The sequence below is a fragment of the Hordeum vulgare genome, chromosome 1H (genome assembly GCF_904849725.1).
Source record: "Hordeum vulgare subsp. vulgare chromosome 1H, MorexV3_pseudomolecules_assembly, whole genome shotgun sequence".
In the NCBI taxonomy this organism is placed as follows: Eukaryota; Viridiplantae; Streptophyta; class Magnoliopsida; order Poales; family Poaceae; genus Hordeum; species Hordeum vulgare.
In genome coordinates this window covers 11,490,612-11,562,294 of record NC_058518.1, presented here as the reverse complement: position 1 = coordinate 11,562,294, position 71,683 = coordinate 11,490,612, and the positions used below count along the sequence as shown (strand labels likewise).

Genomic DNA, 71,683 nt, shown 5'->3' with positions numbered 1-71,683 from the left:
CTGTCGGAGACGTACTCGGCACTCTCCACGCTGCCCTCCTGGCTGCCTTCCTCTTCTTCCTCCGCCGGATTCCCATTCGAGACGGGGGAGAACCAGTTGGTCCACGCCTGCATAAATTTCAGTCGGCAACATCATACATCACACAGAGATATAGACAAATGACAAGAATTAAGACAGTTCAGTGCACTCGACAAGCGTCACTCACCTGATTCGGTGGACGATGATCCGCGCTGTAAGGCTTCACTCGCCGATATCCTTTGGGATTCTCGCAGGGGCCCGTGATTTGGAGCACCCACGAGGTCACCCTCTCCTCAGTCACGCCCACCACGTTGGTCCGAGTGGAGTCTTCGGGCCCCGTGTAATGCCACATGGCATGGTCGCGAGCCTGCAGAGGCTGGATCCGCCGACCAAGGAAGACCTCCAGCAAGTCTATGCCGGTGACCCCCCCTCCTGACGACGTCCACGAGTGCCTCAACCAAGGGCTGGATGTCGTTCTTCTCCGCCTTCGAGAGCGCGAGCTGCTTGGGCGGGGCGGGCCGATCTAAACTAAAAGGAGGCAGCCCAGTCGACGCATTCGGACAGGCGATATCCTGGCAGTAGAACCACGTCGACTGCCAGTTCCTGACCGACTCACTTAACTGAAGAGCAGGATAACTACTCCGACTCTTTTTCTGGAATCCTAAACCCCCGCAGAGCTGGAGGAGATGCGTCTTATCATCCGACTGGCTAAGTCGTCTGATGGTTTGGGATCGGGCGGAAAAGATGTGTTTGAACAAACCCCAATGGGGAGGGCAGCCGATGAAACACTCGCATAAAACTATGAAGGCAGAAAGGTGGGCGATGGCATTCGGAGGAAAATGGTGAAGTTGGGCCCCGAAGTGATTCATGATGCCCTTGAAGAAAGGATGCGGGGGCAAAGAAAAACCTCGGTAGACGTGGCTGAGCAGCATGACGCGCTCCCCCTCTCGAGGCGCTGGCTCGACCTCGTTCTCCACCGGCAGCCTCCAGGACTTGTGCACGATCATCCCGTGCTCCACCAGCTGCAGCAGATCCCCCTCCGTCACCGTGGAGGGGAGAAAATCGCCCTGGATCCATCCCGCCGGCAGCGGCCGCTGTCGCCGCTGAGCAGGCGCCGCCGTCTTCCCCTTCTTCTTCCTCGCTCCATCTTGCTGGTCTGGCCCTTGGTCATGGCGGCGGCTGCGAGCCCTCGGGAGGAAGGAGAAGGGAGGAGTATAGGAGCGCTGGGGGTGGCGAGAAGGGCGGAGCAGGCGAGAGCAAGGGATTCGGCGAGCGTAGCGGAGAAGCCTCGCCGCCGAGATTTAAATAGGGTTCCGACTGGGTCACTGGCAGGTGGCCCCGAAACCTTATCCTCCCGACCCACCGCGGCGATATTAGTGGAGAGGTTGAAGGCACGAGAATCGAGGTGTCAGGCGCTACTCGAGCGCGCTGGCGTCATCCCCGCTGAGCGGGCGGAAACGGAAATTTGAAGATCCCGGAAAATCCGCTGCTGTCAGTTGACCGGTCGCGTCAGAAGATGTCGCCGAAGCACTCGGCTCCCGACAGTCTGTTTCGCGAGTACTTCCACTCGGATCGTCGATCAGAAAAGTCGAAATGGACCGAGGCAAACAACGCCCAAGCCGAGTCTGATCCAGTCGGATCCAACTTCAAACATCGCTTCGTCGTTCCAAACCCAGTCCATTCGGGGACTAATGATGGGGTTATAGTCCTAGGGTAGGGTCATAGGCCTGCCCTATAGGTCCTACCAAGGGACTACCCCTCGTAGAGGACAAGACCCTTAGTCAACTCCGACTGAATTAAGGAATCCCTGTCGTCCAGTCGGTAACATACCCTCGGTCCTCCAGTCGGTGACTAGCATTCGGAGGTCAACTGACTATATACCACTCGGTACATCGTAACCCCCCTGGAAGGAAACGGTCGTACGTTTCCGGGTGCATTTATTAGCATTTAGGGCATACGTTACCTGTAACGTACACATTCAATCGCCACTACTCCACCCCTGTAACGGAACCGTTGTGGAGGGCAGCGCACTCTATATAAGCCACCCTCCCCCACTGGTAGAGGGGTTAGCAAATCATTGTATTCCATATTCCACTCGACAACAAGCTCCGAGAGCACTGAGACGTAGGGTTGTTACCTCCACCGCAGAGGGGCCTGAACTCATACAATCTCGCCGTAGCTAGGACTCTACCCATCTCATTCGTACCCTACACATCTACTGTCAGGCTTATACCCACGATACCATGTTTGTAGTACATGTAAACTAGGCAAACAGCCTCGGCTGCCCTTTCCCACTTCCACCTCCAAGACTAGTGCACCTTTTCAATTAATACATTGTGATTTGTGGAATCACCCGTGCAAAGTTTTTCCGGTTTTCAGTACTACCTCGTATTACTTGACGACCATACACACTACTCTTGGACTTTTCCGCTGTGCCACAAATCGGACATCGCCGACACCATCTCTCGCTTCTTCGCCTACATCCTCACACAATTTCACGTAACGATCCAATGCATGCAATGCGACAATGGCGGTGAGTTTCTCACTTCCTCCCTACGTGATCTATTCTCTCGCCACGGTTCGTCGTTTCGCCTCTCTTGTCCTCACACCGCTCCACAAAATGGCAAAGTCGAACGCCTTATACGAACCACAAACGACATCGTTCGTGTCCTCCTCATCCATGCCAACCTACCCCCACCCTTCTGGGTTGAAGCACTCCACACTGCCACTTACATTCTCAACCGGCGCCCTTCCTCTGCCATCCACTTTCACACACCCTACTACCAGCTTCTCGGCCAACACCCCACGTATGATCACATGCGCGTTTTTGGCTGCCTATGTTTTCCAAACACCATAGCCACCTCACCTCACAAACACCATAGCCACTCGCAAAGTTATTATCTCTCGGCATGTCACGTTCGACGAGCGTTGCTTTCCCTACACCCCAGCCTCACACACACCTGAACACACCCTTCTCGGTGCACCAGATCCACACCCAGCGCCCCCTCCCACCTTTCCGCGCCTGCCCCGCCCGGCCAACCGACCGTTTCCCGCTCGCCCCTCGGGATCTGCACCGGGCATGCACTTACCCGCCTCCAGCCGCGTCTCCCACGCACCCGCGCATGCACCGCTAACCACCCCACCAATCCCTATTCCCACGCCTCGCCAACCGCCTGGGTTCGTCACCCGGTCAGCCTCGCCAACCCCTCCTGCAGGGGCCCCACCTACAGACGCCCCTGCCACCCCACCTGCCGCCGCATCGCGCGACAGCTCCCATGCAGCCGCCGGGCCTCCCATGCCGACGCACCCCTCCCATGCAGACGCACAAAGCGCGTCGCGTCCCACCCGCACCCGCGCGCCCGCACCGGCCCCATCTGCCAGTCCCCATGCAGATCCCGCCTCCTCGTCGCACGCATCCCTGCCTCTCCCGCCGCGCGCAGTCCTCATTGATCCGCCTGCTAATCGCCATCCCATGCGCACTCACGGCAAGTCTGGCTTCGCCCAGCCTAAAATTCTCCACACCGACACTACCTCCATCAGTCCCATCCCCTCGTCCTATCGTGTCGCTCTTCGTGACCCGAACTGGTACGCCGCGATGCTCGAGGAATATAACGCACTGATGCGGAATAATACTTGGTGTTTAGTGTCTCGTCCTGCAGGTACAAACGTCGTCACGGGGAAGTGGATCTTCCGGCATAAGTTCCACCCCGACGGCACGCTCGCCCGGTACAAGGCGCGTTGGGTCCTCCGCGGCTTCACACAGCAGGCCGGCGTCGACTACGCTGAGACTTTCAGACCTGTGGTCAAGCCGGCCACGATCCGCACGGTTCTGAGCTTCGCCGCCGGTCGGTCTTGGCCCATCCATCAGTTGGATGTCAAGAACGCCTTCCTCCACGGTCACCTCGCCGAGACGGTCTACTGCCATCAGCCCTCCGGCTTCGTCAACGCTGCATCGCCATCTCACGTCTGCCGGCTGAACCGTTCCCTCTACGGTCTCAAGCAGGCTCCGCGTGCGTGGTTCACCCGCTTCACCGCCTACCTCCGGACGCTCGGCTTCGTCGCCTCCCGCTCGGATACATCTCTCTTCATCCTTCGGTGCGGCGACCAGCTCGCCTACCCGCTGCTCTACGTCGACGACATCATCCTCACCGCCAGCTCTACCGCGGTCCTCGACTCCGTCATCCAGTCGCTCGGCCGCGAATTCGCGATGACCAACCTCGGTGTTCTTCATCACTGTACGCCCTGGAGATTCTCGACCGTGCAGGCATGCTCAACTGCAAGCCCATCTCCACTCCGGTCGACACGTCCTCCAAGCTCTCCATCGACACCGGTCCTCTCTTCCACGACCCGTCGCTCTACCGCAGCTTGGTTGGTGCTCTCCAGTACATCACGTTGACACGCCCCGACCTCTCCTATGCCGTTCAGCAGTGATGCATGTTCATGCATGCCCCGCGTGATTGCCACTATCAGCTTGTGAAGCGCATTCTCCGGTATCTGCGTGGTACCACACATCTGGGGCTTCGGATCAACCGCGACACCGGCACTGATCTCGTCGCCTACTTCGACGCCGATTGGGCGGGCTGCCCCGACACTCGCCAATCCACGTCGGGCTACTGCGTCTACCTCGGCGCCAACCTTCTCTCCTGGTCCTCGAAGCGGCAGGTCACTGTCTCGCGATCGAGCGCCGAGGCAGAATACAGAGCCGTTGCTAACGCCGTCGCCGAATCGATGTGGCTCCGACAGCTCCTCGGTGAGCTCCACCACCCGCCGTCTCGCGCCACAGTGGTCTACTGCAACAACATCAGCGCCGTCTATATGTCAAGCAACCCCGTGCAACATCAACGCACCAAGCACATCGAGACCGATCTGTACTTCGTCCGCGAACGTGTCGCCCTTGGCGAAATCCGCGTCCTTCACGTTCCCACGAGCTCGCAGTTTGCTGACATATTCACCAAAGGACTGCCGATCAGTGTGTTCCTCGACTTTCGGTCCAGTTTAAACGTCGGCGAACCGCACGTTTCAACTGCGGGGGGTGTTCGAAACCTCCTTTGGATAACTCCCACTACCTGGTCATGCGGGATCCTTCTAGGTAGCTTAGGCGCCGCTCCTCCCAGGTCGTGCGCATGCACCGGCATGCATGGCTTGCAGCCGTTGTAACCAACACCACAGCGTGTATATATGTGTACTCTCTCATGCAATACAATCATCAATCTCAGCACATTATTCTCTAGTTTCACCTACATGATTGTCGGTAGACCTTAATGGAGGCCGCTTGTTTACTTTTAAATTGAAGAATGACCATCATCACACCACACATATAACTAAAAAAATCAGAATCAATACGCTTCAGCCTGTGCATTATATCCAGCATTAAACGGAAGAGAGGGCCATGAAGAAACACAATAAAGGAAAATTAAATAGGAGAGGTTCTACTCTATGTGCATGGACAGTAAACGCAGTTCGAAAAACAATAAATATCCGGTTTGACATTTAGGCTGCTCATAATGGGGAGTAACTAGGAGTAGTAACATAATGTTGTTACTACTCTATGTTACTACCTCCATAGTGGGGAGTAACATACATGTGGTGTCATGCAAACTAGCATTTATTAGGTTATAGACACATAATGCATTGAAATATGTGATGTGATGGTAACTAGCTATGTTACTACCACCATCTCTCTCCGTATTAATTACTTGCCACGTCAGATTTTTTACCTACGTGGCGTTGATGTTACTACTTAGTTACTTCCCACTATGGCTAGTCTTATTGGTACAGAACCAATCATTTATTACAAAAAATGTTTTGATGGAAAAATTGAACAACACTGTTAACAGATCTTAAGAACAATCAAAAGATTAACTCTAACATGTGGAAATAACATACAGTACCGTGTCAAAAATAAAAGGCATAGTGTCCCCATTCTTCCAAGATGATTTCAGTGCCTGTGTTTGAACCACGAAAGTAGGGATGGTCAGTTCAACTGAAACCTATGGATAGAAAACTTCATGAAATCAGTAGCGCACAAAGTAAGTAGATTACGTCTATGTAAGTAGTCTTGCTGCTGGCCCTTTCACCATGATAACGAGAATCGATAGCGACAGCAATATAACCCCTGGAGGCATATGCCTGCAAATGTGAAGCAAGCTAAGAACACTAACTGGTGCTAAACATTGATGTATAGTATACTGCATAGGGGCATGCTGGTATGGTTGAAAAACAAGCAATTTCACCGCAAGCAGTGGACGCAACCATTCCTTGCATTTTTACAAGCTGTGCAGTATTACAACAACTGGCTTCCTTTCAGGAGCAGTGTCATTGAGTTTCAGTAGAAGTACAGGCAGGCGTCCCTGTTCACCTGACTGTTGGGGGAGAAAAGTGATGAGAAATTCTGCTGTTTAGGGAACAAGAGGCACAATAAAGCCAAGCCAGTGCGCGTTAACTGTAGACTTGACTGGAGCTGGATCTCAGAACCACATTTAATACACCAACTATCAGGCTCTCCAAAAGTGGGTGATTCAGACAGAGGGTCTGAGTGGAAACATGGCGGCAATGTACTATGACGAGCACATGTATTGCAATATCAGTCTGTCTATGACGAGCACTGACACTGATCTCAAGTATCTTTGGGGTAGCTCAAATGTAGTTGGCTTTCATTGATCTCAAGTTAAACTGCAGGTATGTGGGCAGGCGATGTGCAGCGCAATATTCAGAAACAAGCAATGTGCTGCACTGTACCCACTCCACTTGGCACCTGCGACGAATCGATCGATCGATCGATTGATCGTAGAATTGAGGTATGGGCCAAACAAAGGGTACCTCGGTCATCAGGTATAAATTATTACATATTTTTTGTAATCAATTTTTCCATCAAAACATTTTTTGTAATGCTATTTATCCAATTTTACCAGCTTCAGTCGAATCGCTGCTACAATAAAGAACTGGAACTACAAGGTTTAAGTATATTTGAGTTGCTACACTAACTAAGTGTGCTGGAACTGGAATTAAGAGTCCAGTCGCGTGATTTATGGAGTAAATGTATGCCCTTTGAAAGCACCAGTTTGCCAGTTTGTGCAAAAGAAACAGAAGCTGGCAGGGCCCCAAATTTCAGGACGCACTAATCGACATGCATCGTTCATTGCCTCCAATCCATTACCAAGATTAACTAAGATTGTTATTGTCATGTGCGTTTCAGTAAGATCTACGATGTCAACTATGACTGGTTAAGTACGATGGCAGATCTAGCGGGTAAACAATTGATTTTATTGTTAGTACCGTCTAAGCTTATCCAGCAAGATCTATGTGAAGGAACACATCACTTACCATGCCGAGCTTGATGTTAGTGCCGCCGTTGAGGAAGCAGAGGTCGTGGAGGCGGTTGGCGGAGCGGAGGTGGGTGTCGCGCTTGGCGCTGAGCCAGGCGGGGGAATCCGGCTGGAGGCCCCAGAGGGAGTAGTGGTAGTCGAAGGCAATGGTGGTGGCGGCGACCGAATCGCGGAGGAGGCGCGGGGGCAGGTGCCGGCAGATCTTGACGGTCCTCGCCGGGTCCTCGGAGGTGGCGACCGCGTGGGCGCCTGCGCCGGCCCCAGCGCCAGCGCCGTCGTCGCTGCCCGCCGCCACATGGCCGCGGGGTGTGGTTTGCTTCTTTTTTTTCTTTTTTCCTTTCTTCTGCCACCTACAAATGGTGCGGTGCATTTGTGACTAGTCACTCGGCAGGTTACTAATGGCGCACCACCTACAAATGCGCCATTAGTAATCCTGGTTACTAATGACGCACCAGCTGGTGATGCGCCATTAGTAGTAGTAGTAGTATATATATATATATATATATATATATATATATATATATATATATATATATCACTGGATGAGTGGTGCGTCATTACTAGTAATGGCGCACTCTGCCCCGGTGCGCCATTAGTACTTTTGGAAAAAAAAAGTTTGTTAATAGTGGCGCACCGTGTGTGTGGTGCGTCATTAGTGTCCATCACACTAATGGCGCATATGCACATGGTGCGCCACTGCTATATATTAGTGGCGCACCACTTGTCTGGTGCGTCATTAGTGTCTATATTATCTATAGCCCTTTTCCTAGTAGTGCGAGGACCTATCATGGTGATGTTCATCTATGAGAGGGAGATTGGATCCACATACCCTTGCAGATCGCTAAGCGGGAAGCGTTAGGAAACGCGGTTGATGTAGTGGTACAACTTCGTGATTCAAATCACCATCGTCCCACGATCCGTCCCGATCTAGCACCGAACGGACGGCACCTCCGTGTTCTGCACACATTCAGCTCGATGACGATCTCCGCCTTCTTGATCCAGCAAGAGAGATGGGGAAGTAGATGAGTTCTCCGGTAGCGTGACGGCGCGCCAGTGTTGGTGATGATCTACTCCTGCAGGGCTCCGCCCGAGCTCCACAGAAATCCGATCTAGAGGAAGAACTATGTGGTATAGGTTTGAGTTGCACGTGGCAAAGTTGTGTCCCAAAAGCCCTAAAACCACCAATATATATAGGAGGAGGGGAGGGGCTAGCCTTGGGGCTCAAGGGTTCCCCAAGGGCGCCGGCCGATGGGAGGAGGTGGACTCCCACCCCAATTCGGTTTGGGGGAAGTAGTCCACTCCTTCCTTCCCACCTTCCTCTTTCCTTTTTTTCTTTCCTTTGGTATTTTCTCTTGTGGCGCCATAGCCCTCTTGGGCTGGCCTCACCAGCCCACTAAGGGCTGGTGCGCCACCCTAGGGTTACTGGGCTCACTCCCGGGTGAGTGTTCCCCTCCCGGTGAATACCCGGAACCCATTCGTCACTCCCGGTACACTGTCGGTAATGCCCGAAATCTTTCCGGTGACCAAATGAAACCATCCTATATATCAATCTTCGTTTCCGGACCATTCTGGAAACCCTTATCCGGGATCTCATCCGGGACTCCGAAGAACCTTCGGTCACCAACACATATAACTCAACTATACTAAAACTTCATCAAACCTGAAGTGTGCAGACCCTGCAGGTTCGAGAACTATGCAGACATGACCCGAGACACTCCTCGGTCAATATCCAATAGCGGGACCTGCATGTCCATATTGGGTCCTACATATTCTATGATGATCTTATCGGTTGAACCTCTGTGCCAAGGATTCATATAATCCCGTATATCATTCCCTTTGTCCTTCGGTATGTTACTTGCCCGAGATTTGATCGTCGGTATCCCTATACCTATTCCAATCTCGTTGCCGTCAATTCTCTTTACTCGTTCCGTAATACAAGATCCCGTGACTTCCACTTTGACTCACATTGCTTGCAAGGCTTGTATGTGATGGTGTATTACCGAGTGGGCCCCGAGATACGTCTCCGTCATACGGAGTGACAAATCCCAGTTTCGATCCATGCTAACTAAATGAACACCTTCGGAGATACCTGTAGAGCACCTTTATAGTCACCCAGTAACGTTGTGACGTTTGATACACACAAGGTATTCCTCCGGTGTCAGTGAGTTACATGATCTCATGGTCATAGGAATGAACACTTGATACGCAGAAAACAATAGCAACAAAATAACACAATCACATGCTACGTTCATAGTTTGGGTCTAGTCCATTACATGATTCTCTTAATGATGTGATCCAGTTATCAAGTAACAACACTTGCATATGATCCGAATACCTTACCGATCATTGATAAACTGGCTAGCCAACAAGAGGCTTGCTAGGAATATTGTTTTGTCTATATATCCACACATGTATCTATGCTTTCATTCAATACAATTATAGCATGGATAATAAACGATTATCTTGAAACAGGAAATATAATAATAACTATTTTATCATTGCATCTAGGGCATATTTCCAACATGCACCGCGCCATCTCCTTCGACGCGGGAACGCCATCGTCCGCACCGTTCTTCGTCATGTTGTTGGGTTCTTCCTCGGCAACTTCGAGCATCGCCGCCGCGCTCCGAACCAGCCGCAGACACCGCCATCAGGCCGCTGCCGTCGCTCTCCTTTGGCGGTGCTGCAGCTCGCTCACCCGAGCCGCACCGCACGTCCACCTTCTTCATCTTCGTCCAGCACCAGCTCATCACCAGCATCGTCGTCGTCTTCCCCGACCACTTCGTCTACTCTGACCACCGTGGGCTACATTGGCCCCCACCGATTTGCGCCGCAACCATCGTCGAGTCCTTCTTTGCTAGCCTCCTCGACATGGCGTACAACTTGTGTGCACGTCCTCGTCTACTCATTCCCGGTGCTGGCAACACCGACGCGTGCCTTCGTCCCTGGTGTGTTCCCAGGCCTGGCAACCTGGAGCAACGCATCGTCAACATCGACTCCGTCCGTCTACGCATGCACGGTGCTGGCAACACCGATGCGTGCCTTCTTCTATGATGTGTACCCGGGCTTGGCAAACTCGGTGTGACGCGTCTCAACTACGTCTTCTTTCCGGCGCACCACTACTTCGACACCGGTGCGCCCATGACTAACTCGGCGTCTCCTTGCGCCCGCGGCTCTACGACGACTTCCTCGACACCGGCTACCCCGATTCGACATCGACGAAGGAATTCTTCGCACGGCTACCTCGACCACGGCTTCACCACCTACGCTCTCGGCTACCTCGACATCGAAACAAAGGGCTATCACCTCGCTTGAGCAACTCATTGGCTTCCTCTACAGTCCACGCGTCCGCGATGCGACACCGTCCCCGACGCTCCCACTCCGACTGCGGGGGGATGTCAACCATGTCGGCTGCTATTCTCTTCAGTCTGACCGTCCGCGACGTTCCTGTTGTTCGGAACGTTACCGCTACGACTGTGGGGGATGTTAGAGATATATTTGGTGTACATGTATTTGGTAGTCTAGGATTTGCAATCCGTCTCCTACCTTATCTCTAGGAGAAGCTTCTTTCTCTCCAAGTCTTGTACCCAATATATACTCGCCATAAGGCTCAATAATACATCCATCATAAACAACTATTCCACCAATCCCTCTCTTCCCGTTCAATAATGACAATTCCAGCTTGTTATTTACTTGTACTAATATGTATCGAAGTACTATATTATTAAGACACAGCACTCATTCGTCTTTTGCTAGTTCTGTGATTGCTCAAATGCAATAGCAAGGTAAATTTGTAACTCCGTACCAAAATATAAGTCCTTCTTAAAGATAAAATTGCCTATCAAATCAAAACGTCTTATACTTCGATATAGAGGTAGTCTTTTCGAGGAGGGATTACAAGGAGCTGGCGGTACATCTTTTGATATAGAGGTCGCCTTATTTACCGTTTGGGCCGAAACTTTTTTTTGATATAATATGATCTTTATTGATCAAGCAATGTCATTACAAAGTTCATCCCGAATCAAGTTCGGAATAACACCAACAGAAATATTACAAGATGATGGCTCGGCATGCCGAAACTAATCGTGATTATGACACCAGAGCTAGGCTGTCTGATCACCCGCAGTTCCTAGTGCTGCTCTTTTTCATCTTCAACACAACGACTTCTGCTATACTGCTCTTTTATAGAAATTGTGGGACTTTCCATTTGGCTGAAAGTATGTCCTCTAGTTGCGCCTTTCAAAATAAAACTCACGAATTCGATCTATTGTATTTCTAGTTTTACGGGTAAAACTTGTAGCTAGATTGACCGAAAAGAATCTCAAGATCAAGCGGTCGATCTTTCACTGAACGGATGAATCCACTTGATGTTTGAGTGTGTGGTAGCTAGTTATGTCCGGAGTGTATGTAATTGATGAACATTCTGGACTAACCTTAGGCACTGATTATCTATCTATTGCTAAATTTTGGCTATCCAATAAAAAGAATTCTTCCTTAAATACAATCCATGCAGCTGCCGTGTGGAGTCTATATATGAGATACTAGAGATTCCATTATCTTTGACAATGCCACATGGATATGGTTGTCTGTAAAACAGGTGCTGGGGAGGATTTCCAAAACAGTCGAAAATCAGCAAATTCTGTCACAGGATCTTCTGGAGAAGAAAGGGCTGGATGCCTTCTCCATCTTTCTGACTGGGAGATTAATTGCAAGAACCTCTGCAGATCCTGAGTGGTTGACCATGGGTAGCAACCAATGGCTGTCGAAGCTACTTTTCAACCCCAGACCCCAATTCAAACAATGGAGGCCTTAGACGCCGCAGTTTGATTCTCCCGATCGAAAGAGCGAGGAGGCACACTGCTTGAGCCCGGCATCGGTCCTGGAGAGCTTCTGCTCTCCCCGGCAGTTCTCATCACCGCCACCAAAGGCAAGACACGCAAGATCAATGTGTGGAGAGCTCTTAGCTTAGGAAATAGATAGTTTGTTTCAAGCTTCTGATGTTTGGGCACCTACGTGTGCGTGCGCATGCTTGACAGCACTTTCATTTGTATGAAAACATTTGGTTCATTTGTATGAAATTTAGTTTGGCAAAGTTTCGTAGAAAAACATTTGGTTCGGTGCCGTAAGAAGCTTGGTTGAAAAGCATGGGCCGAAGGAGGCGAATCATCTCACCGACACCTTTGAAAGTTAATGAATATAAGAACCCAACTCCCTCAAATTATTGCCTTTCGAAACAAACAGAGAGGTGCATATCCGATGATTCTGTCACGGGTGCGGGAGTGAAACGTGGTCGGTTTCCTCGGATCGAGCATTTCACCCCGTAAGGCAATGCCATCACTGTCCATACAACTTCTAACTGATGTATGCTTGACATACGATGCACATGACTGTTGTAACCGACGGGTGCACCTTTAGTGGCTACAAATCCTGATGCCTCCAACTCCGAGGATATCCACGTGTTCAAAAATAGCATCAATATAGTAATCTTATCAGAGTCCAATACTTGTGTATGTTATGTGTTCTTATTTGAATCTATCAACGAACAAGCTCGCCCCTTTGTCGGCCCTAGGTACGAAGGATGGCCTCTGAAATTTTGACCCTATTTCATCTCTCTTCTCATGCTTAAATAGGGGCACCATTACACTGACATCTTATACCACTATTTGACGCAACAACCATGAGATGGATGCCTTCATGTAGTTCGATACCACCATAAGGAGGACATGGACATTTATGTATGGCCGTGAAAGGGGAAGGGGGAAGGGGAGGAGAAGAAGAAAAACGGTATCCCATTGATGGGTGGGGCCCACAAGGGAGAAGCAATTTAGACTGCAGTTTTAAAGTGTGTACTAGACATTTACAGTACACTATACAACTCCTCTTGAATGAACTCACCAAAATCGAGCTTCTGAGTCATCTCCATTTCACTCCGAATTGGCTCGTATGACTGCGAAAAGTCAACAGGAGATAAAATCCAACTAAAAAGTATACATAAAACAAAACAAAAACTAATATGCAACATATATTCATACGCATAACTGGGGCATTTTTCCAATATGAAACCATGGTCTCTATATTGTTTTATAAAGGGTTGGTAACATTTACCTGCAGTCCAGATATATTCATATGGATAATTTGCTATTTTTACAACTGCTAGGTGACACATCACCGCGAAAAGATAAAAAAAGAAAAGAAAAAAAGAATCGTAAATTTATCCCTTGAAGGGCTTGGAAAAAACCAGGTTGTGGCACGTCGGGTTGCACGGATATTCGCAATCTAGTTCCTTCACCTCTCTCCTGTCAAAGAACCAGTCTCCAACTGCTTCTGCCATGGTCTGCATATTCACCAAAATAATTACTTTTCAGTGGTAAATTTTACATGACTGAAGACTGAGATAACTCGAATACCACCACTGTCATAACCGGTTTGGTAAGCACTCTATGCAGAGAATGTAAGCTATGTAGTTCTACAACATGTGGGCATATCAAGGGCTGGTGTAAAAATGAAGAAATTTGTATCTATTTTTTCTACACACCGTGAGTTCTCACTAAACCCAGATCGCCGATCTCTAAAACACTGCCAGATTATGGTCAACATAATTGTGAAACACAGGATAACATATACTTTGCCAACTTGACATGAATATAATGTTTACTTTTCTTCTGTTCCGTTTTCTAATCTCTAGAGGATAGAAGGGATACCTTGTTGTTGACTCTAGGAGAAGATGGAGAGTGCCAAGTCAATGAGCTCAACGTCTGACAGTGTATAAAGCAGGAGTTAATGAAAATACCCCAGTCCTTTTTCTGCTTGATTTCTCTCATCGCGTCATGCAGCTCCTCCCTAAAACCTGCAAAGATTTTATTTGACATAGAAAAACATGTAAGCAGACCCTGAAAGATAGGTGGTTAATTACATTGTAAGATGTAAGGTACATTCTGTCTGTCAAGAGATGCAAGGTTAGTCAACCTTGGAGTATTTCAAGTTGGTCAGGACTACACTTGCTAATATCCAACCTACAGTCTTGCCATGAATGTTGGGGATCCGATGCTTCTGGTGCCAACACATGTTGTACCTGAAACAAACCTTTGTTGAATATTCACAGTTTAACACAATAATAGAATATTTCTCATGGAGCAGATGACGATACCTGCCAGGCATCATATGCTGGATTAAGAACAAATACTGGTGTCCTGATGTCTTTAACAACTTCACGAGGAAAGAAGCACTGGCATACAGTAAAAGGGCAGTGTTTAGAATAACATAACTTCTATCAGGGCTGCAAAACTAATGATAGAAATGTGAGGGATGGTTGATGTCATTTGTCAGGAATGCAGAGACTAACCTGGCCCGGGTCCATGCTTGAACTGCAGCCCAAAAACTTCCTCTTGAGATCCTGAAACTATGCATTCAGAAAAGAACTTTTGAATACTGGAAATGAACATTCTTTGAGGAGAAAAGGACCTGAAGACGGACAACATCACTGTAGAAAGCCCGCAAGGTCCTTTGCTTGGAAATGTCTTCTCTGTAATAGTGGAAACAACATACACGAGTAGATAGAATCTGAGGACAACAGCACAATTTTTGTTCCATATAGTTTTCTTTTATGGCATAAAAGGATTATCATCAGAAGGAGAATAGGATATAGATGCTTTCTCACTCCTGACTTACAAAAAGAGTTAACTTACGAATACATGCAATGTTTCTGCTTAATGATGCACAATGTCTCAAAATGAACTAGTATAAGTCAGAAATGGGGCCTATGAACCACCTCTGGTTGATCCAGGGATGATTCATCTAATGATTTAGGAATTAGGTACACAAAATATCCTCTCAGTTTTATTTTGTAGTATTTTAGCTTAAGATCTCAAAGTCTATATGCTCAGACTATTGTTTTTAACGTTTGGAGTGTGTTATTTCACATTTGAATGTTGACAGGTGCATGTACTTTTGAGTATTAGAGAGGACATCGATCAATTATTCCATCCAAGTATGTAAAAAACTGAAGTATCCAAAGAGGCCTTTTGAAGAAACATCCAAAGCAGTCAAAGGTGATCTGAAAACATACACATCAAGGAAAAAACCACCATCCGCAAGACACTTAACCCTAGATTCTTTTGGCAGCAGTGCCCGAAAACCATCACAGTGAATGTAAGTGGCTAACCCACCAGCAGAGCATCCTGTTAGAAAAGCCTGAAGGCTGGAAATAGCATATCAGCATCACACCATCACTACAATAGTCAAATTACTTGTATGGGCAAAGACAAAGTAATAGTATATCAGATCATATCCGGCCATTCTGTAACATGCAAGTACATATGGTGTAGTAAGAAAAAAAAAAGGCCGGTCAAGATAGTGAAATAAACCTACAATAGTTCACTAACAGTAATAAAGACTGAACAGATAATGTTCGTAAACACAAAAGTAAAGCAATATTACTGTCATTGACATCTAGTGGATCCATACTATTTATTTATCAGTGCCACAAATCACTCCTAAAATATCAACAATATCAACTGGTAACCAAAATAATAACCAGATAGATACAACCTTCGATACTTTTATCCAATTAACCTAAAGGTCCTACAGTCAAATGCATATCCATGAAGAGCAAGAAACAGATTTACATCTTTAAGATGTTTGATTGATTCATACATTTGAATCATATGTCCACATGAAAATCAAAAGGATGCTTGCAAGAATGACCTGTTTAGCATGTCTGAGACCCTTCAGTAGAAGTTCATCCATAACTGCTTCCCAGATACGCTGGCCTCTGAAAAAGAATTTTGTGCCATTCTGCAAAGAATAGCAAAATTCTCAGAATACCTGCTGAGTGATTAATCAGCATCTGTTGGAAATAGGCAAAGAAGACCTGCAACTCGTCTTTGACATTCCCAGAAAATGATGCCCCATCACAATACCTTATCTTCACTTTATTCCAGTTGTGAAAATCTGCACATTGAAACATATGTTAAATGAGAACCTCAGAATTATAGGCAACTGAAAAGAGTGTTGCAATACTTTAAGATGGCGACTTAACTAGTGAAGTATATGGAATAATGAGTTTAATATTTTTCGTGAGAAATTTAATAAGGTCTCATCAGCGCAAATGGACAACGAGAATAATCTGGAATGAAGCAGAGATCATCAGCTCAAATGTATAACTCGTACACTAAAACAGAACAATTATAACTTACATTCAATTGCAAATGATATAAAAGAACACACTGCTAGGTACAACTACAAACATGATGGTTAAACATTTTATTTTTGTCAAAAACTGATCAGTGAATATGATCTGCTTGGTCATGAACTAATGATGCAAGATAACAATTCAAGAACTGATGGAAAAAATCTATGAGGACTTGGTGCTTCCGCAACTACTACTTTAAGATTGAGCTAATGGTTGAACTTTTGATTAATTTGGTCATAAAAGATTAGCGACATTGCACATCAATAAAATGGAACATTAAAGAGGAAATCTTTAGCTTTGGTACAAAAATGGGGTTAGGCCTTTCATCTATAATTCTATACTAAGATGAAACATAGTTACCTGGATTCTGATCTTCATCATCGCTCAACATCCCAGCAAACTCAACCTGGCGTTCCATGTAATGGGAAGAACCCAGGATCGATTTCTGGCGCGAAGCGCACGACTTCAAATTTCGGCACCAGCCTCCACCCTGACGCTCATACAACATAGAGAATCTAAGAACATGTAAGCATTACCGTGGGACAACCAATGGCAACAAACAAACAACCACTAGCACCATAAACTACTGTGCAAACTAGCAACTGACAGTTGAGTGCATCAAATTAGCAAGTGAAAGTCACATCACTACATAGTACTCCCTCTGTAAATAAATATAAGAGCGTTTAGATCACTACACTACTTTAGTGATCTAAACGTTCTTATTTCCGCATATTCCTTTACGGAGGGAGTGTATACTAATGATATATGTACCCAACGATATGCTTTCAAGATATCCAAGTAGTGCCTATTTGCTCTTCAACACTGTCCTAATCTTCGCATTCGTATCACTGTCAAGACGTGAAACAACCTCTTCAGGGACTAGCAATCCAAAGTTCCAAACAAGTCATCGGCGAATTCATGTAAATCCAGATTTTAAGTTCTGAAAGCTTGCATAGCCCAAGCTAAGCTGAGCACCGATCGACGCCAAGCTTCGAAGGAAACCCATGGTTCTGTATCGAAAATTGGCACGTAATAATAATATAATCTGCATACCTCCAAGTGGATGAGCCAGCTCCGAGACCCACCCCCCGACCCCCTCTGCAGATGGTACCCCGGCGCGCTCCCGTCCAAGCACACTGCATCATCCCAAGCACCAAATTTCAGAAAATTCAGCCAAGCACACTGCATCATCCCAAGAAACCAAGACAGTACTGCTCCCAATGGAAACACGAAGGGGGGGAGGATGAGGGGGGCTCACGGGCGCCCTTCTCCTCGGCGCGGCGGAGGAGGGTGAGGCCGACGAGGGCGGGGGAGGCGTTGGGCGATAGGGGCACGAGGGATGCGAAGTAGGAGAGCGAGAGGAGGAGGGCCGCGGCGACGAGCGCGGCGGCGAAGGTGGCCGCGACGGCGCCGGCCCGGCCGCGGCGGCGCCACCAGAGGCGCAGGTGGCGGCTCGCCGGGGCGCACGCGGCGGGGGACGGCGGCATGGGGGGCGGACGGATCCGATCGCCTGAGAATCGATTCCGGGAAAGGAAAAAAAAAACAGGGGAGCGGTCGATGCTGTGGTGGTACCCACTATGGTAAGTATTTGCTTCAAAAATATGCTTAAAAAGTGTGTGATTCATGACCATTAATTTCGTGGAAGAAAAACCTAAACACTTTCTAAAATTGTAGGTAATTTAGTTTTGGTAACAGGCAATGGTTCGAAAAATGCTTAAAAAGAGTTTTAATAGCACGGGTCGATTCGTGGAAAACGGAGATCGGATCTAGTCCATAAACCCGTTGATTTGATCGAATAAGGTTAAAACCGATCCGAGGAAGGGGGGGGGGGGGACAGGCCAAATGGATGCAATGTCATCGTTCCCTTGATCGCCTGTGAATTCATAATTTTTTGCAAGGGTCTATTTGCAAATTAATGAGTTGGTCACTAGTGCTCAGCTTAGCTTGGACAATGCAAGCGTTCAGAATTTGAAATCAAGATTACATGAATTCATTGATGACTTGTTTGGATTGGTAGTCCTGAAGTAGTTGCTCGATGTATTGACAATGATAGAAATGTGCATGCAGATTAGGACGGTGTTGAAAAACAAATAGGCACTATTTGGATAACTTGAAAACTTGGTGTTGTTTTGGTGGTCGTTGAGGCAACGCCCATTCAGAACAGCTTGGCTTCAAGTCCTACCAACACAAGTTTATTTTTATAGTTTTTATTTCCAACGCACTTAGCATGGTTTCTGTGAAAGAAGAAAAAAGCTAATTTGCAAATAGAACCATGTAAAAGATAGTAAATTCATGAGCGGTCTAAGGAATGATTACATGACATTCACATGGCCATGTTTTTTCCTCTCGAGCCAGTTTTGGCCTTATTTGATCAAATCAACGAGTTTATGGACTAAATTCCATCACTTCTTGAGTTGTCGGCCTAAGGTGTGATATTGGTTTGAGTTTCTGGACTAGTGATGCATTTCACTCAAAAATGGAAGGAAAAGGGTTGCAAACGTCTCGCGTGTTACTAAAACCACTAACGATGTTTTTCAGATGAAATGGCAAAAGGGGAGAAGCCCCTACGCACTTCTTAAAGTAAAAAGAGGGCGACGCACCTGCGAGTGTAAATACTTGAAAGTAAAGCATAGATAACTAGACTTACCATTTGGTAGCGACAATTTTCAGAATCCAAACATGCAATTTTGATCTAGTGGTTTGCCATTTATGGGTTAACTTGTAGATTGACCTACATAATCTCAAGATCAAGCGATCTGACTGATAAAGGAAAAAAAGATGTATCTTACAAGTTAAATTTTCTGTTGTATATGACGCTGCTCATGGATTAATCCCTAGAAACCGAAAATACCATCGTGTACGTATGCTATCGCTAGAGTCCATTACAATTTATAATCGATCATAATTAATTGAGGTTGCAGACCACACTTCACCGTACCAAGCCTGGAGCTTGGATCCGATGATACACATGGCAGCTAGGTTAGCCACACCCCACAAATAGGACAGGGGCCGATGTTAGATCGACCTCTGGAAAATCCGCTCGGGGGACCGATTTCGGATAGGATCGGAATAAAATTTTCTCTCTCATGCACCCCGATCACTCAGGGCCGACTGACATCTCAGATCTAGCCCTCATCGCGCAAAAGACAAACGAAACGGTCTAACAATTCTGGACACGCTTTTTATTCACGAATAGCAAAATTCCGGGTTGCACGGACAAGTCACAACATCTACAATGAGGGAACTGGAAAAGCTATTTCACAAAAACGTCTTAGAACGTTCGCTAAACTTTTCGACATAGTGACAAAACATTGCGCCATGGAGGACACTTGGTTGGGCAATGAATGGCACAAAAGCCCCAGTTCGGGGCAACCTGAAGCAGGAGAAGAGAGCAGGCGCCGTCAACATAGTCAACTCGGAAAACTTCCTTTCGTTTATAGAAACTTATGTATGTCAGGAGGAAGTTGGAACATATCCTGAGATGGATATACACGTGGGCCGCCTTTGGTTTACAGGAACTTTGTATGAATTAATATTTTTTGCAAGAAAACTTTGCGTGAAATCTATAGGATATGATTTATGTAGAATATTTTCTTTAGATCTCTTTGGTTTGAAGAAATAGAATCATATTCCTATAGTTCATATCCATCGTATTTGGAAGAAAAGAACATTAATTCAGACTTAATTGAAAAGTTATATGCCAAATGACATCTTTTTTTCCTATTCCTCGTCTTCATATGATTTGAGATACATGTAGTATTCATAGTATTTGAGATAGATGGCATCTCACCTCCCGTAGCTTTCATATTCCTATGATATTCATGTCATGCGATGATGTGAACCAAAGGAAGCCTTAGTAATAGTCTGATCAACTAGAACAGTCTAGTACGAACTTCTTGAAGTGTTCAATGGCTATAAATCTTGATGCTTCCAAATCCTAGGATGTTGTGGGTGCAAAATAGCATCAAAAAGTAATCTCATCTGAGTGTGATAGTTGAGTATGTTATGTATGTGATGATTTCCGATCTGGACCTACAAACGATTAAGCTATACCCCCTTGCTCGGCCTTAGGTATGAAGGATGTGTTATTTTGATCCTATTTCATCCCTCTTCTCACACTTAAATAGGGACACCATGAAACTGACATATTACGCCTCCATGTGATGCAATAACCATGCGATGGATGCTCTCAGGTAGTTCGATACTGCTATGGAAGGTACATGGGCATTCATGTATGGTTGTGAGCATCACACCACCCCTCGGTGAAGTAGATCCATTAATTTAGACATTTGATGATATCAATTCAGGTTCAATGTCTAGTTTATTTAGACGACAATATTTGAGAAAGCATTTGCATCTGACAAGTTAAATTTAAACAGTGCCAACATGAAATTCCATGTGGCCGACATGAGATGAATGATCCATAAGATACTAAGACATATTTTTAGGTTCTTGGTCCTTTGCATATCTTAGCTAGTTTGTTGTTATTCTGAATCATCTTAGTGTGGTCTTATGGGACTATTCACAAATTATATAAGTTCTTTCCATGAAACGCTTAATATAATTAGTGTTCCATGAAAGTACACTATACTCCTAAGTCTAATATGTAATGTTCATTTCACAGTTCACAATGTTGAACAACGATCATTCATCTAAGAGGACTTGGGTAAATGAATGGTTTAGTGTTTGTATGGAGTTTTAGGTTTTAAAAATGTACAATTCGGTAGTTGCACACTTCTAAATCTAAGGTTTCATGGAACATTTTTTTGTAAGTCCCGACTTAACTTTGTGCAAACAAGTCGGCTTACAAATAATTATTTCTCAAATAACCGTGACATATGACTATGAGTTGTAATGCGAACCAAAACATAGGCTTAAGCTCTAGAATTTAAGCCATGTTAATCGTGTTATGTACATTAGAATTAGTTCCATCATTCTCTTAATACATGTACGTGCTTGTAAAAAATATCGTGCTCCCAAAACAAACAAAATAAAGTGTACATGATCGCTTCTTTTAGACGATTGGGAGGCGGTGGCAAGGGGGGGGGGGATCGTACATATCAATTGTCAGTAAACCCGCTCTCACTGATTTTTTTTACTATACTCTCACTGGTTAGAACCATGTGATTCTACATTTGATAAATAAAGTCACAATGATCGTCCAATATGTGTATATGTGTGTTAATGAGACCGCTAGCGGCATTTTCAAATGAAACAGCAAGAGGATAGAGGCCCATATGCACTTTTTTACTAAAGGAGAGTGAGGCACCTAGTTTGAGAGTGTAAATACTTGAACCCAAGAGGCAAGCACAAACATCACGATACTTCTTCATTCTTTAGCGGTGTTTTCCAAAATTAAACTTACAATCTTGATCCATTGGTTTTGCATTTATGGGTAAAAATTGTAGATTTACCTAAAACAAAATCTCACTATAAAGCGTCCAATCATATAAAGCACAATCCAAATAAGAAAGAAAATCATCGCTCATAAGTAAAAAAATTGATATGCACTACTCTGCTCATGGCCTAATCCTTGAAAATCATAAAGGCAATCATGTATGCCACTAGAGTCCATTACAATTTCTAATGATCAATTTTTAGGCTGAAGATCTACATAGCTTCCCCTCCAATGAGATGATGATGGTGGATATGTCATCATGGTACTGTCCCAGATCCCCTTGTCGTATCTCGAGCGTCTCATGGAACCCCATTCCTTCATCATTACAAAAATAAAAATCACACATCTTTTCCACAAGTATAAAAAAGTTCATCATCCCCTTGGCGAGGATAAGGAGCTTTCCTCGCGGCCCAGAGCAGTGGTGTTGGAGGAATATCTTGCAAGTAATGTATGGTGAAGCTTCGTCGCAGTCTGCTTGGAAAACTTCCCTTGGTTATAGGCACTTATGATTGTTAGGTGGAAGCTCGAACATATCCCGGGATGGAGCTACACTTAGGCCTCCTTTAGTTTACAGGAATTTTGTGTGAATTCTTTTTATTTTTGCAAGAAAACTTTGTATGAATTCTATAGGAAATTATTTTTCTAGAAACTTTTCTTTAAAGCCCTTTGTGTTGCACGCATATGATCATATTCCTATAATTCATATTCTTTGTATTTGAAAGGAAAAATATTAACTAGGACTAAATGAAAAAGTTCTATAATGTGACCCAAATGAGTTTTTTCCTATTCATTTGTTCCTAGTGGTCATGTGATTTTAGATATGTGTACTATTCTTAGGATTTGAGATTAGATGACATCAAATCTCCTATAGATTTCATATTCCTATGATATTCATGTATTAGGAGACAAAGGAGGTGTTAGTAATAGTCTCGTCGGCTATCTAGTCGGTACGGGCTTGCTTGCACCTTTTGTGGTTAGTAATTCTGATGCTTCCAAATCCTAGGATGTTTGTGGGTACAAAATAACATAAAAAGTAACCTCATTCAAGTCTGGTAGTTGAGTATGTTATGTATGGGATGTATTCCAATTTGGATCTAGAAATGATTAAGTTCCACCCCTTGCTCGGCTTTAGGTATGAAGGATGGGTTACTATGTGAAACTTTGATCCTATTCCATCTCTCTTCTTACACTTAAATAAGGGCACCATTATAGAGACATCTCAAACCACCATGTGATGCAACAACCATGCAATAGATGCTCTCATGTTGCTCGACACTCCCATAAGAAGCACATGGGCATTCATGTATGGCCGTGAGCATCCCAGCACCCCGTAAAGAAGTGGATTCATGGTAGACATTTTTATGATATCAATTCAATATGAATGTCTAGTTTATTTATATGCCACTATTTTCAGAAAGCATTTTGCATATTTCATGTTAAATTTAAACAATGCCAATATGAAATTCCATGTCACCGACATGAGTTGAACGGTCTATAAGATACTAAGACATGTTTTAGGTTCTTTCTGAAGCTTTGGAGGTCTTAGCTAGTTTGTTGTTATTCTCATGCACCATGCATGTGTGGAATCATCTTGTTGTGGTTTCATGGAAGTATATTCACGAAATTATGTAAGTTTTTTTTTCCATAAAAATGGTTTCATGGGAGTATATGATTAGTGTATTAATATAAGGACCCTATATCCTTAAGTTCGATATGAAATTCTGATCTTTTAGTTTACAATGTTGAACGTTCGTCATTCATTTAGGAGGACTTGGGTAACAGAATGACTTGGTCATTATATGGAGCTTTAGGTTTTATAAATGAACAACTCGGTAGTTGATCACTTCTAAACATAAGGTTTCATTGAACACATTTTTCTAAGTCCTAATTTGACTTTGTGCAGCCCAGTTGGCTTAGAATAATTATTCTCAAACAACCACGAAATATGAATATGTGTTGTAATGTGAACCAAACATATCTTTAAAGTTGTAGAATTTAAGGCGTATTAATCATGTTATGTACATTAGATGTAGTTCCATCAATCCCTTCATGCAAAAATGTGCTTGATAAAAAAATGTGCTCCCAAAACAAACAAAATAAATTGAAGATGACCATTTGTTTTAGACGATAGGAACGCATGGGGTGTTGATCGTGCATACCAACTATCAGTCAACCCACTCTAACAGAAAAAACTTCTACGGAATGTACTCTCACTGGTTAGAACCACTAGTAGAAAATGGGGCTCACGAACCGGGACTCGGATCACTCAATCCAAATTGTCTTAACTTCCTGGTTCTATCGTCCCTAGTTTTCAAGTCTCCACTTGTTGTTTTCCGTACAATAGTAAGCTATCAATTCTATTAACACTTAGGGATGTCACATGATTTAATTTTTTGAAATCCAAACAATTATTAAAATAAACAAAATAAGTAATAATAATATTGAATTTTAATGAAAATAAAATAAGTAATAATATTATTTTAATCGCTTTTTTGCCATTTATTCAATTAATACGTCTTAGTTAATATCTTTAAATATGTAAATCTAAATTCGACAAATAATATATCCATTATTATCAGAAAAATGTGAGGAATCCAAATAAGACATAATTTATTTATTTATAAATAAAATTATTTTTTTGATTTTTCTAAAAAAATCTTCTTCTTGAAATAACTTATTTTACCTTTGGAATTTTGAGCATCTCAGAAAACTTCACCCGGCAAGCCCGGGTGAAATCGAGTCCCAATTTTTCTCTAATTGTTTTTATATATTAAACTTTTTTTCCGACGTCGTATGCAAAAGTTATGGCCGTTTTACATTTTTCACTTTTTTGCAAAAAGGAAAAAATTCATATTTCAAAATTTCTATACCAACTAGGCACTAAAACCTAACTACATCTCAAAGGATTTTATTTTTTGAAGAATTTATCACTTTTGTTTATTTTCTTCAAAACTAAAAAAGGCGGTCCACGGGGGGTTGAAAATTTCAGAACCCCCCTTTAGCCAAGAGTCCAACATACCGTCGACTACATCTGCTGGCACCGTCCCCGCAAGAGTCACAACTAAGGTTAACCAAGCCAGAGTTAACCCTTTCTAACTTCATTTGCTATTTTTCATGCATTTAATGATTTTTTTTAGCTAAATGACCCTGAAATTGAAAAGTTCTACAAATAAACTCTGAAAATGTTGAAACTTGGCATGGTATCATCATTTTACCCACATAGCTTTGTGGTGAAAAGTTGAGAGGGTTTCGGGAAAAACTGGATGCACTTCGTGTACAAACTGGACCATCTCCTTCGAAGTATCAAGGTTTCATACAAAAACCCATCTGTTACAAAGACATTTCATTTTTTTACTCATTTCAACTCCAGACTTTTTGTGCATTTTGTGCATTCAATATGCACCATTCAAAACCACATCCTAAAATTTCAACCCTTTATAACTTCATTTCCTATTTTCCATGCATTTAATGATTATTTTGATCTAAATGATCCTGAAATTGAAAAACCCGACAAATGAACTCTGAAAAGGGTTCAAACTTGGCATGGTATCATCATTTCACACACATAGCATATGCTACAAAGTTGAGAGGGTTACAACAAAAACTGGATGCACTTCGTGTACAAACTGGATCATCTCCTTCGAAGTATCAAGGTTTCGGACGAAAACTCGTCTGTTACAACGGCATTTTTTTAAAATTATTTCAACTCAACACTTTTTGTGCATTTTAATTATGCACCATACTACAACATGTTAAAATCTACAGAAAGAACTAACTAAAAATAATAAAAAACAACAATTAAATAACTAAAACAACTATATAAGCAAAACAATATTGTTTTAATTAAAATCCTAATTTAAATTATTCTAAAAATAACCAAGTAAATCTTACTGTGACAACAATCTAACACATGACTAGGAGCAAAAAGAATTAAATTAAAAACTATTGGTAAACTCAAGTTATTCACAATCTGGTTTTGAAGCAAATTTGAACAAATTCAAATTTAAACCAGTCAAATTGAAAACTAATGGCACAAACAGAAAATAGATAAAAATTTGAATCTAATTCAAAAACATCAAATATCCTAAAAGATATAAGGAATTTAAAACAGAAACTACAAACAGAAAACAAATTTAAAAACAGAAAAAACAAAAATTCAAAACCACTTTAGTCCCGGTTCGTGTCTCGAACCGGGACTAAAGGGGTTGGAGGCTTTAGTCCCGGTTCGTGTCTAAACGTTACCTTTAGTCCCGGTTCGAGACACGAACCGGGACTAAAGGTCCCATTTGAACCGGGACTGATGCCCGACCGGCGCCCTTGCCGCTCGAACCGGGACTAATGCTAACATTAGTCTCGGTTCGTAAGGGAACCGGGACTAATGTGTAAATCGAGCTGGGACGAAAGCCATGTTTTCTACCAGTGAACATGGGATTCTATATTTGGGAAAGATAGTTGTAGAATGCCCCAATTATCACCCACCATGTGTATATGTGCTTTAATGAGACCGCTAGCGGCATTAAAAAAATAGCAAGAGGATATAAGCCCATGTGTACTCTATTTTATTGAAGTATGGTAAGGCACCTAGTTGGTTTGAGAGTGTAGATATATGCTTGAACCAAAGAGGGCAAGCACAGACACCATGAGACTTCTTCATTTGGCAAGATGTTGATTCTCTATCGGTGTTTTCCAAAATCAAACTTATCTAGGTTTTAGGTACTAAGATATGTTTCTAGGTTCTTTCTTCAGCTTTGATGCACTTAGCTACGTTGTTGTTATTCTGATATACCGTGTGCAGAATCATCTTATTGTGGGGGTACGGTATTATTCACAAAATTATGTAAGTTTTTCCAATTAAAATATTTCATATAATTAGTGTATTCATAAAAGGACCCTTATGTTCTTAAGTATGATATGAATTTGTTTATTTTTTGATTGCCAATGTTGACTGCATGCCACTAGTGGAAAACGGGCCTTTGGCCTAGACCCTTTAGTCCCGGCCTGCCTCTGGGCCGGGACTAAAGGCCCGGCCACGTCGCCCCAAATCGCAATGCCGCCCACGAGGCTTTGGTCCCGGCCCGTAAGGAGCCTTTAGTCCCGGTTTGTGTCTCAAACCGGGACTAAAGGGCTACGCGGTGTGCATCCCGCATGTGCGCCACCTTTAGTCCCGGTTTGTGTCTCAAACCGGGACTAAAGTCCTCTGCCTATATATAGCACAGTCCCCCTCTCCCCTGCATTTTTCTTGGATGAAAGAGTGTGGGTGTGTGCTAGCTCTCCTTTTTTATGCACTAGAGGTGTTTGTTGAAATGTGTGTTAGAGCGATGCCGCTTCAGTTCACCGAACACAACTACGATATGAGATGCCCGAGCCACGCTTAAACCTCTTCCTCTTTATTTCTACTTATTCTAAAAGGTTAGCAACTATATTTCCTCGTTTAGACCGTGCGGTACTAATTTTTAGGATCGTGATTGTATTTGATATACTGTCGTATAACGCAGATGAGCCATCCATGGATGTACGGTGATCGACGCACAGCCGCTTACAGAGAAGGCATGCATTCTTTTCGAGATGCAGCCGATGCGAACAAGCATGGTGGTGGCTATATGTTTTGTCCATGTGTTGAATGTCGGAATGAGAAGGATTACACTTCCTCAAGAGTCATTCAGAGCCACCTGCTTCGGTCTGTTTTATGTCGGGCTATAATGTTTGGACCAAGCACGGAGAAAGAGGGGTTATGATGGAAGACAACGATGAAGAAGAAGAGAACGATGATGACAACTACCGATCTATGTTCCGTGAGTATGCTGATACCGCAATGGAAGACAATGAAGAAGAAGATCAAGATGAAGAACGGGAACCAGATGAGCCCGCTGATGATCTTGGCCGGGTCATTTCTGATGCACGACGATGTTGCGACACAGAAAAGGAGAGGTTGCAGTTCGAGCAGATGTTACAGGACCACAACAAATTGTTGTACCCAACTTGTGAAGATGGCCAGAAGAAGCTGGGTAGCACACTCGAATTGCTGAAGTGGAAGGCACAGACCGGTGTGACTGACTCGTCATTCGAAAAGTTGCTGGTACTGATGAAGAAGATGCTTCCAAGAAAGAACGAATTGCCCGCCAACACGTACGAAGCAAAGAAGCTTGTCTGCCCTCTAGGATTAGACATGCAGAAGATACATGCATGCCCTAATGACTGCATCCTCTACCGCGGTGAGAAGTACGAGAATATGGATAAATGCCCGGTATGCACTGCATTGCGGTATAAGATCAGAAAAGATGACCCTGGTGATATTGAGGGCGAGCCACCCAGGAAGAGGGTTCCTGCCAAGGTGATGTGGTATGCTCCTGTAATACCACGGTTGAAACGTCTTTTCAGAAATAAAGATCATGCGAAGTTGTTGCGATGGCACATGGAAGATCGTATGAAAGACGATAAGTTGAGGCACACCGCTGATGGTCGGCAGTGGAGAAAAATCGAGAGAGAGTTCCCGAGATTTGCAGCTGACGCAAGGAACTTATGGTTAGGTCTGAGTACATATGACATGAATCCTTTTGGGGAGCAAAGTTGCAGTCACAGCACCTGGCCCGTTACTCTATGTATCTACAATCTTCCTCCTTGGTTGTGCATGAAGCGGAAGTTCATTATGATGCCAGTGCTTATCCAAGGTCCAAAGCAACCCGGCAACGATATTGATGTGTACCTAAGGCCATTAGTTGATGAACTTCTACAGCTGTGGGCCGAACCAGGTGTACGTGTGTGGGACGAGCACAAACAAGAGGAATTTGACCTTCGAGCGTTGCTTTTCGTAACCATCAATGATTGGCCTGCTCTTAGTAACATTTCAGGACAGTCAAACAAGGGATACAATGCATGCACGCACTGTTTGGATCAGACAGAAAGTATATATCTGGACAAATGTAGGAAGAATGTGTACCCGTACAATCGTCATTTTCTTCCGCCCAAGCATCCCTTAAAGAAAAAAGGCAAGCATTTCAATGGCAAGGCAGAACCCCGGGGGAAGCCTGTCATCCGTACTGGTGCTGAAGTATTTGATATGGTCAAAGATTTAAAAGTAATCTTTGGAAAGGGTCCTGGCAGCCAACCTGTTCCTAACGGCCCTGATAAGCGCGTATCCATGTGGAAGAAGAAATCTATATTTTGGGAGCTACCCTACTAGGAAGTCCATGAGGTCCGCTCGGCAATCGACGCGATGCACCTGATGAAGAATCTCTGCATGCATATTCTAGGCTTCCTGGGCTTGTATGGGAAGTCAAAAGATACACCGGAAGCACGGGAGGACCAGGAACATCATAAAGGAAGAGATGGCATGCATCCAGGGCAGTTTCAAGGGCGTGCCAGCTACGCTCTTACTAAGGAAGAGAAGGAAATCTTCTTTGAAGTCCTTTTCAGTATCAAGGTCCCGACTGGCTTCTCGTCGAATATAAAGGGAATCGTAAATTTGAAAGACAAAAAATTCCAAAACCTAAAGTCTCATGACTGCCACGTGCTTATGACGCAATTGCTTCTGGTTGCATTGAGGGGAATTCTACCGAAAAATGTTCGCCTGGCAATTGTGAAGGTATGTGCATTCCTCAATGCAATTTCTCAGAAGGTAATCGATCGAGAAAGTCTATCAGGGTTACAGATTGATGTGGTCCAATGTCTGGTCAACTTTGACTTGTTGTTCCCGCCATCCTTCTTCAATATAATGACACACCTCCTAGTTCACCTAGTCGAAGAGATTAGAATTCTCGGTCGTGTGTTTCTACACAATATGTTCCCCTTCGAGAGGTTCATGGGAGTCTTAAAGAAATATATTCGTAACCGTGCTAGGCCGGAAGGAAGCATTTCCAAGGGCTATGGAACAGAGGAGGTCATTGAGTTTTGTGTGGACTTTCTTCCTGACCTTAAACCGATTGGTGTTCCTGAATCTCGATATGAGGGTAGGCTGACAGGAAAAGGCACACTAGGAAGGAAAGCAAAAGTATGTATGGACGGGCATTCTTTCTCTCAAGCACACTACACAGTTCTACACAATTCCACCGTGGTGGCTCCGTATATCGTGAGACACAAGAATATTCTACGCTCTGAAAACCCGGGGAAGGCTGACTCTTGGATTAAAGGGGAACACGAGAAGACTTTCGGCAGTTGGTTGCAGACACATCTCATGAATGACGACACCGTTGGAGATCAGTTGTACTGTTTGGCCAGGCCACCATCTTCGACTATATGTACTTTCCAAGGGTATGAGATAAATGGGAATACATTTTACGCGGTTGCCCAAGATAAAAAGAGCACCAACCAAAATAGTGGTGTCCGCTTTGATGCAACAGACGAGAATGGGCACTGTTTGGAAACATATTACTGGTACATAGAGGAGATATGGGAACTTGACTATGGACCTACTTTTAAGATCCCTTTGTTTCGGTGCAAATAGGTGAAGCTGACAGGAGGCGGGGTAGTTGTAGACCAAAAGTACGGCATGACAACAGTGGATCTCAACAATCTTGCGTACATGGACGAACCATTTTTCCTAGCCAATGATGTCGCTCAGGTTTTCTATGTGAAGGACATGTCTACAAAAACGAGAAAAAGAAATCAGCAAAAGAAGATATCGTCCGATGAGCCAAAACGCCACATAGTTCTTTCAGGGAAAAGAAACATCGTGGGAGTAGATGACAAGACAGACATGTCAGAAGATTATAATAAGTTTCATGAAATTCCGCCCTTCAAAGTGAAAACTGACCCAAGCATCCTACTGAATGATGAAGATTCTCCATGGCTACGACTCAGAAGAAAACAGAAATAATAGATAGGAATATTGGTGCAATAATGTAATAATGTATTAAACCTTTTATGTAATGCATGTATGGAATGTACTAAATTTCAAACACTTTTCATTTTCATAGTTTTGTCAAATTCTCAAATATGCAAAAAGAATTTTAATAAACCTTTGTAAGAGATGAGTTCTCATTCGAAACGTTGATACTTCGAGAGAGATTGTCCGTTTTGTACACGAAGTGCATCCAGTTTTTGTCGTAGCCCTCTCAACTTTTTAACACATGCTATGTGGGTGAAATGATGATAGCATGCCAACTTTCAACATTTTCAGAGTTCATTTGTAGTGCTTTTTAATTTTAGGGTCAACTAGCTCAAAAAAAATAAGTAGATGCACGAAAAATACCAAATTAAGTCAGAAATTGTTGAAATTTTGTGATGTGCCTTTGAATGGTGCATTTTGAACACACAAAAAGTATGGAGTTCAAATAAGTTCAAAAAAAGGAAATCCCTTTGTAAGAGATGAGTTCTCGTTCGAAACCCTGATACTTCGAGAGAGATTGTCCGTTTTGTACACGAAGTGCATCCAGTTTTTGCCGTAGCCCTCTCAACTTTTTAACACATGCTATGTGGGTAAAATGATGATATCATGCCAACTTTCAACATTTTCAGATTTCATTTGTAGTGCTTTTCAATTTCAGGGTCAACTAGCTCAAAACAAATAAGTAAATGCAGGAAGAATACCAAATTAAGTCAGAAATTGTTGAAATTTTGTGATGTGCCTTTGAATGGTGCATTTTGAACACACAAAAAGTATGGAGTTCAAATAAGTTCAAAAAGATGAAATCCCTTTGTAAGAGATGAGTTCTCGTTCGAAACGCTGATACTTCGATAGAGATTGTCCGTTTTGTACACGAAGTGCATCCAGTTTTTGTCGTAGCCCTCTCAACTTTTTCACACATGCTATGTGGGTGAAATGATGATAGCATGCCAACTTTCAACATTTTCAGAGTTCATTTGTAGTGCTTTTCAATTTCAGGGTCAACTAGCTCAAAAAAAAGTAAATGCACGAAGAATACCAAATGAAGTCATAAATTGTTGAAATTTTGTGATGTGACTTTGAATGGTGCATTTTGAACACACAAAAAGTATGGAGTTCAAATAAGTTCAAAAAAATGAAATCCCTTTGTAAGAGATGAGTTCTCGTTCGAAACCCTGATACTTTGAGAGAGATTGTCCGTTTTGTAGACGAAGTGCATCCAGTTTTTGCCGTAGCCCTCTCAACTATTTAACACATGCTATGTGGGTGAAATAATGATAGCATGCCAACTTTCAACATTTTCAGAGTTCATTTGTAGTGCTTTTCAATTTCAGGGGCAACTAGCTCAAAATAAATAAATAAATGCACGAAATATACCAAATTAAGTCAGAAATTGTTGAAATTTTGTGATGTGCCTTTGAATGGTGCATTTTGAACACACAAAAAGTATGGAGTTCAAATAAGTTAAAAAAATGAAATCCCTTTGTAAGAGATGAGTTCTCGTTCGAAACGCTGATACTTCGAGAGAGATTGTCCGTTTTGTACACGAAGTGCATCCAGTTTTTGTCGTAGCCCTCTCAACTTTTTAACACATGCTATGTGGGTGAAATGATGATAGCATGCCAACTTTCAACATTTTCAGAGTTCATTTGTAGTGCTTTTCAATTTCAGGGTCAACTAGCTCAAAACAAAAAATAAGTAAATGCACGAAGAATACCAAATGAAGTCAGAAATTGTTGAATTTTGTGATGTGCCCTTGAATGGTTCATTTTGAACACACAAAAAGTATGGAGTTCAAATAAGTTCAAAAAATGAAATCCCTTTGTAAGAGATGAGTTCTCGTTCGAAACGTTGATACTTCGAGAGAGATTGTCCGTTTTGTACACGAAGTGCATCCAGTTTTTGTCGTAGCCCTCTCAACTTTTTAACACATGCTATGTGGGTGAAATGATGATAGCTTGCCAACTTTCAACATTTTCAGAGTTCATTTGTAGTGCTTTTCAATTTCAGGGTCAACTAGCTCAAAAAAAAAAAGTAAATGCACGAAGAATACCAAATGAAGTCAGAAATTGTTGAAATTTTGTGATGTGCCCTTGAATGGTGCATTTTGAACACACAAAAAGTATGGAGTTCAAATAAGTTCAAAAAAAATGAAATCCCTTTGTAAGAGATGAGTTTTCGTTCGAAACCGTGATACTTCGAGAGAGATTGTCCGTTTTGTACACGAAGTGCATCCACGACCCGGGACTAAAGCCCCTCGCGTGCCGCCTGCCGAGCACGGGCCATTAGTCCCGGGTCGTGGCTCCACCCGGGACTAAAGGGTGTCTTTAGTCCCGGCTCGAGCCCCGACCCGGGACTCGAGTCCTCTTGTCAAATTCTCAAATATGCAAAAAGAATTTTAATAAACATAGTTTTTAATTGAAAATAACAAAATAGTTAATAGTTTGGATAGTCAAAATAATTAATTTTGAAAATACAAAATAGTTTTGAATTATTTATTCAATTTCAAACACTTTCCATTATCATAGTTTTGTCAAATTCTCAAATATGCAAAAATAATTTTAATAAACATAGTTTTTAATTGAAAATAACAAAATAGTTAATAGTTTGGATAGTCAAAATAATTAATTTTGAAAATAGAAAATAGTTTTGAATTATTTATTCAATTTCAAACACTTTTCATTATCATAGTTTTGTCAAATTCTCAAATATGCAAAAAGAATTTTAATAAACATAGTTTTTAATTTAAAATAACAAAATAGTTAATAGTTTGGATAGTCAAAATAATTAATTTTGAAAATAGAAAATAGTTTTGAATTATTTATTCAATTTCAAACACTTTTCATTATCATAGTTTTGTCAAATTCTCAAATATGCAAAAAGAATTTTAATAAACATAGTTTTTAATTGAAAATAACAAAATAGTTAATTTTAAAAATAGAAAAAAATTGAAACTATATGAGAATTTATAAAGAAAATTAAACCTAAATTCAAAGTGACCTCACTTTGAATTCATGTTTAATTTTCTCCATAACTTCAAATATAGTTTTAATTTTTAAATTTACAGTCAGTTTAGGCTCGTAAGCCTGCTTTAGAGAGGAGCTCGATGGAGATGCTGCGACGGGGCTTATAAAGTAGTGTTAGTCCCCCTCGCTGGGCGAGGTGGGACTAAACTTATAGTGCAGCGAGCGGAGGGGCTTTAGTCCCGGGTGGAGCCACGACCCGGGACTAAAGCCCCTCGCGTGCCGCCTGCCGAGCACGGGCCTTTAGTCCTGGGTCGTGGCTCCACCCGGGACTAAAGGGTGTCTTTAGTCCCGGCTCGAGCCCCGACCCGGGACTAAAGGCCCCTGCTTCCCGCCTTTTGGTCTGCCGAAAAAGGGCCTTTAGTCCCGGGTCGTGGCTCCACCCGGGACTAAAGTGTGTCTTTAGTCCCGGTTCCAGCCCCGAACCGGGACTAAAGGTCCACCTATATAAGCGGGAGTTAGAAAATTTCCAACCCAAATCGCATTTCGTTCTCTCCTTCTTCCTCGTTCTCCTGCCCGGCGCGGCACACTGATGAACTCGACGACGCCGTCAGGCTGCCCGCCGTCCTCCTCGCCGCCGCCTGCCGTCCTCCTCGTCGTCGCCGTCGCCCTCCTCGCCGCCGCCGTCCTCCTCGCCGCCGCCTGCCGTCCTCCTCGCCGTCGTCGACGCCTCCGGCCGGTAAACCCCCCGCCCCCTCCTCCCCAACACTCCGGCCGGTAGAAGAAAAGAAGAAAAAGGAGAAGAAAAGAAGAAAAAGGAGAAGAAAAGAAGAAAAAGGGAAGAAAGGAAGAAAAAGGAGAAGAAAGGAAGAAAAAGGAGAAGAAAGGAAGAAAAAGGAGAAGAAGAAAGTAAGAAAAAGGAGAAGAAAGGAAGAAAAAGGAGAAGAAAGGAAGAAAAAGAAAAAGTTTTTTTTTGTCATTTAATTCCTATTGTTATTAGGTTTGTGCTAGATTATTAGGGTTAGTAATATTTAGAATTAGGTTAGGGTTACAAGAAGAAGAAAGATGAACAAAAATAAGAAAATAAGATTAGGAAAAAGGAAAATAAGAAGAGGAGGAGAAGAAAATAAGAAAAAGGAGAATAAGAAGAGGAGGAGAGGAGAAGAAGAGGAAAAATAGAAGAAGAGGAGAAGTAGAAGAAGAGAAGTTGAAGAAGAAGCGGAGAAGAAAATAAGAAAGAAGAAGAAGAAGAAGAAGAAGAAGACATTTCTACGTATATAGATGCTTAATTAGTGTTTCTTAGATTATTGCTTAATTTTGCTATTGTATATGCTTAAGTGTTAATAGTTTAATTTTGCTATTGTATATGCTTAAGTGTTAATAGTTTATTTTTAGCAAGAAAATTAATAGAACTAGTTTATTTTTTTAGTTCATTTTACGATGCCTATCCCGCATCCTCGTCGTCGACTCGGCAGAGGACACCTGCTTGATCAGAGGGGCCATGTCCGGGATTGGGCTCCGCCCGGCTGGTATTGGGAGGTGCTACCTTCCGGGGGGCGTAGGTTGGTGAGGAGCCAACCCGTTGTTGACCCGATCCTTGTTTGGTGGCGGTCGCGCGGGCCAGTGAGGGTGCCGAGGCTTCCGGACACCGCGGAGGTGGTACGTCACCGTGTCAGTGAGGAGGATGAGCACGTCCGTCGCTACATGGTTGCGTTGGAGGGCAGGTTCGAGCATACCTGGCAGGTTCTTCGGGGATCTCACTGGAGCTATGATCCTGTGATGGTTCCTTCTCTTTGGGTGTCCACCGCCCGCGACGATACCTGTCGGGCGCTATGGTTCTAGCTGTATCAGTGATGCTATATGTATGATAGTATTCGAGGAGTATTAGTGATAATATTCGACGATGTACGGACAAAAGAGATGATGTAGTTTTGCTTATAATTGAATGCATGCTAATTTGAATACTACTTTATTCTACGATTTGGTTTTGCTTATTGAATGCTCAAATTGGAAAAGTACTCCTACTTTGAATACTATGCAGAAATCTAGGAGTCCCGAGTGGAGCCACGACCCGGGACTATAGTTGTTTTGGAACGGAGTTCCTGATAGAATAATTCTTTTTTGGTACAAAGTTCAACAAAGTCCTTTGAAATTAGACAATGTGACATATAGAAGGGTAGATGAGATCGGGAAAAATAGGATCATTTTCTACACATCTAGAATGTCGCCATATTGTTAAATCCTTAAAGGTTAAGAGAATCCGTTAGACATATTTTAGAGTTTAGGTTCTAGCCAAGACGCGGGACTAAACGTCCTCCTATATAAAACGACACTTCGAAGTTTCCAACCCCTCTTATATAGTTTGTTAGTTTATTAGTTAATCAAATGTCCATTTTTGCAGAACTAAGGATCCACATATCAGGAACCTCGAAGAGGAAGAAGTGCTCGAAGATAATAATCAAAGACGGCCCCGACGTTGAACCAGCTGAATCTCCGTCGTCATATCTAAACCCCTCCGGATATGGAATGGAGGTCGACCGACACGATGATGAAGCCGATGGGGCAGGAGATAGGTCCAATGACGGAGAAGGTGATAGCTCCACTGATGGAGAAGCCGGTGGAGAAATTAGAAATCCGGCGAGGTATACATATGAAGTTCAACAATCACTTGTAATATGTGAAAAATATTGGAGATAGCTCTATATTGTATACATATACATTCATTTGACGAATGTTTCAACCTCTTAGGCCTCCACATCGAGCAAAGCTACGAAACGAGGCCCGACTAGAAAGTTGGATGCACGGACGCATTACACCTTTGAGGTGATATTGCCTACGGGCGAACCCAAGCTTCCTAAGAATGCTGTTGACACATTCAAGAAGCAATGCGGAGTTCTCGTTAGGGATCACGTCCCGATCAGCGTTCGGGAGTGGAACAAGCGCAAAGGGGCAGCCGATAGTGACTATGTCGCCGAAAGGTACAAAGATAATCTTTGGAATGATCTCATGTCACATTTCAACCTGCCAGAATGTGAGAATGAAGACGTCGCAGACAAACTGAGGGCCAAAGTCAAGCAGTGGACTCTAAAGAAGATGGCCGAACTGTTCCGTAGCTGGAAGAAGAAGCTATGGAAAAACTATCTGAAGACAAAGAAAGTGCCAGTATTCGAGGGGTATCTAGCCAAGCAGGCGAATCACTGGAAGGCATTTCAAGAGTACAAGGAGTCAGAAGATGCCCAGGCATTATCAGGAAAGAACAAGAAAAATGCTGACAAGAAGAAATATCACCACAAGCTGGGGCCAGGGGGCTATGAGACTGCCATCCCAAAGTGGGATAAGAAAGAGCAAGATCTGCTAGCTAAAGGCATCATACCTGAACCACTCCGTGATGAGTGGGAATTGAGAGCAAGAAATTGGTTCCTTGCGCATGGTGGTTCGTACGACGAAGAAACAGGGGACCTCATCTGCAGTGACGGTCTTAGGATACCCAGGGAGAATTGGAAAAAGATAGTGAAAGAAATTAAGGAGGGAAAAAGAAAGTTCACTGCACATAGAGAGAAAGATTTGCTCACACTGGTCCTCGGCAATGACGAACATGGAGGACGAACGCGAGGCTTCGGTCCTTCTTACCCGTGGTGGCTTGGGTTTTCCAGAGACCAAGACACTTACAGAAGCCGAGCGAGAGCAAAGAAGCGGCAGCAGGATGAGGAGAATGACAAGTTCAACCAGTTGCTTGCCAGTATTAACGAGCAACATAAGCAGATTGATGAGCTTAGAGGAGTAGCGCGCGAGGAAGATCCTGCACTTGATATTACTGGCGCCCCATCTAAGCGGAAAAGGAGTGTGGATGAATCTGAGGCCCCGCTCGACGATGCACGAAGAATGATAGAGGGCGGTCCCGGCTACCCCGTGGATGGAATCAAGGAGTCAACATCATGTGAACTCCATCAGAAATTCAAGAACATATCCATGAAGGTGGCCGTCGGACAAGCTTTACCTTCTGGCCCTGATGCACGCTGGCATGGCCGTGAGATTCCAGCTCGCTTTGCTAAAGTCGGGGTGGATGAAATCATGACGGGGTTTAATGATATGGAGCTCGACATAGCTGGACCGGAAGATGAGAGGACACTCGGAGAAGTACTGGGTGGAGTCATCCTATGGGACAAGAACTACATCAAGCTTCCAGGCTCGGCCCCAAGGACAACACCGCCTCCGAGTCGTCGCAGGTCACCTACACCTCCATTACCTCCAAGCCCTCCACATGACGTCGGCCAGCACAACACGAGTCCATCTCGATCACCGCCGTCGGACTTGGGTCGTCCGTCTCCGCCGCCGCCCGCTCCGGATACTAAGCGGAAGCGTGCCAGCAAGAACGCTCCGCCGATGATTTCTAAGCGACGGAGCCCCCCAAAGCGCAAACTGTCGCCCCTCCCAAAGGTACCTCATGCTAATCTTCCTATCAGACCTTATGATCGTACCCCCGAGGAAAACGCCAGGACAGCAAAGGAACATCATGATGCGCAGATGAAAAAGAAGGAACCCGAGCCCCGTCCGGAATACACCGAGAAGCAAATAGCATATGCAAAATACTTCACGACCCTTCCATCACAGTATGACTTACACCATAAGCCTGATGACTATACACGCACATTGCAGAAGGAAGTGAAAAAGAGCAGATCACGTGCAAGTGCAAGTGGGAGCAAATCAAGTTCAACTACAAGCAAAAAAGATCAGACATTCCTCAGCTTGGACAACATGCCAAATAGTCGATCCCACCCCTCAGGGTGTTACCCGAGAATGTCCCCCCTCCGGTGCAGGGGCAAGATTTGGAATTAGCAAAGAAGTGGGCGGATGAATGGGGTATCCCGGTTGAAGACATTCTGGCTTCCCAAGATGACAGGTTACCCAAGGCTGTGGTAGCCCCTAAGCCACAGTTTGTCATGGGAGCGACTTTGGTCAGCAAAGATGATCTCCCAACAAATATGCATTACTTGCATACATGGTACTTAAGTCAATCAAAGAATGGGAGAACGATGATCGTGGTGAGTGTCCCACGGGAGTACTACGGCCGCCCCGAAGAAATCCATATCGACTTTGATGAACTTTTCCAGATGTACAATGCCGACGCCCTCGACAAATCACTTATGAGTTGCTATTGTCTGTAAGTTTTTCAATTCGTTGTCTACATATAACTTGTTTAGTTATTTCAATTCATTGTCTATATATAACTTGTACTCTATTATGCAGAATGAAGATTCTGGATTGTAAAAATAGGAACATCCTAAATATTGGGTTTATTGACCCAGATAAAATACATATAGCGACGCTAACTGATAAACCCAAGGAGACGGAGGAAAACCTTCTAAGGTTTCTAAAAGATCAAAATTTCTGTGACCACATACTGTTTCCATACAACTTCAGGTGAGGGTCTTTACTCTGTTGTGTCCATTCACTTATAAGTGTAATTGATAAGTTACTGACATATATATATATATATATATATATATATATATATGCAGCTACCATTGGATTCTGTTGGACATTCAAATTGATAAGGGAAGAGTTGATGCCTTCGACCCATTATCGAGACCCTTGGAACAGTTCCAAAGCCTGCAGGACATGCTCCAAGGGTAATTTCAATCATTCTTGCGCTCTATCGGTCTCTTTCGATGATTTTCTGATATATCAATTAATGAAAAACTTAGCAAATCATTATCCTTGTCGGGCAGGGTTTGGAAGCGGTTCAAGTGCGTGACTCCCGGTATCGAGCCTGAGAAGCTGACCTTTAGAGCGGCTCAGGTAAGTAGTAATATGATATACTTCTATTTTCAATACATTTATGATGCTAGATTATTATTTTGAATATATATATTCTATTCTCGTAAAGTGCGACCAGCAGCCACGGGGGATGCATCTATGCGGATACTATGTTTGCGAGACCATTCACACGTTTACCTCTGAGCACAAGGATCACAGATTCGACGTAAGCAATGAACATTCACACCTCTATTTTTACCCGTCATTCTTTGTTATCATGATTGATATTCATATTCATCTCCTCTTCTTATATAGTACACGGCCATGAGGGAGAAGTCCCTACCAGAGCAACGCGTGATTGCTGTTGCAGAGGAGCTTGCGACCTTTCTGAGGACGGAAGCTATAGATGACAAAGGACGATTTAGTGTAGCTAGGGGCCATTACTGATGCTGGTCCATGTAATCAAACAGACGGGATCTAGTCCCGATAATTCAGATCTTCATATAATTGTATATATATGCTTGCTTGTAAGATAAGTTAATCTTATATATATATGCATAATTATTTCTATTTAGAATTATATGAAAAATAATTCCCGAACACCAAACGAGGCATCACGTTAATCTCCTGAACACCTAAACCTTAAAACCCTAAAACCCAAAAATAAACAAAATCTGCAGAAACTCTTTAGTCCCGGTCCGTGTTAAGACCCGGGACTAAAGGGCTTGCCCCTGAGGGCGCTCCGAGGCGTCCACGTGGAGCACCTTTGGTCCCGGCTTGGAACAAGGGCGGGACTAAAGGTTAGGCTTTAGTCCCGCCCCTTTAGTCCCGGTTGGTGAACCGGGACTAAAGCCCCTTACGGGCCGGGGCTATAGGCCCTGTCTCCACTAGTGTGCGTGCGCGCGCACGCACGCGCGTGTGTGTTAATGAGACCACTAGTTTCGTTTTTCAAATGAAACAAGGCGAGGATACATGCTTGAACCCAAAACTGTAAGCATGCACACTATGAGCCTATTTTGTTTGAGCAAATGTTGATTCTCAATAGGTGTTTTGCAAAATGAAACTTACAATTTTAATCAACTGGTTTAGCATTGATGGGTAAAACTTATAGATTCACCCGAAGAATCTCAAGATCAGGCATTCCATCATATAAAGCACGATCCAAACAAGAAAAAACCATCACTTATAAGTACAAAATTTTGTTATGCACTACTCTGCTCATGGGCTAATCCTTGAAAACCATAAGGCAACCATGTATGCTATCACTAGAGTCCCTTACAGTTTGTAATCGATCATGATTAATTCAGGCTGAAGATCTCCATATCTTCCCCTCTAGTGAGATGATGATGATGGAGACGTCGTCGTGGTACTGTCGCCGATCCCCTTGCCGTACCTCGAGCAACTCATGGAACCCCATTCCTTCATCATAGCAAAAATAAAAGACCATACGACTTCACCACAAGCATAAAGAATATCATGTTTTGGCCGAAACAATTGAAAGAGCACGACTCCATGTCTAATTTGCCTGAAATACAAACTATATAAGTGAAATGTTGCATGCTCACCGGCTTGCCTGGCGGCGCGGAGGAGGATCTCGTGGCTAAGGTACTTGGCGGGATCCTCATCCGGGAACCTGGTGGTGAACGCCTCCACGTGCCCCACAACCTCCTCGTTGGTGAAGTACTCGTAGAGGCCGTCCGAGGCGAGGATAAGGAACTTGTCCCGTGGCCCGAGGCAGTGGTGTCGGAGGAACGGCTTGCAAGTAATGTAAGGCAAGGCACCCACATAGTCCACTCGAAATACTTCCAAGAGAGCCTTGTTCCATCTAGGCTGCAACATCGAATTTCGTCATATCATTAGCGGTTTCTATAAGCAAAAATAATTGGTGGTTCAAACTGATGATTCTCCCTACTTATTCTTACTCCCTCCGTTCCTAAATATAAGTCTTTCTAGAAGTTCAACTAATAGACTATATACGGATGTATATAGACATATTTTAGAGTATAGATTTATTTATTTTGTTCTGTATATAGACACCTAATGAAATATCTTAAAAGACTTATATTTAGGTACGGAGGAAGTACATCACATGTATTTTACTTGGTTACATATACATATATATGTGCATGAACTTTACCAGATGTATAGATGGTTAGTTCAATTAGTTACTAGCACTACTCAAGAGTTGGCACAGACAGACAAAGAGACAGAGACAAACCTCTTTTAGGTAGCCAGCTCCAAATGCTCTTGTGACCTTCAAGGAGCCCTTCACTCTTCCATTGAGTATGCAGGCAGGATCATCAAGGTGCTCACTCCTTATCCTTCTCACCTCCTGCAACCATATGAAAATTAACATCAATTTAATTAACAAACGAACAAGTTAGACTATGCATAGGTGGCCATGGCAATTGATCATGGCTAGCTGCCCGATTTAATAACCTTGATAAATTCCGAACGTTCGGATTTTAAGCATGTAGTCCGAACGTTTTTATATGATAGTTTTAGTTGATACTCCATCCGTTTCAAAATATAAGACATTTTAAAGATTCCACTAGAAAACTACATACGAAGCAAAACGAGTGAATCTATATTTTAAAATATGTCTATGTACATCCGTATATAGTTCATAGTGCAATCTCTAAAATGTCTTATATTTAGGAACGGAGGGAGTACTATATAGGAGGTGACAAGTTTAGTTGCTAAAACGTGACATCTTTGTCTCAATTCGTTCTCTTTTTTCAGAAAATTGTCATGTTTATGAATCTCGTGTGAACTAAAGTTTCCATGGAAACCGTTTGGATTGCGTGCTTAATCAGTTTCGTTTAATAATGCAGAAAAAATAATGGAAGGTGGTGGCGATGGATGGGTGGGTGCGTCACCTTGTAGGCGGTGGTGCTGTGCTCCATGGTGAGCTGGAGCGCGACGAGCTCCGTCATGTCGCACTCGTCGAACTGCCGCCTGATCTCCTCCGTGACGTGCCCGTCGGCGCTGTGCTGGTGGCGGTGGCGTGGCGGCATGATGACGCTGGTGAGGTCGGGCTCGGCCCGGTGCGCGAGCACGGCGCGGCTGTCGCCGACGTTCATGGAGTAGACGTCGGCGCCCTTCATGAGCAGCACCAGCACGCAGGACCCCATCATGGCCAGCTCCGGGCACTCGGCCGCCCGCGCTTCCGCCTCCGCGAAGTATCCCTCCTCCGTGCGCCGCAGCGCGCGCGCTAGCGCGTCCAGCACCTCGCCGTGCCGCCCCCGGCGCCGGAGGTCGGCGTTGTCCCTGCCGTTGCACGACGACGGCGGCGGCCGCCGCTGCTCGTGTCCGGCGTCTTCGGGCGGAGGATGGTCGTCGCCGGGCAGCTCGCGGCAGACGGAGGCGTAGAGGTTGGCGACGAGGTAGTCGGTGGCGTCCGGGCCGTTGAAGCCGTCGTAGATGCCGACGAACATCCAGCCGCGCTCCTCCGACACGACGACGTGTACCCTGTCCTCCCCTGCCTTCCCTCGCGCCCACTGCACCTTGTCCTCCGCCGCGTGCCCGTTCACGCCTTTGCTCCTGATGGCTCCACCATCGCCGTTGGTGCTGGTGGCCAGCGTCGTCACGGCGGGCTGCTTCTTGGCGGCCCGGCCGACGCGGAGCGCGGACGCGACGGCGCGGCGGAGGCGGTCGAGGAGCGGGCTCACGGACGCGGCCTCATCAAGCTCGAGCTGGCACCGGCGCCGGCGCCGCGTGGCATAGAGGTCCGCCATGATGTCCTCCTCGGTGCGCGCGCCCCGCCGCGACGCCGCCGACGAGAGGACCCCCGAGTTCGGCCCGGAGGACGAGGACGACGGCGACGCGCAGTAGTCCAGGCTCCCCGAGAAGAGGCCCGGCTGGAGCGTGCGGAAGGAGAAGGAGCTGGAGCTGTCGCAGGACGACGACGCGGAGCGCGACAGGGAGGAGGAGGCGGTGCCGACGGTGGACTGGTTGGACGGGAGCAGCACGCCGTGGATGGTGGCGCCATCGAACGCCTCATAGCCGTCGAAGCTCAGAATCTGGCCGACGCCGACGCTGCCACCACCAGCGTCCTCGCCGGCCGCGTCGACCGCCGACCGGCCTCCGGAAGCGAAGCAGGGCGTGGCCAGCCTCGCCGCGCGGTTGCCCATGAACGCGAGGTGGGCGAGACGGCGGCGTGGCGGCGTGTCGCCGGATCTGGATGCGCATCGGCATCGGGGCCGAGACAAATGGGCGACATATCCGAGAAACGGGAGGTAGAGTTGACATTGGCGCTCGTTTGGAAGGTTGTTGTTTAAGGAGTTGACCAGGATTTATCTGTTTCCTACCCCCCATTTGTTTCTTTCCTTCCTTCCTTTCCTTCTTTCCTTGCTTCCTCGGCCAAGTTGACTTTGCTATCAGGATCAATTAATGGAGTATGATATGGCCATCCGCATCAAAACCCACAAGGCTACACGTCACTACTCCTTCTCCTCCCTCCTCTCAACATTTTTTTTGAAATTTCTCTCCTCTCAACATTAACATATAGTTATCGTTATTTTCACAAATTTGTTGTCCAAGGAAAAACACACCGCCGTGACTTGTCGTCGTGGAAGATTCCAGGCATCGCAGTCGAGCGGAATCAGGAAAAAGAACGAGTTGTTACGTTGGGGTCGTTGTCTTCCACGAGCCGCTCAGCGGCCTTTTTATCCGCCTTAACTTACCGTGGAAAATACCGGCCATCGCAGTCGGACACAATCATCTTGAGAAGAAGAAAGAAATTAAGTGTAATAATGTTGATCTCATCATCTTTGACAACAACCTTCTTATCTTTAAATTCATCTACCACAATCTTATGTTTCAAGGCAAAAATACATTATTGATATAGCATGGGAACCAAACAGATGTTTGACTTGTGGTTATCGCTCCTGAAAAGTCATTAGGTTTGAGCGATAATTTGATGCACATACATCTACTTTGTTTGATCTAGCCAGTGAGGGTTTGATCATCACTTCACTTCTCCTCCCTCCTCTCAACATTTTTTTTTGAAATGTCTCTCCTCTCAACATCAACTTATAGTTGTAGCTATTTTCACAAATTTGTTGTACAAAGAAAAATACACCACCATGACTTGTCGTCGTGGAAGATTCCGGGCATCGCGGTTGAGCGGAATCAGGAAAATGAACGAGTTCTTATGTTTTTTTGGAAGAACAGAGAGGCTCCTCCCCGGTTCCATTACTTGTAAATGAAACCACAAAGTTGTTCATACATCAGCTCACTGAGAGGCGCAGTTCAATGATAGCGAAATAAACTGCAAAAACACAAGGCCAACTGCTACTGAACTAACACGCGGTTATTAACCAAGAAACCTAATAACGAAACTATTAAGCCGCAAATAAGGTCTTGGGAAGCCTTGCGAGTCTTCAACGGGGGAGCTGATGCAGCCTAAGGCGACCAGCACGCAGTCAATGGTGAAACTAGGCTGGAGATGGTCATGGCTCTAGTCTCCCGCTTCTGGGAAGGTGTGGCGAAGTTGGCGATGTCATCGGAGATCTTTAGCTTACTCCAAGGGTCCACCAGGGGGCTTCATGGGACGCTCCACTCGCCAGCCACTTGTGATCATCAGAGGGCGTCGAATGAAGGCTGCAAGATGTGTCGAGAAGGCCTCCAGCCTCTCCACATACTTGTATGGCGACAACACAACCTAGGTTTTGATAGTTCTTAGGATCAGCCTCAACACATGTTTGATAGAGATCCAGCTAGTGTTATTGAAAATAATAGAGTTTCTATATTTCCACACATACCAAATCACAGCAGAGCTAACAGTATTGAGAGGAGAGTTTTTTATTTGAGACCCAAAACTTGGCAACTGATTCAAAATCAGTCCCAATATCAACCCTAAATTGCTCCTCCACAAGGGGCCAAATTTGCCTAGCAACCACGCAGTCAAAGAATAAATGAGAACTGAATTCAACATCAGAATAGAAAACACAGTCTAAAATCCTCATCCTACACGAGGTGCTCCGTGAAGTTAAAAGGAAACACCTTCGGGCGGTGCTTTTCAAAATCGACTTCCACAAGGCGTATGATATGATTTAGTGGTCATTCCTTTGGGAAGTTTTGTCAAAGCGAGGATTCGACCCCCATTGGATTGTGTGGGTCATGCAACTCACGTCGAGTGGACGCACCGCAATCAACATTAATGGGGATGTGGGCCCTTTCTTTCCTACGGGGCAAGGTGTTCGGCAGGGTGACCCGTTGTCCATGTTCCTCTTAAACCTAGTAGTGGACGCCCTAGTGGAGATCTTGGAACTTGCCAAAACCGTTGGTCATATTAGGGTTATTCCCCCCCCCCATGTCGTCCCCGAGGGCGGGCTAACCCATCTGCAATATGCCGACAACACGATCTTGATGATAGAAGGCTCAAATGAGGATATCACTCACATGAAGTTCCTCCTTCTATGCTTTCAGAAGATGTTGGGGTTAAAGATTAACTTCGCAAAGAGCGAAGTAATTGTGTTGGGCTACTTTGCTGAGGAATCCCATCGTATATCTAATCACTTTAACTATCGACTCGGGTCCTTCCGATGACTTCCCTCGGCATGCCGATTAGTGACTCTCGGCTTTAGTAGAAGGACCTCCGTCCTATAGTGGCCAAGGTCCAGCATAGGGTCGAACCTTGGCAAGGACGGTGACTGTCGAAGGCGGCAATGGTTGTACTTATCAACTCTTCCATAAATAGCCTATTGAAGGTCGCCAACACGAAGAAACTTCGTTTCGAAGACTTCATGGAAACCTTCCTTGAAAGTGCCACCCGCATCGCCGACGGTATTGATCTGGACACGTTCGTAGAGCCCTCCAGTCCTGGTGTTAATCCAGATGATGCGTAAGAACACTTTTATCCTCGGTATGCCGAGTGTTTATCTGTAAGAAACTTTGGCCACTCTTGTTGGCCGTCACATTCTTGTTTCGGTGTGGGTAAGCTTGATCCACGCCGAGCCACTATCTTTGGTTGAACTTTGAATCGAATCTTTTGCTCTTCTGTTGCAATTTTGACTCGAGTTTTTGTTTGGCGTTTCTTGGTGAAGCCAAAGGCAAACATTCGGAACATGTTAATTGTCTTGACATCTGCATGAGCCTCATTGAGGGTCCGTGGAATTTCCGATTACCCGAGTGTACCTGTAGGATACAGTCGGAGGCATGTGGGTGCTTAGGCAATTCTGCATCGCAGCTAAGCCCCCGAGTGTGACGTTAAGTGCACACTCGGATAAAGTTAATACTTAGGCGATTCTGGATCGCAGCTAAGTCCCCGAGCGTGACGTTAAGTGCACACTCGGAGAAAGCTTATACTTAGGCGATTCTGGATCGCAGCTAAGCCCCCGAGTGTGACGTAAAGTGCACACTCGGAGAAAGTTTATACTTAGGCGATTCTGGATCGTAGCTAAGCCCCCGAGTGTGACGTAAAGTGCACACTCGGAGAAAGTTTATACTTAGGCAATTCTGGATCGCAGCTAAGTCCCCGAGTGTGACGTAAAGTGCACACTCGGAGAAAGTTTATACTTAGGCGATTCTGGATCACAGCTAAGTCCCCGAGTGTGACGTTAAGTTCACACTCGGAGAATGTTAAAACTTAGGCGATTCTGGATCGCAGCTAAGCCTCCGAGTGTGACGTGAAGTGCACACTCGGAGAAGGTTAATACTTAGGCGATTCTAGATTGCAGCTAAGCCCCCGAGTGTGACATTAAGTTCACACTCGGAGAAAGTTAAAACTTAGGCGATTCTGGATCGCAGCTAAGCCTCCGAGTGTGACGTGAAGTGCACACTCGGAGAAGGTTAATACTTAGGCGATTCTGGATCGCAGCTAAGCCCCCGAGTGTGACGTGAAGTGCACACTCGAAGAAGGTTAATACTTAGGCGATTCTGGATCGCAGCTAAGCCCCCGAGTGTGACGTCAAGTGCACACTCGAAGAAGGTTAATACTTAGGCGATTCTGGATCGCATCTAAGCCCCCAGTGTGACGTGAAGTGCACACTCGGAGAAGGTTAATACTTAGGCGATTCTGGATCGCAGCTAAGCCTCCGAGTGTGACGTGAAGTGCACACTCGGAGAAGGTTAATACTTAGGCGATTCAGGATCGCAGCTAAGTTTTTTTTTAAGACCGGAGTCTGCGACCGCGAAAGAACTTTGAACCTGCAAAAAACTCAATCTTCTTTATATTATTTCACCAATACTTGTTCTTTAGATTGCTTCAGTCGATGGTCACGTGTAGAAGCGTTTAAGGAGATCTCCGTTCCATGCTCGCGACTCGTCTGTCTCCCTGTCGACGTTGTAGAGTCTGTATGCCCCATTGTTCAGCACCTTGGAGATGATGAAGGGTCCTTCCCAGGCAGGAGCTAACTTGTGAGGTCTTTGCTAATCTACTCGGAGCACCAGGTCGCCTGCTCGGAACGTACGACTCCTGACGTGTCGCGCGTGAAAACGCCGCGGATCTTGTTGATAAATGGTTGAGCGAGTCAGTGCCATCTCGCGCTCCTCCTCTAAAAGATCCACTCCGTCTTGCCTTGCTTGTTCTGCTTTGGCTTCGAGAAGAGTTCGACTCGTGGCGCATTGTGAAGCAAGTCACTCGGAAGGACCGCTTCTGCTCCATAAACGAGGAAGAACAGTGATCGCCCTGTAGATCTGTTCGGGGTTGTGCGAAGTCCCCAAAGCACTAAAGATAACTCGGTAACCCAAGCGCCAGCGACATGTCCTATCTCTCGCATGAGTCGGGGCTTCAAACCTTGCAAAATAAGTCCGTTTGCCCGCTCTACTTGTCCATTGGACTGAGGATGCGCCACGGAAGCAAAATCCACTCGGATGCCTTGGCTTGTACAGAAACCTTTGAATCTGTCCGAGTCAAAGTTTGTCCCGTTGTCCGTGATTATGCTGTGAGGTACACCGAATCTGAAGATGATGTTCTTGACAAACTTGAAGGCTGTTGAGGCGTCGAGCTTCTTGATGGGCTTCGCTTCGATCCATTTCGTGAACTTGTCGACTGCCACCAATAGATGTGTGTATCCACCTTGGCCTGTCCTGAATGGGCCGACTGTATCTAATCCCCACACTGCAAACGGCCACACAAGAGGGATCGTCTTCAACGCAGACGTCGGCTTGTGGGACTTGTTGGAGTAGAACTGGCAGCCCTCACATCGGTCAACCATATCTTTAGCCATCTCGTTAGCCTGCAGCCAGAAGAAACCAGCCCTAAATGCCTTGGCGACGATTGCTCTCGTAGAAGCGTGATGACCGCAGGTCCCCGAGTGAATATCCTCCAGAATCAGCTGCCCCTCCTCTGGGGAGATGCATCGTTGAAGAACGCCTGAGATACTTTCTTTGTACAATTGGCCATCAATGACAGTGAACGACTTCGACCTGCGGACTATCTGCCTGGCCTGGACTTCGTCTTCTGGTAGTTCCTGCCTCAGGATATATGCAATGATCGGCACAGTCCAATCGGGGATGACGGCAAGAGTCTCCATGACCAGGTCAACCACAGCAGGTACATCGACTTCAGTCGGATCCGTCGAACTCTTTGGTTGTACTGGCTCCTCCGTGAAAGGATCTTCTTTGACTGAGGGAAGGTGGAGGTGCTCGAGGCAGACGTCACTCGGGACTGGTCTCCGAGTGGATCCGAGTTTTGCCAACTCATCAGCTGCTTGGTTCTTCAGTCTTGGAACATGGTGAAGTTCTAGACCTTCAAACTTCTTCTCAAGCTTCCTCACTGCATTGTAGTATGTAGTCATGGTGGGGTTCCTGACGTCCCACTCTTTCATCACTTGATTGACCACCAAATCCGAATCGCCGTAGACCATCAGGCGACGGACGCCGAGTGAGATGGCCATACGCAACCCGTAGAGGAGAGCTTCATACTCTGCCTCGTTGTTGGAGGAATCGAAGTGTATCTGTAGCACGTACTTGAGGTTGTCTCCCTTTGGCGATATGATCACAACACCAGCGCCGGAGCCATTCAACATCTTGGACCCATCGAAGAACATTGTCCAATGGGCCGAGTAGATGTGGGCCGGTTGCTGTTGATCTACCCATTCTGATATGAAGTCAGCCAGAGCTTGAGACTTAATAGCTTTCTTGGCCTCGAACTTGATGTCACAGTACAGCATCTCCATCGCCCACTTCGCCACTCGGCCTGACGCGTCTCGATTGTGGAGAATTTCCGACAATGGAGCATCAGAAATGACAGACACCGAGTGGTCTTGGAAATAATGGGCCACCTTCTTCGCAGTCATGTAAATTCCGTAGATAAGTTTTTGATAGTGGGGATACCTCTGCTTGGAAGGAGTCAGGACCTCAGAGACGTAATACACTGGCCGCTGAACTTTGTATGCTTTGCCTTCTTCTTCTCGTTCGACTGTAAGAACAGTACTGACGACTTGATTTGTAGCCGCGATATACAGAAGAAGGGGCTCTTTACTGAGCGGAGCAGTAAGAACCGGCTGGGTGGAAAGTAGGACTTTGAGGTCGTCGAATGCGACTTGGGCTTCATCTGTCCACTCGAAAGTATCTGATTTCTTCATGAGTCGGTACAGAGGAAGCGCTTTCTCGCCGAGTCGACTGATGAACCTGCTCAAAGCCGCTAGGCAACCTGTGAGCCGTTGAACATCGTGTATTCTGACTGGCCTCTCCATTCGGACGATGGTCCCGATCTTTTTGGGGTTGACATCGATCCCTCGTTCGGAAACGAAGAAACCGAGTAACTTTCCACAGGGAACGCCGAATGAACATTTGGCGGGGTTGAGCTTGATATCGTACCTACGAAGGTTGGCGAATGTTTCTGCCAAGTCAGTCAGCAGGTCGGAACCTTTGCGTGACTTGACTACGATATCATCCATGTACGCCTCCACATTCCGACCGATCTGGTCGAGGAGACATTTTTGGATCATGCGCATAAAGGTAGCTCCTGCATTCTTCAAACCGAATGGCATAGTGATGTAGCAGAAGCACCCGAATGGGGTGATGAAGGCTGTTTTTAACTCATCGGGACCATACAGACGGATCTGATGATAGCCCGAGTAGGCATCAAGAAATGACAGACGCTCACAACCCACAGTCGAATCGACAATTTGATCTATGCGGGGGAGCGGAAAATGGTCTTTCGGGCAGACCTTATTGAGATGCTTGAAGTCGATGCACATTCGGAGCGACTTGTCCTTCATGGGAACCATGACAACATTGGCGAGCCACTCGGAGTGGTGAACCTCGCGAATGAAGTTGGTTGCCAACAGCTTGGCCACCTCTTCCCCGATTGCCTTCCTCTTGTGCGCGGCGGACCGGCGTAGGCGCTCTCGGACAGGCCGAGCAGTGGAATCCACGTGCAGTCGGTGCTCAGCCAACTCCCTGGGTACACCTGGCATGTCAGAGGGTTTCCACGCGAAGATGTCCCAGTTCTCACGGAGGAATTGGGTGAGCTCGGCTTCCTATTTAGGATCGAGGGTGGTGGAGATGTTCGTCGGGGCAGCAGTGGCGTCTGTCGGGTGGATGCTGACGTTCTTCGTCTCTCCCGCCGACTGAAATGCAGACTCTGAAGCTGGCTTCTTCGAGCGCATCAGGTCGGCGGGGTCGACTGTTTTCTTGTACTCGTCCAGCTCGAGGACGGCCATCTGCTGGTCGGCGATTCTTAATCCCTGCTGCAGACACTCTTCAGCCCGCTGCCGATTGCCTGTGATGGTGATTACACCCTTCGGGCCTGGCATCTTCAGCTTCAGGTATACGTAACATGGACGGGCCATGAAGTGCGCATACGCTGGGCGACCCAAAATTGCGTGATAAGCGCTCTGGAAGTCAACCACTTCGAACGTCAGCTTTTCCTTGCAGAAGTTCTTGTCAGAGCCGAAAACGACGTCCAACGCGATCTGGCCGAGTGACTTGACCTTCCGTCCAGGGACGACTCCGTGGAACTGCATGCTGCTCTCGCTGAGTTTGGACATCGGGATGCCCATCCCCTTGAGTGTGTCGGCGTACATGATGTTCAAGCCGCTGCCGCCATCCATGAGGACTTTGCGCAGTCGGACTCCTTCTACCACCGGGTCGACGACCAGAGCCTGTCTCCCCGGGGTGGGTACATGTGCCGGATGATCCGACTGGTCAAAAGTGATCGCAGTATGAGACCATTTGAGGAACTTGGGGTTGGTAGGGGTGGCCATGTTCACCTCTCTGTTCACCAGCTTCAGTCGGCTCTTGCTCTCGACGTCAGCAAAGATCATCAGGGTTGCATGGACTTGGGGGAACGGATCCTCCTTATCCTCCTCATCCGGTTCATGGCCCTTCTCACTCGGTTGCCCTTCGCTGAACCCCTGGATCAGGAGGCGACACTGTCGAGTGGTATGCTTCGCATATATGGGGTTTCCCTCTTCATCCATCTTTGTATGAACCGGACATGGCTGGTCCAGGATGGGGTTATTGAACTGCTTCTTCTTTGGGGTGAACTGTGCCTTCCCTTTGCCCTTGAACTTGGCATTGGTTACGGCTGCAGCTTCTGCTTGCGGAGCGGTCGGAGCTTTCTGCTTTTGCTTCCGAGTGTTGCCCCCATCTCCATCAGCGACTGTTTTGTGCTTGCCGCTTCGGATGCGGTCCTCTTCTTCGCCATTTGCATAGCGTGTTGCTATCTCCATCATCTTGCTCATGGAGATGTCGCCTGTTCGGCCAAACTTCAGGTACAAATCCCTGTACCGCACGCCTGCCTTGAAGGCGCAGACTGCTTGATGCTCGGTGACGTTCTCCACCGTGTGGTAGAGAGTTGTCCAACGCTGGATGAAGTCGCGCAGGGGCTCGTTCTGCTTCTGGACGCAGTGCTGGAGCTCCACGAGGCCAGCAGGGCGCTTGCACGTCCCTTCGAAGGTCCTGATGAACACCCGGGCCAGATCTGCCCAGCTGTAGATGCTTGAGGGGGCCAACTGGTTCAGCCACGCTCGCGCCGAGCCGTCGAGCATCAGAGGGAGGTGTTTCATGGCGACATGGTCGTCCCCTCCTCCGATCTGGACTGCCACTCGGTAGTCATCCAGCCACGTTTCTGGCTTGGACTCTCCTGTAAACTTGCTAATTCCCGTCGCCAATCGGAAGTTGGGAGGGATGTTAGCCGAACGGATGGCTCGACTGAAACACTCGGGACCAGAAACGATGGCCCTGCTTCCACTCGGACGGTCAATATCGCGACCATCGCGGTGGGCCCGGCCCCTGTCGACCCTCCGCTGGGCGATATGCCCTCTTGCGTCGGGCCTTGGGTCGTAAGTGTCACCGACTGAACGCCGATCATCATGATGTCGGGGCCCGTAGGTCCCACCCCGCGGAGGGGTGCGTGAACGGCGCCAATCTTCGTGATTTATGGAACGGCTGCCTCCTTTGTGCCGCTGATGGGAATCTGGGCTGTGAACCGACCGATGCGTATTCGCATGAACAGAACTATTATAGATCATGTTGTGCGACTGGGAGACCGCCGAATTCTGCTGCTGCGCCGTGTGCAACAGGGCTCGGATCTGCTCGATCCCTCTACCAGCCTCTGAATCAGTCGGCTGGAGGGAATCGGCTATCTTGGCAGCTGCAGCCAAGTTGAGGAGGGGTGTGCGGAACAGCTCCACGTTGCTCCGCCGAGTGTGCCAACTGGCAGAACGGCGAGGTGGACGACGCGCGCCGGACGCTTCGCCAATCTCGTGCTCGTTCCGGTCAGCTTGACGGGGGTCTTCATGGGAATTGGCCATGTGTACTTCTGCTGCAGGCCCGCGACCCGCGTACTCGGAAGGAAACTCAGTCGGAACCGAGCCCGAGCGCTAGGACGGCGAGGTAACCACAACTGACTCTAGAACCGCCACTTGTGAAGATGCGTTCTGGCGCGCCTAGGCGTGTTGCACCCAACGCTGGAGCCGCGGACGGCGGGACCGCTTGACGCGGCGCATGACGGCGGTGTAGGTCGACACCGGAGCCGACTGCTGGAGAAGAAGAATGCCGCGGGCGCCGGCACGGAAGTGCGTAGCCCCACGACGGGGAAGCGCTTCGACGTCGAGGGCACATCCCGAAGCCACGCCGAATCGTCGACGATGAAGGAGAGAGCGCTGAAGAAGATCTGGTGACCCATGCTCGAATCTCCACCGGACGACATGATGAAAGGAAGTAGTCGCAAACTCGCCGGAAGTCGCTTAGACGCCTGCCCCACGGTGGGCGCCAACTGTCGTGGGTATAAGCCTGACAGTAGATGTGTAGGACACGAAAAGGATGGGCAGAGTCCTAGCTACGGCGAGAATGTATGAGTTCAGGCCCCTCTGCGGTGGAGGTAATAGCCCTACGTCTCAGTGCTCAGGGAGCTTGTTGTCGAGTGGAAATATGGAATACAATGAGTTGCTAACCCCTCTACCAGTGGGGGAGGGTGGCTTATATAGAGTGGGCTGCCCTCCACAACGGTTCCGGTACAGGGGTCGAGTAGTGGGGATTGAATGTGTACGTTACAGGTAACGTACGCCCTAAATGCTAATAAATGCACCTGGAAACGTACAACCGTTTCCCTCCAGGGGGGTTACGATGTACCGAGTGGTATCCAGTCGGTTAGCTTGATATCCTCCGAATGTTAATCTCCGACTGGATGGTCGAGGACCTGTTACCGACTGGATGATGGGGACTCCTTACTTCAGTCGGAATTGACTAAGGGCCTTGTCCTTTGTGAGGGGTAGTCCTTGGGTAGGACCTACATGACAGGCCTATGACCCTACCCTAGGACTATAACCCCATCACGCGTCAACCACTCGCCTTTGCCCTCAGGGTCGGCAGCTCTTAGTTCTGGAAATTGATCGTCCAACTAATGCCTATTCTCCGGATAGGCTCCTCAGTTAGGATTGGTTCGGGTGCGAGCACCCTATTTTGGCTAGATCGGTGGTCTAGAAGTAGGCCTTTTGCGGAGCTATTCTTTTTGCTCTTTAGTATTTGTACTCACCCCCAACTTACGGTGTCGCTCCGACGTACCTTTGATCCCTAGGAACGGGTCTAGTGAGAGGAGATGCTCGAATGCATCGCCCTGCACTCCCTCTCATTGGAGCCGGATGCTACCTATTGGCATCTCGAACTGAGTGGCTCATTCTCCACTAAGTCTCTCTATAAGGCCCTCATGGCCAGCCCTAGGCTGCGGGAGCTGAATCTCCTTTGGGAGATTAAGTTGCCACTGAAGATCCGGATATTTCTCTAGCAATGGGTACGCGGTGGTCTTCCCTGGGGGAGAGAGGTTCTTGAACGCAACGACCCTAGTGACGGACAATGTTCCCTTTGCGACGCGCCCGAGGACACCAACCACATCTTCTTTTGGTGTCTGGTCGTGATCTTCCTGGATGCTTCCAGGATGTAGTGGGGGGGTAACTGGTTCCATGATAACCTCTCGAACTTATTTAGCAAGGTACTGGACCCCCTTGTGAGACCTGCCCATACATGTGGGTGGCTTAGGTGCTTTAGCACGGACACTCTGGAATGTGCAAAACAAACTAGTAATCGAGCATGTGATTGCGCAATGCACGAGTGACACCATATACAAACTGTGTGGCTTATTGCAGCTATGGCAGCCGCTTAGCAAACGTCGACAGCAGGGCTTCATCAACGTCATTAGCACCGACCTCCGCTCCCGCGTGACCTGCATCACGCTGCCACCTCCACCACCACCTCCTGAGCCGGATTATCCATGTAGCTCTTTCATAGGGTTTTGTTGTGCTGTGCCCCCAGCCAAACTTATTTTTTGCTTTCTTGTTGTCTTGACTATTTCTTTCTTTCGACACAACTTATAATATAAAGCGGAGAAAATCCTTTTTCGTCAATAATACATGTAGGAATCCTCTAGGATTCGATATTACAATGGAATGGAGATGGTATGGCAGTGAAGATGGTGATGAAGATGGTTGGTGACAACGTCCACTTGTACGAGATGTTGGCAATGACGATTCCCTCCTTGCGGATTTCCCCTCCAGATCCCTTCCGGAGGCTATGGGTCTTGGTATTGGATGTGTTTCTGGTGTAGCCTTGCGTCTTCTTCCCGATTCAATCACATACGTGTGATATACTTAACCAGGCGGAGTCGACTGCGGCTGGTACGGTACGAGCGCGCACGGTTGTACCTAACATTGTCGTTTACTTTGAAGCCCTTATTGTGACTAGTTTCGTCACAAAATCGCTTCTTTTTTGTGGCAGTCTTCTATCATGAGATTTAACATGATTTTCGCCTCATATTCCTGGTATTCTCTCCTCAATCCTCACGCCCCAAAGTACCCGCGTGGTCGAAATCCAGGCGAAAACGAACAAAAGAGGTGCACGAATGCGGTAAAATCCAAATAACCATACAACTAAGGTGCAAAAGGAGAGGGGGTAAAAATAACGCAAATTTTGGACTCATCAGTATTTCTTGTCCTAACATCATCCCACACTAGTTAGGACAAGAAAAGGGGCAAGCTTTGCGCACAAGTGGAACACCAAGCAATGTTTGTCACACGAGAAACCCAGAAGTTTTTCAGTTTCTTCCTTTGATTACTGTTAATCCCGGTGCATGTGCGAGTCGAAAACCCATGTTTACATCACCTTTTGAGTGTACATCACCTTTGACACAAGCTACAACGTGTGCAAACGTAGTGTGAGAGATCCAAAGGCCTTATCTACTCCCCGGAGTACCACCTGGTCAGTCCGGTTGCCATCCTGCTAAGCCATGGCGACATCGGCAACGCATCACGGCATGCGTACTTCTACAATCATGCACAAATATAACTGCAGCCAGGCTCTGACTTCCGTGTCAACCGAAAGGTTGAGGATTAATTAAAGATTAGAGCACCAAAGCCCTGCATGACCAGCCGAGCTAGCTACTAGCAAAAGGTGGGCTCTAAACAAAGCATACTAGTGTGCTAGTAATCAATTGACCAATTTGACGTTTCAAATCTATCCCCACTAATCAATTTGGATGGGAGGGACAAGTCAAATCCCCACCTGTTGTATATTGGTTCATATTTCATAGTACAATTCTTGGAGGGCAAGTGGTTCTACATGTTGTTTCTTTTATAATCCAAGTGTGTTGATGGGCAACGACGACGGATATCCTGTGGATCTCGTATGACCATCAGCTTGCGGCGTGCATGATCAAGTTGGTTGATTTGTTTGCTATAATCGCGTGCTATTGTTGGAAATGATTAAGAGTTTCTGGTTTCGATCGTGTGGATCAGTAGATGAAACGTGCTGGTGAGTATAATATTTCTATGATTGATAGTATCTATGTGAATCTTTTTTGTGTGTGGGTAGGCAGTTAGTGTGCAAGAGGGGGTTCATATTTGGGGAGTGGTTCAAGTGTCTGCTTGCAAGTTGAGCAATACTATAAACATGATTGCTTACTATTGGTCATGCTGATCTGCAGCAACAGCCAACAGCAAAAGAGATTGGTGCAAAGGCGTACCATGGGCCTGGATTCCTATGCACGATTGGACATCTAGATGCTTGTGTGCAAAAGATGTTATGATGCCTTTAGTTTTTCATCACCTCTTCCCTCCTCTGGTCGTCGACCCCAATAACTGGTTGTCATTCCCCGAAAGAAGGATGCCATCAAACAATGATGTTCCCGGAGGAGGTTGATCCAGCGGGGTACCCCCTATGTCGCCCCTAGACCAAAATACAGGGATGCCTCACATAAAGGCTAGCATGAGATGGGGTGGCCCAGGCATGAGGAGGCCATATGCTTGTTTCTTGTTTTGTTTTCAATTTTTTTTACTTTACTTTTTTTAAATCCAAATTTTCTAAATAAATATCTTTCAACTATTCTATATAAAACATTTAAAAGTTGTTAATCAAGAATTTAGAAAATGTTATATGTGTATATGGAAAATGTTGATTATATATTTATTTGAAAATATAGGATTTGTGTGAAAAAAGTTTATTATAAATATGAAAATTTTAATCAAGCATTTGAAAAACGTTAAGAATGTTTTGCAAATGTCAATTCATAGTTTAGAAAGTCTTAAATGCATATATAAAAAAATGACCTTGTAAAAATAGTGTTAACTGTATTTGGAAAATGTTAATCATGCATTTGAAAATGTTAAGTGTATATAGAAAAATTATGACCATGTATTCATAAAATGTTAATCATGTATTTGGAATATATTAATCTAGCATCTTAAAATGTTAAAAAAATTATATAAAAATGTTGACCATGTATTAAAAAGATGTTAAGTTTGTATATTAAAAATATTAAACATGTACTTGAAAACTGTATTATATTTACCAAGAATAAAGAATGTGCATAAAAGAAGTAGACATAAAAACTATAAGATTTCATAAAATATAAACCATATATCTCAAAATATTAAACATGTATATAAATAATGTTTCTGATTTATACAAAAATTGTTGAATGTGTACTGAAAACCGACAATGCCAGAAAAACAGCAAATAAAATCGAGAAAGAAAAAAACAGTGAAAACTGAGTAAAAAAACAAAAAACATAGGAAAATAATGAAGAAACAAAGGAAACCGGTGAAAACCGTGAATATTTTTAATAAGAGCGGATAAAAGATAAAGAACACAAAAAACTGAATAAAACCATATTAAAAACAAACAAAAAAAGAAAGAAGAGAAAACACGGGGAAAACTGACCCAGCAAACCAAAATTGAAATTGAAAGGATGGTCGATGCTACGCACCCGCTTGCGGATAAAATAAATATATATGTCGGCCACCTCCGGGGCCATCCGATTGAAGCGAAAATAACCATCTGATCTTCCAACCATGTGTGTCGTGAATTGCAACAAGCTGGTTGTTGCGATGTTCATTCTGCAATATCAGCTTCATTGCAAAACCACGTGAAGCATTTTTTAGCGTGGCATGTTATTTCCTTAAGAGTTATTTTTGCTTCAAAGATCATGCTACAGATTTATTTTTGCAACAATGGTTGTGTTACAAAAACTTTCCGTTTCATATTTCACCTTTTTGCAACGTAGATGATGTTGCGGAATAATTTATGCAACAAGGATGATGTTGAGAAAAAATTCAATAAAAAAAATAAACGCACTAACTATGTGTTGGGGCTTCGTATGTTTGTAACATAGCATGTGTCACAAACTTGTGTTTGCAACATTCCTAATGTTGCAAACTTGTCGACCGTCTCGCGTAACCCTGCGTGACATATGATTAAAATTAAACCCAACGTCCACGGAGGAGACGGATACGTGTGAGTCATCCACCGGTTGAAAGGTAAACTGCTAGAGGTGGGACAGAATCCTTCAGGCAAGACTTTCTTTTATCTCGCGATGAGCGAGAGATAAATCTCATGGATCAAGTGAACGTTTCATCCTTTCCTGATCGTTCACTTTGGTGGGGGTCCAGGGTGATGACGCCTGTTTACCTTTTTTCATAATTTAAATGACTTGAATAAAAAGATGAAAATATCTATGGTATAAAAAATAGATAATATTTTTTTCCAGTGCCCAAAAACAAAATGTCATGGTGTAAAATTTTACCTTATTTGGTTTGTTGTGCAAAAACTCATAAAAAATAGTAAATAATAAAAGTGTCATGCCATTGAAAATAAATTACCATTTATTAATTGTAAAAATGCCATTGGCTTAACAATAAAATTGCCATCCACTTATTGATAGAAATGCCATCCTCTAAATTATTAAAAAATGTCATGCTCTTAATAAGAAAACTTTCAACCTCTATCAATACAAATAACATCTTTTTGATAACAAAATGCGATGCTAAGAATAATAAAAGTACCATGCTACGTCAAAAACGCTCTTATATTATGGGACGGAGGGAGTACCATATTATATACACTAAAACTATTAGGTCTATTTAATAAAAATGTGATGCCAAAAATAATAAACTACCGCCCACTTATTGATATAAATGTCATCCTTTTGATTATTAAAAACTGCCACGCTCTTAATAATAAAAAAATTGAACCTCTTATTAATACAATATCATCTTCTGGATAAAAAATGCCATGCGAACAATAATAAAAATACCATGCTACATACAGTAAAAGCACCATACTATGTGCACTAAAACTACCAGGTCTATGTAATAAAAATGTCATTCTCTTAATAACAAAATTGTCATATCATTAAAAATAAAGTTGTCATCCTCTCAATGATAAAACTATCATCTTCTTAATATTAAATTTCCATCCTCTAATAATTAAAAGTGGCATTTTATAACTTCTAAAAAATGTCGTGCTACCTACAAAAACATGGCAATTTTTAGGTAAAGTTGTTCTGTAAGACATTTCAACTTTTCGGATTCATAAAAAAACATGGCAAATAAAGAAATATCAATTTTTTAATCTTGTAACAACGAAAAAAGGAATTTTCCAAACTTTCAAATGGAAAAAATGCAAAAACAAAATTAGCTTTTTTACACAAAAGAAAAACAATTAGCTTCGTATACATATACCAGTGTTATCGCAAGTGTACACAGAACCCTCTCCAATCCAAGTATCTTCGTATACAACGCACGTCGTTTTTGTTTTCTCTGGTGAGTTTAACAAGGGAGCGTTCGACGTTGGGACCATTCCCGACTTACGTTCGCCAGATAACATTTTCATTATTTTTTCATCACCTCTACCCTCCTCTTGTCCCATTCTTTATGTAGAGGTTCATTCCATGGTTAATTTTATAATCTAGGATCAATATACTTGATACTATCATTGTTCTACTCATCTCTCAAGGCCCCTCTACCTTATCCCCTCCTATCATCATCGCTTCCCTCCTCTCACGTGAACTCGGGGCTGACACCTCATAGGTGGCAGCTCCGGCGAGTAGCGAACAAGACCCCTCGTTGCAGCGAGTGATGACACTATCCACTCGACACTAATCTAATCCTCGTGTTGCACGAGGCGCAAGAACACATGTAGCTTAGGAGAGATAGCTTCAGATTCAATATTGCACCGATGACTCCTAGGGCCGAAGATATCATCATAGGCATCTCAACCATCTGCCTCCTGACGCCCCTCCTTCTTGTTTCCCCGGTGACAGGGGTGGTAGTTTTCTCATATGCAGGTGGTCAACTCGATGTATCTCTCTAGCATGTGTGGTCCATCTAGATCAGTTAATCTAGGTTAGAGTAGTGCATGGTCGCGAGGAGTTTAAATTGTTGGTGGTCAGCTTTTCGGCTATTTTTGGATGGAATGACGTAGTGTCTTGCAGCATACTAGATGGCGCAGATCTTGGATGACCCATTTTGATGATGGCGACTGAAACACCGCTTCATGTTCGGGTGAAAATCCTCATTCTGACCTTTTATCGATTGGACCTAATAGTGACACGTTTGCATTGTTACCTTGTTGAAGGTGTTTATCTTCATGCCGATGTTATGGCCTTCATTGGTTGGACACATCATCCTTAATGATTTTTTTTGTCATAATTCCTAGCCATCACTGGCAGAATTTGGCAACGACAACGAGATGTGGTATGCCTTCTTACAAGCAATGTTGCAAAAGAATGATGATTTTGTCAAAATTGTTTATGCCATATATTTTCATGATTCGTCTATTCTTGTATATTTAGTGCACTCCAACTCTAATTGTTGATGCCATGGCCTTATTGCCTTGCAACAACTTCAACAAAATTGAGCCCCGCTTCGGTGCACCCCCCTTACAAACCGTATAAAGGATAATATGGACCTTTCACATCAAATTTCGTAAGTACGACAGATCCACTACATATACGCCCTTGGCCGGGCCAAGTACACCATTTTTTGTCTTCTATTAAAGTTCAAAAATCATGAGCACACCATGTTTCGAACTCCAGACCTGCCAACATGAAAGCGGCAGCGACCAACATGACACATTACTAGATATGACAAATTCAAGTATGATATTTCCCTTATATAAAAACCACAGCGGTTTCCCTATTTTGGTTTAAATATTGCCTGTGAGCTCCTTTTTCTTTCGTATTTCTTTTCCACCCTATTTTCATTTTTAAAAGTTCGTGATTTTTAAATATCTTGAACTTTTCTTAAATTCATTTTCTCCTTTTTGATATTTATTATTCTTTTGAAACTTATTCAATAAATTGAAAAACAGTTTAGAATAACAAAATTACGATTTAGTTAATAGTTTAAATTTCGCATGGGTCATTAGTATGTTCATTCTCGCTTGCTGGCAACAGTTGAATAGATTTGATAAACGTATGCATGTACATCATGTGAAACACTGGGGTGTCGGTAAGGGCGAAAGGGGTGTTATAATGCGATGATGTTACTGCGACTCATGAAACGGACCTAATTTTAATTTGTGCACAATTTTGGAATTTCAAATTATGTATGAAATTTTTACAAACTTCAACACATTTTCCAAAGTTGTTAACAATTTCCCAACAATTTAGGGTTTAGGGTTTAGAATATCAAAATTATGGTTTAAGTAATAGTTCATTAATTTTTAAAATAACAGATCATCAATTTTATAAAAAGTTTAATAACTTTCAAGAAAAGTTCGCCTATTTGAGGAATAGTTCACGAATTTAGAAAAAAAACTTCATCAGTTTGTGAAAAAAATCACCTATTTTGAAGAAAAATTGACGAACTTGAAAAAATCATCATTTTAAAAAACAAATGGTGCGAGGTTTAAAAAGCTAACGCATTTAGAAAGGCAAAGGAAATCAAAAAAAAGGGGAAAATAAAGAGAAAAATAAAACAAAACAGAGAATACTGCGTTTCCGGAGTTGTTTATTAGAATAAAAAACATTTATAGCACGTGAGGTCTTGGTGCCTAGTTTGTCAGTGCAACTGTGATAATATCTAAAGGTGCATGTTTCGAATCGTGCTTCAAACATTCTTTATTTTTATGGTTTAAAAAATAGAGAAAACATGAACATGCCTGCTCAGTAGAGGAGGGTGTGTGCGTATGAAAAACAAATACAACATGTATGTGAATATGGTCATCCTGCCCTTTATTATGAAGAGGTATCGATTAATCTGGACCGTTTTTGTGTTTAGGGGATGTATCAAAGTCGTGTATTTAGGTATGGAGGGGTCAGGAGGTAGGACCTTCCTTTTGCAAGAAGAAAAACTTGATAGACGAGTATGATTTTGGTACTCTGGTCGCAACTTGAGCATTCCAAACATGCATGACTACTTACTACTAGTATAGCTGATGGTGCTCTCAGTACTCTGCAACAGAGCAAAATAACTCGGTGCGCAAGTGTGCCATGGGCCAGGATTACACGATTGGACTGCTGTCTAGTGGATGCTCGTAATAGGGAAGATGCTGCTGCCTTTGGTTTCCCATCACCTTTTCTTCCCTCCTTTTTTGTCCCTTTGTCCCTTCTTTCAAGTCCAGGTTTATTCAAAGTTAACCATGATGACTAATACTAGTATGATGAAAGAATAAATGAGAGATGCCAAAGCAAACTATTTTCATTGGGAATATATATATGGCTGAAACAGGATGCGCAGATAACTAGAGGAATCATGCGTATACTAAGTTGTAGTGTTGCACTACATTGGAGCAACTTAATTTCCTTAGCTTATTCTAAGTTGTTTAAGATTACTTTTATACTAAATTGGTACCAGCAAGTAAAAAAAACTTCAGTTTAGCCAAGACTACATATAGTTTTTCCCGTTGAAAATGGTTTAACAAGGCGACAGGTCAAGTCAATACTAAAACTGAAAATATTTAAAAACGGAGATAATTAGGAATGAAAAACAACACCAACAACTTTTGAAAACTCGGTTAATCTGATGGGAAGGTAAAAAAATGAATAAATTCACTAAATTTAAAAATAGTCGCCTGGAGTCGCCTGTGTCCATGCTATGAAAGCTCTCTCAAGTTTTTGCTCGCGTTTTGTTTGTTCTCGCGAGCTAGGTGGGTGTGCGACACAACATGTGCCCTCTCAGGCTTTAGCCTATTTACATGATACTTTCTTTGTCCCAAAACATATGTCTCAATTTTGTACTAGCTCTACTATAAAATTGTGTTAAGCTTAAGACACGTATTTTAAGATGAAGGAAATACAAGTTAGAGGCGTGGCTGTCACCACCGTCCATTTCCATGTCCTTTTCTGAATCATCACCGACTCAACTATTTTGTACCATACTGCATGTTTTCTTTCTTTAAAAAAGGGGAGCACCCTCTGCCTCTGCATGCCTAGCGCCTACTAGTCATAATAGTACTCCCTCCGTTTTTAAATATAAGTCTTTTAAACGATTTTACTATAAATCTGTATATAGAGCAAAATGATTAAATGTACATTCTAAAGTATGTCTATATACATCTGTATGTAGTCTATTAATAAAACATTTGAAAAGACTTATATTTAGAAACGGAGGGAGTAGGTGTTTACGTTTTATCTTGTCATGGTTCTGCCATTGTTTTATATTCAATGATGTACTCTGCTTGTTTGGTGCTTGGTCTCGTTATTTCACCTCAACTTAAATAAAATTATGCGTATGTGCGTCACCCATGCAAAGGCAAGAAGATATGACATTGCTTTTAAATGATTGTTGATTATTAACAATGGATCGGTATAATTTACTTGATAACCTGGTTGCAACTTGAAGCAATGCAGATATTATTCTTCTGCTGTTTACCGATGCCGATCTGCAACAAGGCAAAAGAACACGGTGCACAAGCGTGCCATGGGCCAGGATTCCTCGACACGATTGGACTACTGGATGCTCGAACAGGCAAAGATGCTGAATACTCAGGTTTTCTTCGTGGCCTGTTCTTGCTTTCTCCTCCTGGTTGTCCTTTCCAGTGAGTGAGTCCAGGTTCATTCAAGATTAATCATATTGATTAACATTGTGGTGGAGGAATCGGAGAGGCCAAAGCAAACCATTTTCCCTCGGAATATATGGTCGAAACATTGCCCCATGGATAACTAAAGAGACCACGGCGAGTGTTGATCGCCCGAAATAGCAACCGTAGAGTTGCACTTGGGTGGAACAACTTCCATTTGGACAAACAGCTCTGCCGTGTCCCTTTGAAGCATTTTTTAAAATGAAGATTTGCTAGAAAAATAGATATAAACAATAATAATATCAAGAGGCTTTCATACAGGTATTAAAGAGGAGATTGTCGCTCGTTCGCTCCCAGATCCCATCGAGAACCCCACTCCGCACCAAAGCCGCCCCGCCGCACCAGAGCAGCCCCGCCCCCTTCCTCCACTCCTCTTCAATGCCATCACACCTAACACGGCTGCCGCCATTAGGGGCTCGCAGGCCAAGCCTGTGCGCCGCAGCGGCGGCGGCGGCGCTTCTTCTTGGCCAGATCCGATCAGGGGGCGGCTGTCCTAGCTGGCCGGACATACAGCAATCACGCGGGGCGGCGATCGGCGGTGGCCAGCTTCGGCATGCAGGCGACGGCGTACGACGGCGGGTCCTGCGGCGGTGGCTTGGGTGCCCGATCTGATCTAAGGTGGGCTTCGACGAGCCGCACAAGTTACTGTTATGTATCATCCTTGTTCCGTTGACGGCATGCTGCCACTGAGCTCGCCCTATAAGATGAGGACGTCGGGGGCTCTGGCCCTGGGCATGGCGGTGGTGGCCACCTCCTTCACGAGAGGTGGTCGGATCTCAAGATCCGTCATCTAGTCTCAATTGTGAGTTGGGGAGACATAGTTGTCGGTGAAAACTGAGCCGTTGGCGGGTGATGGCGGCATTTTACGCCGTTACATTGATGAAGGCATCGTCGTGTAACTGTTGTCGATCCACTCGTGCTGCTTCGGGGAAAAAACTCTAGGATCTGGTCTTCCAGATCGGACGATGGTGGTATTGCAGTGTCGTTTCTCTCTTGGGAACATCGATTGTGGAGCAACGCTGAAAGACAGAGGCAAGAGGTGGAGCGGCTTCGTCTTGCACGGAGCTTCGGTAGAGCTGTCAAGTCATGCTTGAACGACAGGTACCACGCGAGTCATGTCTGGTTGGGAGATGCTACGCACGACAGATCTTCCAGAGTCTTCGGGTCTGGACGGACGAGCGCAGGACAATGGCGCCGTTGGATGTCGTGATGGCGTCGACGGTTATCTCGACTCGCAAGGATGATGCCGATCTCTCTCCTAAAGATGGATCAGTGGTCCGATGATGATTGCGGCTTCTAAAACATGTGCATGCGGTGTGTGCTTTAGGTCTGCTACACGGGCTGTTGGTGCTGATACGTTATGTGGATGGATTGTCGATGACATCAGTTTTAGATATGGAGAGTGAGAGTACTTCACATTATCGAGTCTGTACGTATGAATGATGGCTTTGAATGAATTAATGTATATTCTTGTCAATCCTTTATGAAATAATTAATAAAGATAATTGCATGCATCGATTGATCCAAAGACCGGGGGTTTAACCTTCTTTCCAGAAAAGTACAGTTGTTAAAAAATGATTTAAGAAAAGCAAAATAATATTACTATTATTTTTGAGCGAGTGGCACCGCAGTGCTGTGCCACACCTCTTCCCCCTCCGGGGTTTTTCCAGCGCTACTGCTAAAACTTAGCTGTAACGCCTTAACAGTAGCGCTACCATCTGCGCTACTCGCATTGGTAAAACAAGCGCTGCTACTAAGGTTTCTCCTACTAGTGTCCGTCCCTCGGTCTTATGATTATGATTATACTTCCTTAGTTTTTAAATATAAGACCATTTAAAGATTTCACAATGAACTACGTACAAATATATATAGATATATTTTTAAATACATATTTATTTATTTTTCTTCCTATATAGTTCATGATATAATATCTAAAAGGTCCTATATTAAAAAAAACGGAGGGATGAAGAAAGAAAGCTCTCTCAGAAAGACTTTCCGTTGGCGTTTTGTTTGTTCTCGCAGAGTTAGGTTAGGCGTGCGTGTGCGACACCGCATGTGACCTCTACCTACGTACCTCGGCCTAGCTAGAGAGGCGTCGCCCTCCATCACCACCGTCCCTGCCCATGTCCTTATCCCAATCATCGCTGACTCAGCTAACTTGTCCTACTGCTCACCGCACTGCATGCACGTACGCCTACCTACCTAGCTCCTGCCCCCATCATCATCATCATCATCATCATCATCATCATCGTCCTCCTCCTGCGTCGCAACCGTCCACAACCAGCCTTCTCCCGTCATCTCTTCTCTCGTATACGTACGTACAATCGGTTCGTTCTCGCCATGCATTCACAGTTCATCAACATTGACTCCCACAAAGCAGACCCGTTCGTAGTTTTCCTGATCCGCTCTTAATTAGTTTTTCTGATGGTGAGTGCTCAAGTTTCTCTGTTTAGCAGAGGCGTTCAGATTCACAAGCTGTAGGGGAGCAGAGGCATACGGGATCAAAGCTGAGGCGCCATGTATATTTCGGATCGGAGGCATGAGGAAGGACACACTGGTCGAACGCTACACGCAGGGCATACAGAACTAACGAACACGACGGCGGTTTTATTTTATTCAGCGCGCGCGCATGCAGCGGCTACTGATGATACGATGGCGATGGTGATGGTGCTTGGTTGGTGTTGCTTGTCCTCCTCTCATCCTCGTGCTCGCCTCTGCCGGCCGGCCTCCCGGGCGCCGGCTCACTTGCAGCTGCAGCAGGAGCAGCCGCACGCGGTGCCGCACTTGCAGGTGGCGCAGTCGCAGCCGCCGGTCTCCCCGCCGGCCATCTCGAACCCGCCGGAGCTCCTGCACAAGCGCAACCAGGTCGACCCATCCGTCAGTCCAGTCAGTCAGCCAGTCAGAGAAGCATGCACGTTTTCATCAGTTAAACGAAAGAGCTGGTTAGTTGGTGCGGATGACGACGTACGTACCCCTTGTGGGAGGCGGTGGGCATGACCATGGCGGCGGCGCCGGCGGTGGCCTCAACGTCGGGGAACATCTTGCACCTACGTTCATTACACACACACACGCAAACGAGTCAGTGCCACTGCCACCACCTACGTACCCTCAACTTCCGAAACGATGGTTCGGTTCATGCGTCGTCGTCGTTCTATTATGTACTATGTAGCAGAGGAGAGCAGAGCACGTACCCGCCGCAGCCGGTGCCGCACTGGCAGCCGGCGCCGCACCCGCACTTGCCGCCGCAGCAAGACATGCTCCTTTCCTTGGTGGGCGGTGGCGAGGGAAGGAAAGCGATGTGCTGTGAGGAGTGAGGAGGCTGGTGTGCTTGCTTGGTGAGGAGGAAGAAGGCGGGGAGGGGGGCCTATAAATAGGCAGGGCGGGGGCGGCAAAGGACGGAGGGGAGCGCGCGGTGCCCCACCGCCCCCCACCACCTTTAATCGGGAACAAGAATCATCCATCATCACCGGGAAGACGACGGACGGCAGTACCGGCACGCATACGCCTTTGCCCGCCGTTGATCCGGCCACTGTAGGTAAATAAAGTTGGAGAGAAATTTAACTCGAAATAGATCTCCGCCGCTGGCTTTTCTCCGTGAATGAACCGCAACGGACGGCCGCAGGGCAGCGCACTCGGCTCCACAGCGACATGCACGCACGATCATCTTCGCCACCCTACATGAGTAGCACGAGCGGCACGCACCCACTAAAATTAGAGCATCCACGAGTGGCCCTCAAACCGGTCTCAAACGTTTACATGAATGGATCGGTCACTGGTCGCCTAAGAAAAATAATTTGCTTCGGCATCTCAAACCGTCCTCGACCAAATTTGAGGTAGAGATGAGACGGACCGGGCACCGCCCCGACCGACCTTCGGATCCCACACGAAATCTTTCGAAAACCCAACGGTCCGATGGCCGCTTTTCTGGGTAGGAGGGTGTGAACGCCGCTCCGGCTTGTCGTCCGAGGGTCAAAGTCCGACTGTTAAAACTGGATGATGACCCGGCTCTAGCCACATCCACTTTCTTCCCTTTTCATTACTAGAAAAGTGTTTACATGTGAACCTCAACTAATGACGGACACGGTGTGCTACCCGTCATAAATATTTTTGAAAACTAAGAGTGTCCGGTGGCAATAACTACCCGCCACCGGTATAAACTTCCGGACGAGCCTTGTTTGCCTAACTCAACAATGGTGAATATTACCTATCGCCCTTCACAGGTAGGTGATCGAGCAGCGGCGAGTTTTGCTAGCAACTGCCACTAGTTATCCTCGCGAGTTGTCCAGTTTTGATAGAACATTATTGTGGCGGGTGATAGTTACCACCCGTCACACCATGAGCACATTTTATCAACCCACCCGCACCCCCGTCATCGGTCCCCGCACTTTACGCACTCACTCTGACTCTGGCCGACGGATCTCACACCCAATGCCATTGTCGCCTCTGCCTTGTTGTCCTCTTCACCTGCTCCGTCGGCACAACTGTCATCATCGCCGCCACCGTCGGCCCCGTCGTCCCCTTTGCCGCCCTCATCAGCTATGTCGTCCACTTTGCCACCCCCCGCCATCGTCGCCATGGGATCCTGTACGATCTCGCAGTCCACTCCGTCATGCACACAAACGGCCGTGCCGCCACCAACATCCACCTTCATGGCCGCCACCCACATTGGTAGGGAAGCTAGAGTTAGAGTTAGGAGTAGGTGGGTTAGGGCTTATGACAAGGGTTTGTATATTGTAGATTATTGCTTGTGATTCGTATTTTGTCCTGTTACATTTTTTGTGTTGGTAGGGTTACAACTAATGTTTTAAACCATAGTTCATGCCCAAATTTTAATGTAGTGCTGTTGATAGTGTCAGATACATTATTTGTTTGTAGATTATAGGACCTTTTTTATTCGTATTCATAGATCGGAGGTCGTAGATTATAAGTACTTTCATATTCATAGGTTGTAGACCTTAGATTATAGGACCTTTCTTTACAGGGATTCATAATAAGTGCTAATGTTTTGCTGAGACGTTGATTTATTTTCGTTTCGCTAAATTTTTAGCACTTCATATGTCCATTTTAAAGTACAGGTCATGCACAAATTTTAATATAGTGTTGTTGATATTGTTAGGTACATTCTTTGTTCGTAGATTATATATATGACATTTCTTATTCATATTCGTAGATCATGGACCATATATTATAGGTACTTTCGTATTTAGGTCGTAGACGTTAGATTATAGGATCTTTCTTTATAGGGATTCATAATAACTGTTAATATTTTTGACGAAACGTTGGTTTATTTTTGTTTCGTTAAATTTCTAGCACTTCATATGTCCATTTTAAATCAGAGTAAATGCCCAGATTTTAATGTAATGCTGTTAAAACCAAGTCGTGCAGCTATTTAATGTTTTTTCTACGAGTAATACTTGCTTAGTCTGTTGATATTGTTAGCTACATTTTTTGTTCATGCGGGCAATTCTCACTCTAAATCCACATACTGAGATGAGAGTTGTTGTTTTCGGAGGAGAGGATACGGGACTGTTGTCGTAGGGGTCGTCCTTCCTCTCTATTCCTTTCTACTCCTCTGGGGTCGAAATGACATTGATTTTGTTGGAAATATGCCCTAGAGGCAATAATAAATTAGTTATTATTATATTTCTTTGTTCATGATAATCGTTTATTATCCATGCTATAATTGTATTGATTGGAAACACAGTGCATATGTGGATACATAGACAAAACACTATCCCTAGTAAGCCTCTAGTTGACTAGCTCGTTGATCAAAGATGGTCAAGGTTTCCTGACCATAGACAAGTGTTGTCACTTGATAACGGGATCACATCATTAGAAGAATCATGTGATGGACTAGACCCAAATTAATAGACGTAGCATGTTGATCGTGTCATTTTGTTGCTACTGTTTTCTGCGTGTCAAGTATTTGTTCCTATGACCATGAGATCATATAACTCACTGACACCGGAGGAATGCTTTGTGTATATCAAACATTGCAACGTAACTGGGTGACTATAAAGATGCTCTACAGGTATCTCCGAAGGTGTTCGTTGAGTTAGTATGGATCAAGACTGGGATTTGTCACTCCGTATGACGGAGAGGTATCTCGGGGCCCACTCGGTAATACAACATCACACACAAGCCTTGCAAGCAATGTGTGACGCCCTCGGCTTAATCGTACGCTAACCAAACACGCAAATGCGTACGATCAAACCCAAGGACTCACGGGAAGATACCACAACACAACTCTAGACACAAATAAAATAACATCAGCTTCATATTACAAGCCAGGGGCCTCGAGGGCTAGAATACGAAAGCTCGATAAACACACGAGTCAGCGGAAGCAACAAATATCTGAGTACAGACATAAAACAACATGGGGTGCCTTAGAGAAGGCTAGCACAAAAGATACAACGATCGAACGAGGCGAGGCCTCCTGCCTGGGAACCTTCTAACTACTCCTGATCATCAGCGGCCTCCACGTAGTAGTAGGCACCGTCGGGGTAGCAGTCGTCGGCGGCGGGGACCTCCATCTCCTGGGCTCCATCATCTGGTCGCAGCAAACGGATCAAAGGGACAAGGGGGGAGCAAGGCAGCGGTGAGTACTCATCCAAAGTACTCGCAAGTCTTACTTCAGAACTATTCTAAATATGCATCAGTATCAAAGAAGGGGGTTATATGTGGACTGACTGCAGCAATGCGAGAATAGAGAGAGAAGGCCTAGTCCTATCGAAGACTAGCATCTTCAGGGTCTTGCAGCAATAGACGAGAGTAGAACAGGGGGTAACACATTAATAGTCATATTGTTGCAGCAAATATTAAAGTGAGGTCACGCCTAAAGATCCTCCCTCGACTCCCTGCGAGGAAGCAATCCCGAGGCAAACTAATTCCAGTTAAGTAACAATTGTAGTTGTAAAAGATCAGGGCACAACTCCAAGTCGTCGTGTAACCGTGGACACGGCTATCCGAATAGTTAATTTTCATCCCTGCAGGGGTGCACCACATGTCCCGTCACGCTCGATAACACTCTGGCTGGACATACTTTTCTGGGTCCTGCCCGGCCTCGGAATATCGACACGTCACAGCCCCACCTAAGACTAATCAGAGAGGCCAGCCCGCCGGTCTAAATCCTAAGCACAAAGGGTTCGTGGGCCCAGTTCCCCTTCACGCTCCTGCACGTGGCGTGGGCGGCCGACGTCAGTCCTAGCATCCCTTAATCACAAGCGCGATGCATCTCGGGACCACTCGGGCGCGCGCCGCTACACTGCTGGCATCTGAAAAGCTTCGGTTGATACCGCGACGCCGAGTACCCATAATTCTTCCCGTAGCCGGTTAGTGCGAAAAGGTCTCCGACCAACCCAGATCAAATACCCAAATCCATTAGCATTTTAATTAGGCCACCAACACAATCTCACGGGAATCCACCCGTCTTACAACTAATCACCAATGATCCCAGTAACATGG

At 45.2% G+C, this 71,683-nt stretch overlaps 3 protein-coding genes and 1 long non-coding RNA gene across 4 annotated transcripts; all 4 read right to left on the bottom strand.

Annotated features, from left to right (window-relative positions):
- Positions 1–5,901: 5,901 nt before the first annotated feature.
- On the bottom strand, positions 5,902–6,288 carry LOC123404520. Its single transcript, XR_006611830.1, has 3 exons — positions 6,252–6,288; positions 6,061–6,147; positions 5,902–5,963 (listed from the first exon to the last, which is right to left on the bottom strand). It is a non-coding gene; the product is annotated as an uncharacterized LOC123404520 (long non-coding RNA).
- A 7,101-nt stretch (positions 6,289–13,389) lies between these two features.
- LOC123444024 (pectin acetylesterase 5-like) lies at positions 13,390–18,039 on the bottom strand. The gene is made up of 12 exons (XM_045120655.1): positions 17,792–18,039; positions 17,587–17,669; positions 16,894–17,023; positions 16,213–16,292; positions 16,047–16,136; positions 15,409–15,533; positions 14,805–14,865; positions 14,686–14,736; positions 14,491–14,568; positions 14,310–14,415; positions 14,045–14,190; positions 13,390–13,677 (listed from the first exon to the last, which is right to left on the bottom strand). Exons 1-12 carry the CDS (start codon positions 18,018–18,020, stop codon positions 13,555–13,557), a joined length of 1,302 nt encoding a protein of 433 aa, XP_044976590.1. The 5' UTR covers positions 18,021–18,039; the 3' UTR covers positions 13,390–13,554.
- A 22,555-nt stretch (positions 18,040–40,594) lies between these two features.
- Positions 40,595–43,855, bottom strand: LOC123404509 (putative protein phosphatase 2C 46). The gene is made up of 4 exons (XM_045098444.1): positions 42,352–43,855; positions 41,691–41,804; positions 41,038–41,302; positions 40,595–40,891 (listed from the first exon to the last, which is right to left on the bottom strand). Exons 1-4 carry the CDS (start codon positions 43,603–43,605, stop codon positions 40,776–40,778), a joined length of 1,749 nt encoding a protein of 582 aa, XP_044954379.1. The 5' UTR covers positions 43,606–43,855; the 3' UTR covers positions 40,595–40,775.
- Positions 43,856–66,713: 22,858 nt separating this feature from the next.
- On the bottom strand, positions 66,714–67,627 carry LOC123443947 (metallothionein-like protein 2C). The gene is made up of 3 exons (XM_045120553.1): positions 67,411–67,627; positions 67,192–67,266; positions 66,714–67,066 (listed from the first exon to the last, which is right to left on the bottom strand). The coding sequence occupies exons 1-3, from the start codon at positions 67,473–67,475 to the stop codon at positions 66,961–66,963; spliced, it is 246 nt and encodes an 81-aa protein (XP_044976488.1). The 5' UTR covers positions 67,476–67,627; the 3' UTR covers positions 66,714–66,960.
- Between the last annotated feature and the right edge of the window lie 4,056 nt (positions 67,628–71,683).

What these genes read in the sequence shown, in the direction of transcription:
- LOC123444024 (XM_045120655.1), bottom strand. Translation starts at nt 18,020, where the DNA reads ATGCCGCCGTCCCCCGCCGCGTGCGCCCCGGCGAGCCGCCACCTGCGC. An exon ending in GTCTCAGACATGCTAAACAG is followed by an intron (nt 15,534 to 16,046) that starts GTCATTCTTGCA and finishes TCCAGCCTTCAG; the next exon opens with GCTTTTCTAACAGGATGCTC. An exon ending in GTGATGTTGTCCGTCTTCAG is followed by an intron (nt 14,737 to 14,804) that starts GTCCTTTTCTCC and finishes GCATAGTTTCAG; the next exon opens with GATCTCAAGAGGAAGTTTTT.
- LOC123404509 (XM_045098444.1), bottom strand. Translation starts at nt 43,605, where the DNA reads ATGGGCAACCGCGCGGCGAGGCTGGCCACGCCCTGCTTCGCTTCCGGA. An exon ending in ACAGCACCACCGCCTACAAG is followed by an intron (nt 41,805 to 42,351) that starts GTGACGCACCCA and finishes ATATGGTTGCAG; the next exon opens with GAGGTGAGAAGGATAAGGAG. An exon ending in GAGCTGGCTACCTAAAAGAG is followed by an intron (nt 41,303 to 41,690) that starts GTTTGTCTCTGT and finishes TCGATGTTGCAG; the next exon opens with CCTAGATGGAACAAGGCTCT.
- LOC123443947 (XM_045120553.1), bottom strand. Translation starts at nt 67,475, where the DNA reads ATGTCTTGCTGCGGCGGCAAGTGCGGGTGCGGCGCCGGCTGCCAGTGC. An exon ending in TGCGGCACCGGCTGCGGCGG is followed by an intron (nt 67,267 to 67,410) that starts GTACGTGCTCTG and finishes TAATGAACGTAG; the next exon opens with GTGCAAGATGTTCCCCGACG. An exon ending in CCCACCGCCTCCCACAAGGG is followed by an intron (nt 67,067 to 67,191) that starts GTACGTACGTCG and finishes GCGCTTGTGCAG; the next exon opens with GAGCTCCGGCGGGTTCGAGA.